The sequence below is a fragment of the Chlamydotis macqueenii genome, chromosome 16 (genome assembly GCF_036417535.1).
Source record: "Chlamydotis macqueenii isolate bChlMac1 chromosome 16, bChlMac1.mat, whole genome shotgun sequence".
In the NCBI taxonomy this organism is placed as follows: Eukaryota; Metazoa; Chordata; class Aves; order Otidiformes; family Otididae; genus Chlamydotis; species Chlamydotis macqueenii.
In genome coordinates, this window is record NC_141571.1 from 13,901,136 (window position 1) to 13,972,975 (window position 71,840).

Consider the following 71,840-nt stretch of genomic DNA (forward strand, 5'->3'; position numbering starts at 1 on the left):
AGTTTTTGTTGTTGTTTCATTTTCTTGTCTTTTTTTTTTTTTTCTAATTTTTTACATCACTGCAAATTCTGGGCTGCACTTTACTTTTTTTTTTTTTTTTTGGGAGACAGCTTAGGCTACGTCCCCAGAAACACAAAAAGGATCTGAATTAAATACTTTGCAGCAATGCTGCACTTTACAGCCCTGAATTGACGATTAAACCTCACGCTCTCTCCCGACCAGCAGCGTAGAGGCTGTCTCCTCTAGAATAAGTGGAAGACAAAGCAAAAGGGCCAGGTTAACTTTGGCTGTCGACTTCAGTGGGCTTATGTCAGCGGTTAATTTGGCTTAGAGAGATTCTGGTTTTAAAAAATAAGCCTCCAGTTTTCCTCTTGTCCTATCGGTGCCTTTTTGGTGGGGACAAATCCAGCAACGACACCCGTGTCCCTGGCAGAACATGAAACTGCCAAGCCTTGTGCTGTCGCTATTTTTTAGCAGCGTGAACATCTACATCTATTCCTCATGATACGTTTCAAGCATTTCACATCATGCGTACGTATCTGCCGTCACTGGTCCCTGAGATGCTGCTTGCCGGTAAGTTTGATGGGATATGCATTTTGTTAGCTTCCCTGGGAAAATGAATTTCCTCACTTGTTTTAACTTCTTGTTTTAAACTTGAAAAGGGAGCAGTAGGGAGTAACCTTGCAAAGTAAGAAGGATATTTAAGAAAAAAGAAAGAAAAGGAGAGTCATTGTTGAGCAGGCTTTTTTTTTTTTTCCGCACAAGAAACACTATTTTTAAATGTTAGCAATTTGAATATAGAACTCAAAGGGATTTTTAGCAAAATTAGTGCAAACTCTGAAATAATACCGTAAGAGAAATTCAGGCTCTTTGCTACTAACTCCTTAGGTATTTGATAGGCTCGGCTCTTGCGCGGCAGAAGTTGGATATCGTTGCAGGGGAGAGCTGTAAAGTAACCTGCACCAGGTGGAAGTTTGATGAGATTTATTTTAAATAGGTGCATTTAGGGCATGTTCCACCAGCTCTGCCTTTCAGCCCATTACAGAGCAGCCTGCACGCAAACCAGTGGGATCTGTTGTCCGTCACCTCCGGTGCTATTTATATGGGTAATTTAATTTAACACCAGCGGGAGGCTTCCAAATAACTCTCCCCAGCATGGGAAGGAAAATAACCTCTAGTGCATATTCACACAATATTTTTGACCCGCAGGGATGACTGGGTTTGGGAGGGGACGTGCTTTGCTCTCTTTGGAGGAGAGCCGAAGGCAGATATGCCCCTACCCTTGTTCTATTTTATTTAAGGGATTTCCTAATTCTCCTCTCTCAAAGCTGGGTCTCCCGGGCTCATCACATCCCTGCCATTTCCTTCTCCTAAGCCCTTGCATTTGCTGTGTTATATTAAACTGCACAAATCACCTCTACCTTTGTGACGAAGCCCCTATGCTGGAAATTTTTTTTTTTTTTTGGGACCATTGCACAAAACCAGTTTCGACAATAGCCCTATAAACAATTGTATCGACCCAGGAGCCGTCTGTGTGGCTCTTAGGGGATGGGGACATGATAGCTGGGAAGCTCCGAACCGCTTCCCAGCCTTGCTGTGCCAGCCGGTGTTTTGGGTGATGGTCTCTCGTGTTTTGGCTATCATGACATTAAGCCTCAATGGAAAAGCAACTGCAACTGCCAGTTTCACTGAGGTTGTAACCCACCCATCGCAATATGGTGTACGTCTGCGCAGAGTGAGGATTTAGAGGCTCGTGGAAAGACGCCACATGCTTACTAGCCAGTGAATAGAAATAAAAGAGTACTAATTAGGTCTGTGATGTTGGCAGATGGATCCACGTGTCAGGAAAAGAAAGCACTGTGCTACACAGAAATCCAGCCGTCGTACAAGTGTATTCATCAATATATGTAATCCAGGAGGAAGAGCTGTTCCACGTTTGAAGAACGCAACGCTGATTTCAGCTCCTATGAAAGATGCAACCTTCCGAACCGAGCCATGTCTGAATACATCATTTAACTTATCTCACCGTGCAGCTGTCTTGTGTAATTCCGAACGTCACCAAGTTTGGGGAGATTTCTGAAAGGAAATGTGCTCGGCATTTCTTCGGCTGCCTTTATTAATGGAAGCAGAGAGGGAACAAGTGGATACAAATGGTTTCATTTGGCAGGCAGGATATACTGATTCCGGTATTTTATCCTGCAAGTATTATTAGCTGGAGCGGAAGTTTTCCAAGCTGGGTTCCAGTTTTATTTAGTGCCTTCGCATGTCCGGGGCAAGCTGGCAGCCTTGGCTGCAAATCTGATGGCCCAGATGAACGCAGAACACGCCGACTTTGCCTGCCGGTGTTTTAGACCTTGCCCTGCATTTCCTTGCAGCTCCTTTATTTCGGCTCCCCCCAGAACGGGGCGGCAAGAGCTGATTGCCTGCTTCAGCTCCCCCGGCGGGGGCTCTGCATGTGGAACCCCAGTATTTTGCCCGTGCGTTGGCCGTGTCACACGCAAACAGGCTGTGCTGCATCCTGCCAGGTGCTGCCCCTCATACTGGTGCTCAGCAGCAGCCAAGCCCCAGCAAACCCTGGAGGCATTCGCACCCCTCACTCAGGGTGCTGGTCGCTGAAGAAACATGCTCAGCTTTTTTTGGGAGCTGTCTTTAATTATTGCACTCAATTAGTCACTTCCCCCACCCTCACACTGTATTTATAATTTTTTTTTTTCCCCGAGTCACGAAAAGGTTGTAGCCAAAAGCTTTAGAAATGGCAGATGATTCACAGAGAACCCCCTCTCCTGCTTTGTACTCCCAAGAACTTTGGGAACTGGAAAGCAAAGTGATTTTTGGACTAATGCAACTGCTCATGCTGGGGCCATGTAGCGATAAATTGCCTGGCCTCTCCCTTCTCCTTCCCTCCGGTGGCTCTGGCACCGGCGTGTGGTGATTAATACGGCATCGCAGGTAATATTAAACACCCGGGAAGGTTCCTGTGAGCCAGAGGCTATTGGGGGCCATTCCACAGGCTGGAACGAAGGCTGTTAGGGAAAATGTGGGCATTGCAATTTCATAAAATACGTGAAGAGCTGGATTTAAAGGAAGACACACCTCCCTGCTTTGGGAGGAGACCCCAGAAAGGCAATACTTGATTTTCCCAAAGCCTTTTTCTGCCTGCTTGAGTTCTTGAACTGTTAGAGAAAGCAGGAACATTTGGGCCCTATCAGTGTAATAGCAAATAATAGCCTCACAGTTTACTTGTCTTCCAACGAAGCCTTTCATACACCCAGTCATTTTCTAACAGATGGGAAACAGGTATGGAGGAAACCCAAGCAGCTGGCCCAAGGTTGTATGGGGCGGCTGTGGCAGAGCCGGAGCCGAGTCCCAGTCTGCAGATCGTGAGCCAGATCCCCCGTGACAGGGTGACATCCTCGCCTGGCGAGCGACGGGAGATCACACGCCGAGAGCCGAGCCGTGTCCTGGACTGTCCTCAGCCTTATCTACTGACAGAGAGGGTCTCAAATTGCTGCTGAGCCCTGACGGGTGCTGCAGCCTGACCCAGGGCTGGGATCTCAGTGGGAGCAAGAGCGGCTCAGCATCTCTGTGAGTGGGAGCCTTGTGCAGCAGCGTCTGTGCTCGGGAGAGTTGAAGGAGCTGGTCATCTAGCAGGATGCATGCATGTATTTGAATATAAGCATATATAACCTAGCTCCCACGTGCCGCTGGAGAGGTTCAGCTCAGTGCCATGGTATTGAGCCTACCCCGTTCCGACTTGCGGCATTCCCGGTCGATACTTTATTTTGTACAGCATTCCCCTGTTAATTTTCGTTTGGTGGCCTTTGCGGTGAGGTGCAACAAGGTACAAACCCCGCTGGAGGGCAGAGAGGGCAGGTCCCGCGTCCCCCTGCCAGCCTGGGAGCACGTTGCGGAGGGGATGGTCTCTGCTGGGCTCCCCGGCATCTGCTCTGGGAGACCCTAGGCCCAAGGGATGACATCTACAAATCTGCCAGGCTATTTTAAACAGGGCCATCTTTTTTTTTTTTTTTTTTTTTTTTAATAAAAAAACACTTCACTGAAACAGATGCTTGAGTTGTTCCTTAATCTAGAAGGTAACTGCTAATTAGTTTTGTATACAGCATAAGCCTTCGCTCCACACGGCGTATTTTGTGTCAGCGAAGGATCCCTGTCAGGGACTTAATCTGTTTGCTGTCCTCCCCCGGTATTCAAGAGAGAAATGGAATTTCCATCACCAGCTCTGCCTTTCCGCGCTTATCGTTTCTCTCTTAAAAATCGAATCGGGAATCCGGTGTGGCTGAAATGAAATGTTTTGGAGGAGGGGACCAGCCCCTTTCTGTAGCCCTGCTCACCCTCCCACGCAGGCTGCGTGGCTTCTGGGGGAGCCCACGTGCGTGTCGTGGCTGCACGGGAGGGTTTTTTTTCCTTTCAGCAGGGCCCCTCTGCCGCATGGGGATTGCACATGTGTGGGAGGAATACAGTGCACGGCCCATTTGAAGTCTTCTTTATAAATATTCAATTCCCATTGACGCAATGGGCAACCCAGCCAAGCAGCCCCTCGTGGTCCTGCATGCCAATAATTTGCAGATTAAAACTCCTCCAACGTGCATCGCCACAATGGGCCCTGCCTTATCTGGAATGGGCCTGTGGAACTATTGTGGTGATAATCTGGGGATTAAGAGACTTTAATAAAAAGCTTTGACATGACAGGTCATAGCCGCTCAGGAAAAAAAAAAAAAAAAAAAAATCAAATCTGTTACTCCCGAACGGCTTAATCCTGTGTGAGCTGGAGTCCTCGATCTCCAAGGGTGCTGGGGGAGTTGGGAGCAGCTCAGCACCTTGCTCTGGGAGCTCGAGATCCCCTGGGACAGGGCTAATTGCCTTTGAGCTTGCTGTTCTCAGCATGCCCTGAGCAGCCAAGCTGGGGGGACTCCAGTGCCTTTCTGGAGCTTTTCTTAAAACCCACTCCCCCCAGGACTGCTGCTGCCCTTGCCCCTTGGCCGCAGAGGACCCCCGCTCCATCCGTCCTTCCGAGCTGGTTGCGATGCTGGCCACGGCACAGCCCAGCTGCGGTCCTCACTCTGCTCCCCGTGCGTTTTGGGGAGCGCTCCCGGTTCAGCCGCCCTCCCGGACCCCACGCCGAGCGTACGCCCCTGCACATTAATTACATCTGAGTTTCTGATGACAGTGCAACGCTGCAGCAGTCCTCATCCAGCACTTGTGTCTAAACAAATTGTTAATATTTTAAGTGTCTTTCATGAGCCCGAGTCTAATTAATTAAAGGTTTATGAAAAACAATTAGGTTTTGATAGGGATCACCTTCTCTGGAGTCCCATGTCTGCATGGAAAAAGAGAGGGGTTAGAAAGGCTCAGGTTGAAATTTAGAACTGCAGTGAATAAGAGAATACACAAATCCCACATGGATTGGGGAAATTAGGACATTTGGTGCCAGATTGTCTGACTAATTAGATTTCTATCAACTCCTGAGGGACTGGCTGATGCAGCATTTTAATTTAAAGCTTCAGCAGCAGCAGCAGCAGCTTTTTCCGTTCTTCTCATGCCCTTTATCAAATTGTCTGTGTTTTCAACGTGCAACCCATTTCCTTTCGAACGTTGTGCCTCTACAAGGATCAAACCTTCTTGTTCCGCATTTTCCTTTGAACGGGAAACCAGCTCTCTGTGTCTGCAAGGGGATTTTCCCATAACGTGAGGCACGGCATTCCTCGACAGGCATGTGGGATACTCTCGTATGGGAGAAGGCGGAGGTATCTGAGTTACCCAGAGCACTGGCTGGTCTTTGTAAGTGAGAGCATCTTCAAAAACTGGCTGAATAGCTTAACCGGGCACCGGGAGCGCAGCTCTGTGTTTCGGATCAACTGCCTGGCAATTTCTTGGAGTTAGTTCATTCCCATCCTCAGCCTCCCGAAATGAAGATCAATGCTGGACCGGCTGCTCCCTGCAGGGAGAACGGAACGGCACCTCTTTCAATTACATCCGTTTAAAATCTGGTGATGCAGTTCTTCCGCATGCAGATACAGGCTGGGAAACAGAGCAGCTCGGTGGCGATGCTGTGGAGCGAGCGCAGGTCCGGGGTCCCCGTCCCTGAGCTGCGCTGCCGGGTCAGACGCCTGGTTTAGAGCCAGAGTCTAACTTTTCAGTCCCTGAAGTTACGGGGGCTGAACTTGGCCTTAGTGTGCATGGAGCAATGCACAAATTTGTCCAGAACTGCAAAATTGTCGGGTTCTTACTTAGAAGGCATAAAAATTTAGTGTTAATTGCCCCAAAATTAGTGTTATTGAAATAGAGTAAGTGGGGTTTTTAAAAGCTGTTTCTTACTTGGCAGTATGAGATTGCAAATATTCCCCTGCCCTATTTAATGAAAAATTATTATGCTATTATTGCTATTTTATATGATGGATACATAATTAGCAGGGTCTATAGAATCATTTCTTCTCCCATTTTGCTCTACTTCTTCCAGATTATTTTATCAAAAAGAAAAAAAAAGATAATGGAGTTATATCTTATACTTCAATGAAACTGAAAACTATTATTCCTCTCGATAACCAAACCCAGGAAAGTCAACCATTCCCGTGAATATTAAACACAAAAAGTACATTTCAGATGTGTGATGAAGCTGCTGCTAAGTCTTTAACTCATTGCTTTGTGAAGCTCAGCGGTGGAGGGAGCTACAATGAAATGATGGCCTCTAAAGACGCGGAATTTCTCAGCCTCCATGGGTTGAATGCAGGCCTGTAACATTATTGAAATGGTTTAACTTAACCTCATTTTCCTGTTAGTATCTCGTTGTGCTTTTTGGGGAAGGTTATATAACACTTATTTACTCCTGTCCGTGATCGCTAGGTGCTAAAAATGGTTTAACCTCGCCGTGTTTCAGCCAGATGCATCCCGTGAAAGGCAACAGGAGCCTGGCCAGGACCACCAGCCCTGTCTGCGGCCTGATCATTTCCATGTGTTAAAGAGGGAAAAGGCCAGAGCCCGAGTGATTGGTGAGATCCCACTAAACTGGGTAACAAATAAACAGGACAAAAAGGACATTTTTAGCCCCCAAGCACCCAGAGCTGCTGGGCTTTGCAAGGTGCCCTAAGCATCACGACAAGAGCAGGTGAGTTTGAGCTCCTCTGAAAGCAGAGCTCTGATTTAGGGTCCTAAAAGGGATCCCGGGTGCCTTGGAAAGGTAAGGGTCTCTAATTCTCTCACCCAGATTTGTGAACCTAGAAAGTGCTCCCACAGCTTTGTGCTGGTGCTTTTTCACCCTTGAAATGTCAGAACAGATAGAAAACGCAGCATGATGATGACGATAAAACACTCTTTCAGGAAACTATTTCTGAAGAAAAATGTTTTTTTCCCCCTTATTTGCTCTCCTCCTGTTTCTCTCTCTGCTCAACAGAGATATATAATAAATTTCCAATATATTCGGATTAACTAGAAATTAATTTTCTTTCCTCTCCTGTTTCTTTCACTGCAAGAAAAGCAAAGAAAATGCAAAGCCATCGCTTTGCATTGATGATACTGATTCATTTACCTTTATTTGGTTTTAAACCCCATTTTATTTTCAAATTAAATTGAGGCACATCCAGAGAATAATTTCTCTCATTGGAAGGCCGTCATCAGAAATGCGGAAACCAGGGTTTGCTCAGCCGGTGTCTGACACATCTTCGCTACCTTTCCCCTCAATGTCTCTGCATTTTTCTGCCCAGTACCACCCACAGAGCCGGTATTTTTGCAGCTTGCACCTCGCTAAGCCTTGGCTGAAAGCGGTGGGGTGAATCTGGGCTTTGGATGAGGGCTGCAATCGTTTTGTCTAACCTGAATTTCTGGTAATTATTTATGCCCTTCTCTATAGTAAAGAACAGATTGCACTGGTGGGATAGTTTCAAAAGAAAGTTAAAAAAAAAAAAGCTGAAAAGTTATATGTTTGTGCTTTGGACACAAGAAAGTAACAAACCACCATGCGCCTCTGCTCACTCTGATGCCGGTGGAAACCCCACTGGTGATTTAGGTCCGTGGGCCCTTGACCAGCTCCCTCCAGTCAACACGTCTCGCTTGCCTGGGAAGTGAAGGGAAATCTATTTTGTTTGTAATAAAGCTGATTATCATAGATAAATGTATCTAATTAGTCTCATTTGCTGACACACAAGCCTTTAATTGCAAGTTGAATAATTAGACATATCTGCATATGCAAATGAATAGGGTTATACTATGTCACTCTTAACATGATTTCTCTGGAGACAAATAGCTCTCTATATTTCAGGAGAGAATATGATATATTAATTTACGTAGACAAATAACTTTATTTAGAAAGAGTCACTCTCATGTTTGTTTATATAAAGCAATAAGAGAAGAAATAGAAGAGATTTCATGTGGAAGGAAACAGCTGGGAGACACTAATCTAGGAGGGGGAAATCCTTGCAAACCATAATGCTTCTCGGGGGTGAGCGATGGGAGCAGGGAGCGCTCCGCCAGCAGAACCCTCCGGACGGGGCCGGACATCCCTGGGCAGCTGGGTCAGGAGCTGCAGCATGCGGCCGCGGACTTGCAGGGCCCACCGCTCCCGTTCCTTTTCACACATCCCACCATGCCAACTGCCTTCCTCCCGGCTGGCATTCCTGCATCCCCCGTCCTCCTCGCTGGCGGATACATGACGTGAGGCTGAAGTGCTTTGGCCTGTTGTTTTCCAACCAGATGGCTACTGCGGCACGAGCCTTGGCCTGCAATTTGGGGCGAGTGCATGCCAGATATAGGTAGCCCTGCTCTGTCTGGGTGCGAGGGGAATCCCCATCAGGCGGCGGGATGAGGGGGCTGCTGTCGCAGGCACCCTGCTTTGGGCTGGGGCAGACTGGACACACAGCAGCCAGTTTCCATCGGGCTCCCGACGCTCGCTGCCGGAGCAGGACACTGCGAATGTGGCAGGAGTGGAAATCCCAGTTCAGTTATTGGGGAGGGGGCTGCTGGCAAACCTGCCCGGGGGGATGAGCAGCAAATGAAGCGGGGATGCACCCCCGTGTGCCGGCAGCACCCCTGGCCCGGCCGGTTTTAGGGTGACCCCTGACGAAACCTGCTCCCAACCCCGCCTCCCCTCTCCGGTCCCTTCCAGTCCCTCCCAGTTCCCCCGGTGCCCCCCCCCATCCCGGGCCGCTGCCCCCCCCCCCGCCGTTGCCGCGGCAACCGCGGGCCGGGTGCTGCAGGGGGCGGGAGGCGCCGGCAGGGGGCAGCACCGGCCCGGGCCTGCGCGCGGCGGGGTGCGGGGGGTGCGGGGAGGGTACAGGCAGTGCCCCGGCTGATTGCGGCACGGGCAGCATGCGGGATGCCCACCTCCCGCACCAGAGCTGAGCAACCGTCGTCCCTTCCTGGCTGCCCTGCGCCGTTCCCGGGCCTGGAGCCAGCCCCGGCTGGGTGGGGTTGGATTTCCATTTGCACTCACATCCCACGCGTGCCAGGCAGAGGTGGGTGGTGTTTTGCCCCCCACCATGGTCACAGCAGTGGAAGGATCGTCATTTGGGGCTGGCTGGTGGTGGGCCATGGTCCCCCGTGTTATCCATGCAGCGACGCAGGGATTACGGACGCGATTCCCATTCAGACCTCAGATCCCTGTGAGGAAGCCTAAATCACCTTCAAGATTTCTAAAACAAGCCTGAGTCATTGGCTTGGCAGGATCCAATGGTGCAACCTCCTTCTCATCATTTCTTAACTTCCTCTTCCATCCTCATTTTGAACTTTTAATTCTAGCATTGTAGCCTCAATTTCAGCTTAGGGACATCCATCAGGACACAGCTAGGGAAGCTCTTGGAGAGACAGGTGTTCCCCTGGTCCGTCCCTCTGCCCAGCTGAGGGAATGATCACCTCTGCCATCAGCCTGGCTCAAACGTGAAATAACTGCAGGTTACCCAAAGGCGTTCATGGATAAAGTGGATGTTGGTTAACTCGGACTTTACCAGGAAAATACAGCTATGAGCCAAGGAAAGCTGTGGTAAACATCTACGCCCTTAGTAGACTCGTACAACACCTGCACTGCTATGCAGACAGCGTGTCTTCAATCCAGCTCGTACAGGCACTGCGATAAGAGAAAGATGGGAAAAATGGCTAGTAGGACATCCAGACCTCTGTGGTGGATTTTCTAAGCAAATTGCTGGACGATCTCACTACGGTGCTGTGTCGTGCCACAAAGCTTTAGGATTCCCATGACCAAAAACCTCCCCAAGCCCCTAGAGACATTCAGGGTGCGCTGGCGCTGCAGGGGTTAACCAGCAGAGAGGGCGGAATCTGCATAAGGCTGATTTGGGAAAAAAAAATAATTAAAGGCAGCTTAGCTGAAATCATGGCTGAGTGGGGCTTGGTGAACGGCATCTCTGAAGGAAAACCTTCCCTGGATAGGCGCTGCGGCATTGTGTGCGGGGTGTCTCGCCGGAAGAAGCCAGCGAGGCCTCTAATTTGCCCGCAGAGCACCTCTCTGTGAGACGTGGGTTATTTATGGCTTCTGGGCTCAGTGCTGGCAGGGTGCAGGAGGGTGCTGGCGCGTGGTCCTTGTCACCGTAACGCCGCAGTGTGACCTTGCGTGGAGCCACCCACCCCAAGGCTGAATCAAAGTTGCAGTAATTTACCTCAATGATCAGCTCAAGATGAGCCTTTTCCCACTGCATTATTATTATTATTATTATTATTATTATTAAAAATTCCTACACAGCAGCATCTGGGAGCTGCATCCAGCCCCGGTCCGTACTGTGCAGCCCAATCCTCTCTCCGCCACAGCGATGTGAAGCTCCCTGTGACTGATCCCTTCCTTTGCTCCAGAAACCACTTCTCGCAGGGGTGGACGTGTGCTGGGAGCCACCCTGCATTTCCACCCCTAAACTGGGGACTAGGGGAGCACCGGAGTGCCCTAGCTCCCACTGACCCTATGGCTGCACCCCCCCCCCAGGAGCCGCACCCCGGCAGCGCGCTCCTCCGCGTGCCTCTGAGGAGGTGAAGTGATGCAGGCGCGTTTCTGCAGCTCATCCCGGGACAGCTCGGTCCCGTGCTCACGTTTGCCTCGTGACACCCTGAGTCCTTACGGGTTTCTTTCTCTGTGTACGGGTCTGCACACATATTTCTGCACACCCCCCACCCCAATCCGTTTTTTTTGGGGAAGATGATGTCACAGTGTCATGATGTCTGTCTAAAACCCGTCAAGTTGTCGTTCCCATTCATGCTGCCCTAATCCCAGCGGCTTGGTGAAGCGCGATCAGACCGCATCCTCGGCTTCGGAAAAGCCACGGGGCTCTTTTCCCTAATTTGCGGTTTGATTCTTCCTGGCCGGGCGCAGCATTTTAATGCAGGCTGCGGCTCAGTGTCGCCCTTTTTATTCTCTCTAACAGTTTCTTTGCCTTGTGACAGCATGGAGCGTTCACAGCACAACCAGGTCCAAGGCAGAGATGAATTTCCTCAGCTATGAAACAAGCAAAGCAGATGATTGAATAAAGTTTCTTTTCCCCGCCTGGGTCAGTGGCTCTCTCTCGCTGTGTTACGTTCCTAACTCCTGGCCTCAGCAACTCTTACCCAGACCCGCGAACCCTGAGCGGGAAATGCTGTCGGGTTTCTTCTGCCATTGAGAACCCGACCTTTTTACGCAGGGCCAAACGCTGCTCTCGATCCCCCGGGTTAATCTGGAGTAAATCCCTGGGATTAACCGGATTTAACCCCATGCTGGCGGAGCGGCTGAGCGCAGACCTGACCGGCGGCGTTGCCTGGGGTCTACTGGGCTCCACGTCCTTGCCAGGAGCCGCGGGCTGGGAAAAGCGATGCTCCCAGAAAGGACCAGTAAACCATCCCGTATGCCACGGGCAGCGGCGGGTCCGCCACCTCTGGGTGAAAAGCCAGAGGGGATCCATCCAACATCCCACAGCAGCTTCCCCGCTCTCCCCTGCCCTCCCCGGGATGGGGGGCACAGGGTTTCGTTTCAGTGGGTGAAACATTTGGGCCCTTTGTTTGGCCGAAGCGAGGAAGATGCCTAGAGCCGTGCTTTTTCTGCCTGCCCAGTGTTTTCTTGGCCTGATGTGGATGAGGAGAGGCTCTGCCTCTGTGGGACCAGGGCAAAAAGCTCATCCTGCCCCTGGGGCTGCATCCTCCCGGGTCCCTTCATCATCACATGAGGAGGCCGTGACTTGGGCTGGGCGCTGGAGGATGGCACCAGTCCTGCTGGCCTTGGGTGGGTGTGATGGCTGGGGGACCACCTCACCCCCCGCCTCGCGCACACCCTGCCCTGCTGCTTCGCTCCCATTCGCATCTCTCCCTGACCATCCCCGGCCAGGCTTGTGACGGAGCGAGTCCCCTTTTGCTCTCCCTGTGTGTAACCGCGGGAGGAACGCTCACGTCCCGCTCCCCAGAGGCCCCTCGCTCTCCTCCGCCGCTGTCCCGCCCTCGCCGGCAGGACTCTCCCGGCCGCGCCGCCGGCTGCTTGGCGGAGGAGGCTGATGGAACAAGCGAGCAGCACACCCCAAAGATGTGTCATTGTGCGACGCGCTTTCAAACCTTGCCGCATGTCACTGTGTCACAATTTCAGTTCATTAAGCGGCGCGGGGAAGACGCCGTGACATCAAAGCGCTCCTTTTCCCTCTAGAAACGGGAGCAGTGCTTTTGATCTCAGCCCCCAGTATCCCCCCCAGATTCCTATTTACTTGTACAACCCAAGCCTACGGGGGATCCTGCGCTTGATTCCGCCATATGTTCTGGGGCGGTTTCCGCTGCTTCCCTGGTTTTCTTTGGGAGGTGATTTGTCGGTGGGGGGAGGAGTAAGCAGTAATTTTTTTCTGTTTATTTATTTCCACGCTACCCTCTGCTCCGTGGGCACAGCAGGGGAGGGCACCTAACCCATTTCGTGTCAACCAGTCGCTTTGAAGCTTGCCACCATCAAATGCTTTCATTTTGGGGGGAACCCGGCCAGCTGTTTGTTTGCTTCCCTGCTTTATCTGGATTCAGGGAGATAATCTCCCAGGACCCCGCGCTTAATCTGTGAGCCGCTGATATTGCGTGAGGTATCGAAAGGGTCCCCTCTCCCCTGGATCGCTGGGGTATTTCCAGCTTAATGCGGAGTTTTACAGCATAACACTCATTTTCGGGGCAGCAGAGGACACGTGTGTGTCTAACAGCACAAACTGCTCTTGACTTTAGTGGGGATATTGTAACTCTAATTCTGTGCCAAAAGGTGGCCGTGTGCTCTGTATTGCAGGAATATTCTGATATAATTGGGTTCCCAGTGAGTCCTTAGGATGTCTAACAGCAGGGTTCAGCTGCTGTCTGCATCCGAGCAAGAGCAAGGGATGTTCCCCTGGGTACTGACACACTGGGCATGAGCTGAGGACGGGGGAAAACTCATCACAAGTGTGAAACCCCAACTTCTGTGGGCAGAAAGAGGGACCGGGTCTCAAAGCCAATTAGCGCAGGATCTGACTCGCACTGTGTGAGCATCTGACAAAATGGAGTGGAAATGAATTCAATTCAGAGACATCTAATTTCATGAGAGACTCTCTAAGAATAATTCTGCCGCAGACGCTTAAAGTGATTTCAACATGAAAAGCAGGAAAGACGGAGAAGATGATAGAAAATGACTGCAGAATTTATACCTTCTCCTCCTTCCGCCAAGCCCTGCACATCCCGCGCGTGTCCTGGTGTGAAAGCTGGAGAAAACGGTAGTGCGAACAAAACGGTTTCTTCTGTGTTTCTGTCGCCCTGGAACAAAGAGATGACCAGGGAAAGTGTGTGGAGCCGCCCTTCCTGGACCCACAGGGACCCGCTCAGGGGGAAAATCTGTGGGTTTTTAAAATGAAGTTTTTTAGCAAGGTTGTAAGTGCTGCTTACGGGGTGAGAAGAGGCAATACGTAAACGCCCTGCGCTGGTATCGGTCATTCTCACTGTCCTGGGGAGCTCCAGATGAGACGTCTGTGCCCTGTGGCGTGTTTGGGCAGCCAGATCTGAACCGCTCTGACACAGCGACTGGCGCTGATAGGAACACATGACCACTATTCTCTTTTTTTTTTTTTTTTCCCCTGCATTTTTCCTTCCTGCTGTTTAGGAGGTTTAAACAGCCTTGATTTTCTGTGGCTGACAACACACCCCATATGCTATTTATCTTGTCAGAACTCTCTCCCTCTGCCCTCAGCTCCCATTTTGTTCTCATTAATAGCGATTATGAAAAATGGGGCTAAATACTTACTTTGGTATGATTTATCCAAATGTTGAACTGCGTAATTGGAGAAGCTAAGACATTATCCCTTCAGATTCTGTCAAGACTCAATTTCTGCATTTGATTTAATTTTTAGACTCATGACCCATAACAGTACGTGTATTTATTGCCTTTATGGTGTCCTGGCTGAACAATATATCTATCAGTCAGACGCGGGAAGCCGCGTATTATTTATAAGAATTTAAATAGTCGGTGTTTTTTAAGAACGCTTGTCCTTAGCACGCCGTTATTAACACGGAGCCCTCGATACAGCGAAATTGAGAGTCAGCTGGAAGGAATGCCCTCATAATGAAGATACTTAATAACCGGCGTCAGACTCCGATTTGCCTTTCGGTGACAGTGGTGACGCAGGAGCAAAGGCGGGGGAGCGCTTTGCACAGCGGAAACCTCCCCTGCCCCTTCCAGGGCTGGAGCCAGCGGCTTCCTCCCCTTCCACTCGCCGCTGGAAATGGCTCAGCGATGGAAGGCACCCACGCACCGACACGTAAAATTTGGTCCTGCCTGTTTCAGCTCCCGGCCGGAGATGTGCACGCGCGGTGTTCATACGAGCGCGTGTCGCCGCTGTTCTGTGCATCCCTCTCCCCCTTCCCAATCCGTCATTTCCACACCTGGTTTTTTTTTTTTCACAAATCACTTTTGCACGGTTTTGGCCCTGACGGCCAGCTGAATGCAAATGCTCATCCGCAGCGAAGCGCAGCGCTAGGATGGCTCGTCGACGCGCGACTCGAACCAAAACCCAGACTCCTCCCAGTTCAAAGCCCAGTTTGGTGGGGTAAGGGCGGCCGGCGCGGGTCAGCAAGCGAAGCGACAAAGCATCACAGAAACTCAACCCTGCCATCGCATCCGCATCGCCAGTGGCACCGCCCCACTTCCCAAATCGGCACTGACACTGTGTTGAAATAGTTAATAAAACAAGTAATCAAGCTGCTAATATCTGCAAGCACCATTTTGGAGAAAAAAATAATCGAGCAACGGTCGGGGAGTACAGTTAATGTACAGAACGATTACTGTGGGCAGATGCTTAAGCAAGAGCCACAGTGGCAACAAACACGTTACTGTACAGAGCAGCAGTTTGCAGTACCAGGGATATTTTATTTGCGATGCCAAAATGAAAAGGAATAACTCTCAGATGAAGCTGAGGCGTTTATCACCAAATTTTCTCCAGCAGCCTTTTCCTTGGCGTGAAGCCTGCTAACACACGCGTGTGCACAGCGACACAGTTTTAGCATAGTATTATTTGTTGCACAACCTAATATAATTATTTAAAGCACGCTAATTTACTGCTAGTGGTTTAATATCAGTGGTCATCTTTCTTTTAAACACAGGCGCAGTAAGCGGTCAGGAGAGCTGTCTCTGAAGCAGACCGTTTAAACAAAAGCTCCCCGTTGCCATTTTCCATAAGGATCTAACCACTAATCTTTTATTTTGAACCAGCCCTGAGACTTGGGCACGGCTCTTCCCTCCTTGCGAGACTATTCCAGGGAACAATGAGAATATTGATTTTTTTTTTTTTTTTAGATTCGTAATACCGCAATGATTCCTCCGCCCCTCCCCGTATTTTCCTTAGCATTCGGAGGGTTTTGACCTGCTTTAATTGCTACAAAGCTTCTCCTATTTTCTGTTGTCAGTGCCAAATCGCTAACCTGCTCCCTGCCGCATGGCAGCGGTTAGGACGTCTCGTTGCCCCGTTAATCCCTGTTCCTCTGCTGTGCATCTTCCTCTGCGAGGAGCAAAAACCACCTGGAGAACCCCAAAGCACAGAGAAAAAGCATCAAGAACATAAAGAAATGGGCTGGGCCATCCTGCTTAAAAACCTACGGCGCAGGGGCACGCTTGCTGGGAGAGGGCTGCCAAGAAGGAGTTCTACTGGTTTTAGTTTAGGGCTGAAGGTAAGAGTGGGAGTACCTAAAATGGGTTAACTGCAGTGCCCTGGGTTTGTCAGAGAGATTCCTGTCTATGCAGCCATTCAACCTGATGGGGAGAAAAAAAAGAGAAGTATTGTCACCGATTATTTTTTTAATTAGACTTCACCTTTCAGAAATCCCAAATTTCTAGTCATGAAATATTTTCCCCTGTAGTGAACTCAGCTCGATTTTTTAATGTGTACATGATATTTCAGTGGTTTCCCTGCCTTTATTTTCAAAAAGTTAAAAGAAAAGTCCACATTCAAAACACTGTCTCAGCTGTAATAACCACGTTGTCGCTCTGGTTTTGATTTTAGGCCGTATTCTGCATATCAGTACAACCGAAAGCCAGCAAAACTGCTCTGTATCTCCATTTTAAAAAATTGAGACGGTGACCTACTGCGTACGTCCTTCTGCTGTGTTATGGACCAGGCAGCGACAACAACCCTGCATCAGCTGAGCTGGCGTCACGTTAAAGCTCAGCTTTATGTTGTTTAAAATTTTGACTGCTTTCAGTCCAAATTTTAAACAGAAACAATAAGCTCGATTTTCAGAATGAGGTCAATGGAAATGAGAGAACCTTGCCCAATAAAGAACTGGTTTCGGGGCCTCGCACACAGCGGGGTATTTTCCCCGCACGCCGGAATTTGCGAAGGGCCGTGTGCTCCTTCCCATCGACTTCCATGAACTTTGCGTTTATCCATTCCTCTAGTGCTCTCTGGTTCCTATGGGAAATCTCCTTAATGCTGGAAATCCGGAGGTTAACTAGCTACAAGCAGTATTTAGTTATTAAAAGCATTGGCCGGGCTGAGTGAGGACGCGTTTCTTGTCCAGCAGATCCATGGCTCCGGCTCGGGAAATGCACCCGGTCGAAGCCGAAGGGTCCCGTCCGTTCCCGGGCAGCATTGCCGGCCCCGCTCCGACGGCATCAGGGACGCAGGAGACCTCAGCCCCTCATCCCGGGGTCCTTCACCGCAGTGCCCGGTGCACTGCAATCGCTATTATTGGGATTTTTTTTTTTAATTATATCGGTTGTCTTTTTTACGGTCAGGCAGTCAAGCGTCAGCATCAATTCCGAGAGTTAATATTGACGACCTCTTAAAAGTGGTTTAAATATTGAAGGGAAAAGGGACTCGCTCTGGGCTTCCTCTCTTTGTGGTGCTCGTCAATAAAACCTGAACTCGCAGAACAGTTGTCACAGCAATTTTTGGTGTCTTGCGCTGACATGATGCCTGAGCGGCAAATGTCGCTGGAATTTTTCAAATGAGCAAACTGCACTTATTAATTATGTTAATAATCACGACTCCAGATAGCTGCTCAGAGGAAGACAATGGCTGAAACTTGCTCCTGGTAAAAGGGGCAGCGGAGCAGCCAGTGCCTTTGTTGTTTTTAGAGGAAAAAAAATCTTCCTCCACTTCTCGGGAAACAGCCCTTCGCACATATAAACCAGGATCCTCAATATGCATAGCTCCATTTTGACCCCCACGCTATTTATCGATTGCCCCCGCAGTTACGCAGCGCTGCGTTTGTGTGCGCCGGCGCTCTGCGTGCCGCGTATCACCCCTCCTTTCCTCCGGCGGCGCCTCTTTGGAAAAACGCCTCTGATTTCCCCTCAGAGTTTGAGGTCAATAGGCCATAACTGATGATTTTGAACCTATAGCCAGACCTAATTTATGGATCGTTTCGGGTGTGGTGTGACTAACAGTTTCTGGGAGCGGATCCTTTGTGCGCAGCCGAGATCCAGGCTTTAGGGGCGAGAGGCGTATGGGCTGTAGCGACGCTCAGTGCTATAGCAAAGTCAGATCTGCCTCTCCATAAATTATGCATAGTTCTTATCAAAAAATGTTTGTATTTCCTAATACAGCTCTGGATCATCTCACTTGAGCAAGGGAAACGTTAAGAGGAAGTCAGTTGTCACGTATCAGAAATTAATTTTCATTTGCTAAGCATGGAATGCATTTAGTTCTCAAATTTTGTTTATCGGGCTAATATTGACAAAATACGGCTTTGCTTTCCTCACTCTCTGACAACTTAGGCAATGTTTGCCGTGGATGAAAGGTTAGGGTGTTACATTACAATATGTAAACATTAATAAAAATATATATATATCTCTATCTCCTGATCTCCAGCAAGACGGCAGCTGGCATCGCCCGGACAGCGCGGGCTGCCTGCGCGGAAGGCAGCGCGGAAGCCGTCCGGGACGGGGGCTGCGGCGTGCTGCGCGCATTGGTTCGGTTTTGACTTAAACTGCCTCAGCAGCTCTTGGGAGCCATCCCCTCGCGCTTTACATCGCCGAAACCATCTGCTAGAGCTGTGCCTTCAATCGCCTGGTCCTCTAGAGGCAGCAGGGAGAAAAAAGGCAAAGTGAAATCCTTCTGTGGAAAGTTTGGTTTTTTTTTTTTTTAAAAAAAAAAATTAAAAATTAACCTCTTCAAGCCTGAATGAAGTTTTTGCAACCCCAGCCCGGGTCAGGCAGAGGCTGGATTGCACCCATCCCTCAGGAGCTCGCGGTGCTATGGGGTGCCCTGAGGTGAGCCAGGTGCATCGCACACGCCAGGGAGCAAACAAACGGCACTGGCAAAAGCCACCGATGAGGTTCGGATGTGACCCGGTGCCAGGCGCTGCCATCAGCAGTACTGCAGCGTCGGGCTGCGTCAGCGCACAGCGTGCCATGAGCTCAGGGAACTCGGCAAGAATAACGCCATGGGGAGTCCAGATCGAAGACCGAGCTGCTGCTCTCTCCCCGGGGCTGGAGCCGAGCATCCCCGGCTGCCTGCAATGCTGCAGGGGCAGCTGCACACGTGCAACGAGTGTGTGAGTGCTCATGCTCACTCGCTACAGGCTCTGACCCACCCCCAGCACCCAGGCACCGCAGGGTGGGCTGGAGATGAACCCACAGCCTTTAGCTCTGGATTTATGGCTGCTACTGATCCTAAGCTCACCTTTTGCCATGACAGTGTCTGAATGCAACATTGGGGATTAATAAACGGGAAAAGCCGGGACCTTAACTGTCAGGAATATAGTCGATGTGTCCAGCACTAAACCCAACAACCATAAACCACGGAGGAATCCACTTCACCTCAAGAAAAACCCTGCTACCTGGAGCGTAGTGTTAAGAGCATCAAGCCAAGGTGCTAAGAGAGCACAGCCATCGCTACAAGGAGTTAAAAGGAAGCAAACCTCCCTGTATTTTATGTCACAACTCTCCCTTTCTTTTTTTGTCTGCGTGTGTGTGGCCAAGCCAAGTTCTTTTTTAGCTCTACCCTTTTGAAAACTGCTGGTTACAGACAAATTAAAATGCCAGGACTGAAATTGCCCACGTTTGCCCCTAAGGGAGCCTGCGCTGTCATCTTTCATTAGATGCTGGTAGAGCGAAAGCCCAAGGCAAAGTGAGAGCTGGTTCCTAAGAAAGGGCTGCGAGCCAGGAGCTGCATCTCTCTGCTCTAATCTTGCATCTCTGTCCTTTCAAGTTTAAGCTGAGCAATGCTTTCTTGGACATGTCTGTTTTCATACTGCAAATTTCAGTCTTAAAATCAACAGCAAATATGAACCGGGTATTCCACAGAGTCCTAAATTGTCAAGACAAGCCAATGCATTTTCTCGGAGCAATTTGATGGTTTTGTCTCGTGTCAGCCCTTACATCCTCCAGCGCAGATGATGCATTTGGACGGTTTAATAAAGAGCTGTTTAGAAATGTGACTGTTATTATTTATTTTTTTTTAAATAGAGTCACATAATCTTTCAGTAACAAAAGTGGGATTTTCCTAATACTTTCTTTCATCATTTTGAAGGAGGGATGGTGGCTGGGTAACACAGAGGTGAAATGCTCTAGTTTGAGAAGAGAAAAAAAAAAGTCTAAAATTATGCCTGCACAAGGAGCTTAATAAACCATAAAGGCCAGTGGCTTTCCAGGATCCTTTCACTTTGTGTTTGATTTAGAGATGTGCTTTGACTTAGAAAAATGGGGCTGCTCCTCGGTGCCTGCATAGGCACTCGGCCGGGCAGGAGCCTCCGGAAGGAGCAGAAGCCCAAATCCCGTTCCTCACCGGCAGCTCGAACTGCACTTTGCTGTTGGGCCCAAAGGATAAAAACTTCCTATTGCCAGAAGCAGTGAATAGATGAGGAAGAGGAGGCTCTTGGACACCATGTCTGAGCCACCTTATCCCTACAAAACCCTGCTGAGGAAATCAAGCTGGGAAGCCATACGGGGCTGCCTGGCCGGTGCAGCCTTTGCATGGACGGCCACCACGGAGCTCAGTAGCAGGTGGCTGAACATGGTATTTTTAAGGCATGCAGAAGTGTCGAAAGCCTGCAGAAGCCAGCCCAGTTGTTTTTGCTCATCTGTCGCTCTAGGCAGTGAAATAATTTACTCCGTTTCCATCCACCTTCTTCTATTTATTTCTATCAAGTTACGGTGGGGAAAGGAGCCGCCTTAGATGGCTCTTACTGTCCTGGAGTCAGCAAAGCCTCAGTTTTCAGACCGTTATATCTCTGTGCTCCTAATCTCAGTGGTTTTGTTTTTTTTTTTTTTCCTAGCTGGTCCTGAATTAACTGTTATTCTGTGTATACAACACAAAGCAAACAACTGCACCGCGAAGTCCAGCGGGTGCTTCTCTCTGCGGCAGGCAGGGCCGCTTCACTGTATGACATCCGCGATTGATGGAGCGCGTGAACCCGTAACGCAAAGTAAAGAAAACTGGAAAATACTGTGTTCCAGAAGTTATTGGGTAAGGCGGTGGAGAATTAATTCTCATGGCACTACGGCTCCAGAGGAGGCAAAAATAACAAGCTGCGCTTAGCAGAAGTAAATACCTGTGACAATCCTATGCCATTCTGTGCTGGGCGCCTCAAGACCCCAAAGTAAGAGGAAGCATTTTGGCTTTAGTCTGGGGAGTTTCTGCTGCACCTAAGCACTCCGTTGGAAGGCATTGTGGTGGGGGGCGTATGAGAGGTCTTAGCAAGGGCAAACATTCCTGCGATGCAGTAACTTGGCTTTTTGACTGCAGATTTTCTTTGAGTGCATCCCAAAGGCCTGCTTCGAGCATGCAACGAGGAAGGTACTTCCATGGCCTTCACTGAACAGCACTGGCACTGCTCTGCCTTCCCAACTTCACTCCTCCACACCTTTTAAGTAAATTTATGCTCATACACCGCAGATGAAGTTTCACCTATCCTGCCTGTTGCCAGAGGCTACTCATTTGGGGTAAAGCAGAGGTTTAATCTCACCTACGTAGTCTAAATAAAACCAGAAGAGTGAAAAGCAGCAGATCAGACGTTGGCTCTCATTTTGCTCTTACTTCTCCTGACCCTGCGGATAATTTTTCCAGACTGGAGGGGTGGCAAGAGTGGTGCGTGCACCCAGCAAGCCTTTGTGATGCCCAGCAAGGATGCAACCACGTCTCCTTGTTTGGCTTTTCTAGCCCTCTGCTATCCATTCTATGGGATATGGGCATGGAAAAAAAACAACTAAGTCTCTAACTCTTTCCAAAAGAAGCCTGGGAACAGCAATCAGGCAGCAATGGTGCCTGGTCCAGTGCAGTTTCGAGGCAGTTTCTCCCACTGGATGCAGAGACAGCTGCTCTAAAGAAGCCACTTTGGCCATAGAGCAAAGGTTGTGGCAGCAGGAGCCGCGGGGTTGCAAGAAGGTCTAAAATCCAAAACACCATTTAGTTTCCTGACTTACAAAAGAGGATAATCACGCTCCCTTTACATGAGTATCATGCCGTTTAATTAGTAAATGTTTAATTTGTTAATGCTTTCCCTGGCATGGAAAGCGCTGCTGAACAGCTTCTTTCCCCAGCCGTGTAAATCCACGGCAGAAGGGAGGGACATCTGCACCTTCTCGGGGCCGCGCCTGCCGACCCCCCCGTTCCCCTGCTGCTCTCCCCGCGTTTATTCACTCGGTAGCTGCAGCGAGTGAACCGCGGCTCTGGCAGCCCCTCCCTGCAGCACCTCTGCAATGAGCCGCGCAAGCCCTTCCTTGGAGCGGGACGAGAACTGGGAAGGGGATCAGCTCTCCTGGTGCCCACCACCGCGCCTCATTCAGAGCTGCCTGCAGAAGACACGTTGCAAACCTACGCATAAAACACGTCGTTCTGCTCTGTAAACACTCAAATGTGGGTTTATTCACAATTCCAGCAAATAAGATTATCAGTGAAAAGAGAGGGAAGCAGAAAAGAATTGCAGCCTTGCTTAAGAAAGGCTTAAGTTGAAATTGGCTTAAATGGGTCTTTTAAGCCAATTTCTCCAATCAAGAAGAAAGGCTGTTTGAAAAACAGATCAAAACAAGCCTCCTTTCCTTGCAAAGGGAGTTGATCAGAACAGCATTTTCCATAAAACGGGTTTGAGAGGGACCATGAGGAGGCTGGGGCTGATGCCCTGAGCTGGTTTGTGCCTCCATGGCACGCACTGCGGCGTTCCCATCCCCTTGTGCCGCTGTTTCACCGCCTTCCTCTCCCTCCCCAGGGGTTAGTTTGCTACGGAGACGGATGAAAAGCTCCAGAAAGGTTTCCCTTTCCCTGACCCTACTCCAAAACTTCCCTGACCACAACGGCCTCTGGGAGCATCCCAGGTTTTGCAGAGCTGGGTGGTTGCAGAGATCCGGCTCACACCTACCCTTGTGCTGTGGGTCCTGCCCTTTTAATTCCTGTGAGCAGCTTATCTGCCTTGCCTTATCTCAACCCTTTTCTTCTCCATGATGCCTTTCTTACCCTCACCTTCCTGCCATCCTTTTTCCTGGCCCAGCTAAACCCAGCTGCCCCTTTTCCACCTTTTTACCTGAAGCCACATGACTCCCAAGGAAGTGCTTTTATTTTTTTTTATTTTTTTTTTTATTTTTTAAGGCTCTTGACTTTAAAAAGCTCCAGTTTTGAAGCTCAGTGGTGAAATGTAACTCTGACATCAGCCTTGTGGCACCGGAAAAAAAACCTGCTATGAGCGTGAGGAGAGCTGGACCCTGTGGATCTTGAGCGGCTTCATGTTCCTTAGGAAAGCTTAACACACAAATACGCCATGCAAAAGCCGTGCATTCAGCTCTCTGCAAGCTGGTGAGGTTGGCTTAGAAATAATGAGGTTTAAAAATAGAGTAAAATACATTTTGGGCAACTTTCATCCACTCCTTGGCTTTGGAGTGGTTTTCAGTTTGGCTCTGGGGATCACTTCAATCCCATTTCCAAGTTCTTCTCCGTACCCTGGAGGGCCAGACATCTACTTGAAGAAATCAAATCAAATCGGAGATTGCCAGAAACCCCAGAAAAAGACTGATGGTTTTGAAACCAAACAAAATCTTCACTCCAAATGGAAGCTGAGTCCAGCCTGACAACAAAAATCACAAGCTGGCAGCACAGCCCTCCCAGCGAGGCATCCGCTGATTAGCGCTGCTGCCTCATTAACATGCATACTGTAATCTCATTTGCTCCAGGATTGCTTTGATGTTAATTCCAGCGTTTTGGTGCAGTGTGGTACTGCACTTTGTGTTTCCAGGCTAGCATCCCTGTCTTCTGCAGCCCCAGGCTTTTCTTTCTCCAGTCTGCCCTTGCTCTGGCCACTGAAGCACCAGTCGCCTTCACCCTCCCACCTTGCAGCCTGGCCCCATACTGGTTGTGCTCTCCTTTCCATATAATCCTCTCTCCCTGTCATTTTTCAGCCATCCTTTCACTTTTTTTTTTTTAAACCATATGGACCTTTTTTACCAAGCCCCAGAAAGTGCCGCACTCGGTGTCTGCGTGCTATAGATGCTCCTGGGGACCGTGCACCCCAAACGCCCTGCACCCCACCAGGAAACACTGGCTTCCGTCCTCCTGGGTGACCCTGAGCTGGAGCACAGGAGATCGGCACGAGAAGGCACCAAGCACGCGCGGAGTAGTAAATCCCGTGTACGCCAATGAAAAAATAAAATAAATGCAACAAGAAAATGATTTGTAATAAATGCAAAAAAAAAAAAACCAAACAAAACCCAAGTGCAGCATGGACAAGGGCATCAGACGGATGTCCAGCGAGGCAGGGGAAGAGGTTTAACGCAGGTTGTTACTGGGAGCTGAGCTACCAGGACAGCCAGATGCATGGCTGGGGTGGGCAGGGGCTGGGGATGCCGTAAAGAGGTTTTGTTCAAAGCAAGATGGGGACCTCACCTCCCTGCAGAATCACTCGTTTCCACACTTCTCCAATGCAGCTTCCAGATATCCCAGGCATTTACGATCCTGAGGGCTCAGAGCCTCCTCAAAACATGGGCAGGGCAGAGAAGCTCATCTGCTTTATTGTCTGGGAGATCAACGACTTTAATAATTAGCATCTTACTTACACATGATTTCTATACTCAATTTGAATCTTAATTAGAGACGGAGAGGGGGATTTAGAAAGCATGATGTAGCACAACACCGCCAGTGTCCCTGCCCGCCCTCTCGCAGGACCCCGGGCAAACCTGCTGCTGCATCTGGGACATCTCATGGCTGCTGCTCCCCAGGGAGCCCTCGGTCCCTCTGGCGAGGACACTGGCACTGGAGGGTCCCACGGCCCCATCATCCGTGCACGCACCGCCCCAACACGCAGCTCCAGCCTGCAGAGACAGGGGCTGCCTAAGGGGTCACCCCTTGAGCATCCCCAGCTCACAGGTGCCACGTGTCACCATCACCTTCTGCTACAGGGGGACATGACCAGCGCCAGGACCACCTCTCCTCGCAGGACAGGCTGCAAGGGCACACAGAGCGGTTTTGGATGTGGCCGAGGCCCAGGCTGCCGCAGCTGTAAAAACCCGCTGTGATTTAGGGACCAAGAAAGGGAGCGAGGGGCTGTCGGCGCAGGCAGGCAGCTCGAAACCTCAGCCTACGTGTCTTTACACAGGGACCTGCCTTAAAAACACGCGATGCATTTGAAGCCCGCCATTTTAATTAAACTGATTTAACATCGAAGCTCGCGAGGGGCACGGGGCTGGCAAACACAAAGGAGCCGCACAATCGCTTTGGCTCCATTGTTGACGGGCTTTTGCTCTCTGTTTGTACAATAACCTATTGAACTTTTCCAGACTGTAATTCAATACAGAATAGATCCTTGCAGGAGGCTTTTTTGGCAGGGAGCACTGAAGGCCTTGAATCAATTTCACTTTTCCAGCATGGCTGTTTAATGTATTGATACCAGCTGGAAAAAAAAAAAAGAAAAAAGAAAAATAAAAAGGAATCAATGTTACTTTTATTTGTCCTGAGCTGAGGCCTTTTGGGTCCGTTCTTTGTGACACAGATACCATGCAGCCTGTGGCTATTGTCCCACCTTCACCAGGAAAAGCAAAGACTGGTAATGCGAAACGAGGCATGTTTTGTTTCCTCGGTAATACTTCCCACGTTTGCAAAGGCTTAAAACCTTTTACGGAAAGAGAAAAGTCCGGCAATCGCACCGCCACATGTTTTAGCTGGTTGTTGCAGTGATGCCGAGACAACACTGCGCAACACCTGGGACCCTGCCTGAGTGTGCAGCCAAGGCGATGCTGAGGACAGGGCATCGCCCCGTCACTTCAGTACACACCAGGGCTGAGCACCACGTCACTCCAAACAGGGCTCCGCCAGGTCCATCTTTGAGGATCTGGTTTAAAAAACAACCCAGGGAGCTGGTGGTGCCTACGCAGGACCTGTGCTGCGTCCCCAGTGGGATGCCCGCATCCCAGTCAGGGGCACGGCTACGTCTGCGCAACCTCAGACCAAGGGCAAGAGGAGAGAACGCGTCCTCACGGCTGTGGCCAAGCCTGGGGTGGGCTCGGTGGAGCCCATCACCGCCCCTCTGTAAGGGATGGGGAGCAGGTAGGAGCTGGGGAACGTCCGCAGTTTTGGGAACGCGGCCGGAAAGCACAGGCTCCGTAGTAGGTGATGCGCTCAGTGCACCAGAAGCACTCCCAAAAGACAAGGCTGTTAATTGTTACTTAAGCAATCAAGCTGTTTCCAGATTGCCCGGGGTGCAGCAGCAGCGGAAGGTGTCTTACTGCCAGAGTGAGAAGTGGCATCATCGGGGCCCCTCTTTGCTGGGAAACTTTTGCCGGGAGCGTGAACGAAAGCTGTGGGCTGCCTGGGGGCTGCTGGTGTGACATGCGAACATAAAGCACCTGGGAGAGAAGTCAGAGAAACCAGGCAAAAGCGAGCACGCAGAGGGGAAACAAATCCCTCTCGGGTTGAGCCAAACTTCCAGACAAAACCAGGGAGGAGGACTGGGACAGGTGAGACCCTCCCGGGCATCCCTGCTAAGCCTGCGTGCCTTCTCCAGCCCCAGAAGACGACATTTCCCTGCCTTGCCCCCATCCCAGCCCTCCCCGAGCCGTGCTGCGTGCAGGGGGCCTGGGCTCCATCCTGCACCATTTGTATGTGCACGCACCAACACACAGCACATAGGAACACGTCTCCATAGAGATGGGATGTGCTTGGTGGCAGCTTTCCTAGGAAAAGTGAAGGCTGGATTTCACAAATTTCACAAACCTTTAGGTGATGTAAAAGCACAAATCCCCCTGACTTACACTCTCAGAGTATTTTCCTGTTAGGATTTGCCCCAAATGAGGACACTCATCATGCCGCAGCAGTTAATTACAGGGAAACAGGATGGCTGTTTTGAGTGGAGTTTCACCTGCTGAAGATTTGCCCTGGAGATTTAGTCCTGGATTTAAAAAGGCTGCTGCTTGTGGTCCAGAGCTTTCTGCCCTACCAGGAGGAGAGAGGGTAAAACACGTGCCTAAAACATCCATTCCTGTATGCATTGCAAGGTGCCTGTGCCTCCCTGTCTGATCCGAAATCCAAACCATTCCATGTTACTGTAGCAAGTCCTGGCAAAGGGAACCGGGAAACAAAGTCACTGCTTATACTTAGGTGCTGCAGTGTAAATCCAATCTTAATCCAGAGCAATTTCTGAAACATAAATAAAAAAGTTCACCTGACGAGGTGTTGGTGAACCATACAACGTGCCTGCAAATCAAAGCCCCACGTTTCAAAACTTAGCTGGGAAAGGGAAATAAAAGGCAGGGGAGCGGCTGAGGAGGTGGCAGACACCTCGCAGGAACCGTCCCCAGGCAGGATGGGGCCGGTGCGGACAAACCCCCCGCGAGTATCACCCAGCGCGCTGCCCCCTCCTCGCCGCACGCCGCCACGCGCACGCGATGTACGCCTGACCCTCAGCATCCCCTTCCTCCCTCCCTCCCCCCCACCACTTATAAATCAGAGCAGAATTAATTCAGGCGCCGCGTTTTATTTGATAAACGTCAAAATATGTAAATACCGGGCTCTCTTCCTACAGTCGCTAAAACAAATGGAAAACACATTTATTAGCATAGAGATGAGTTTAATCAAATCAGCGGCGAGTACAAATTAGCCACAGGAAACGTAATGAGCTGGGAATTAATTAGCAGCATAATGGTAATAACTTTGCCTGCTGATTACCTTGCGGCCATGGCTCTCCCCCAGGGCTTTCCATGGGTTCTCCAACAGCTGATCTTTTCTGTTGCAGGAGCCCCTGAACTGGAACAGCATGGCCGACAGCTCCCGTGCAACAGACTGGAGGAGGGGAGGGAGATGGAGAGAAGGAGGGGAAAAAGAAAAAAAAAAAATAGAAAAGCCAGGTGGGAGATCCACCGCCTTTGCCTCCCCAAGCCACAAGCCTGTTTCTTTGGCCATTGCTCTCCCAGTTCATCCTGCCAGGCCGAGCACCCCCTGCCCCTACGTGGCTCTGGTGCGGTGAGTGGGGATGCTGCCCTCATGGGTGGTGGGATGGGGGTGGGGGAAGGATATCTGCATCACCTTCACCCACCAAATATTGCCTCGCCAGCCAGGCACACTTGGGAGCCCCAGCAGCAGCCCCTCTGCACCCCATTTGGTCACTGCAGTGCTTTCAGCACCACGTGGCAAGGGGCTGACGCTGGACGGGACTTGTCTGAAAATAAATACCCAGGTGGTTTTGGATAGGGGCTGAAGATGCCTTGGGAAGGGCAGGAGGAGGGTGACCCCCAGGGACTCAGCTGGCTTTTTTGAGGAGCTGATGTCACATGAGAAAGGGACAATTGGTGCTCCAGGGGCTTTGTGAAGTGCTGGGCTTGTAATGAACTGTTTGACACCAGCAGTGATGGAGAGCGGCGGGGGGCAGGGGCTGGGTGGAGGACAGGGGCAGTTTCTCTCCTTGATTTATTTGTATTCCTTCTGCAGTGCCTCTCCTCCTAACACCTGAGGGGTCCAAAATAACTCGCGCAGAGCCTTCCAGTGCCAGAGCTAAAAGCACTTCATAAGCCTTAATGAATCAAGCTGTGCAACAGCCCCACAAGGAATTATTATTCCCAGAGGTGCAGGAAAGTTAAGGGAAAAACGCTCATGTTTGGGGCATCCATTTAGATGCTCCAGTCCATCCTCATGCACCTTCACGTAGCAGCCTCCTGTGCAAGGGATGAGCCAAAATGTGGGAAGTTAACAAAAATAAAGCTCAGTTAAAAAAATAAACCAACTCATTGAGGTGCTTTAGCAGGGATTTGCAGGAGAATTAACTGAGCATCTAAGTTTAAAATATAATGCAAAGAGATTTCTGGAAATCGTGTGGATGCTGAAAAGTGGGAGCACTGCTCCCAGGTCGCTGGTACCTGCAGAGTTTCCTCTCTGCTTTGGATACTTGGCTTCAGCCTGCATAAATGCTTCATGAAATGGGGGGAGGACAAGAAGGCAAAGGCCCAATGCTGACAAGGACACAGTGATTTTTATTCCCCCCCCCGCCCCCAAGAGACAGTGTCAGTTTGGTCTCTTGCATCCCTCAGTCCCCCGGGGCTGTCAGCAGTACCTAATAAATCAGGCTGGTGAATCCAAGATGCGATGCTAACTGCATTGCTCCAACTGCTCTAAACCATACCAGTTGCTTGGGCCATCTAGGTTTGGGCAGACATTTGATGGGAGCTGTCAAGAGCTGATGGACTGAAACTGATGCAAATAAGGAAGAAGTCAGCACTTCAAAAAAATATATCGGTTTTGGATGGGAAGGGGCAGAGGTTCTTTCATTTACTGGAGACGAGAGGCAAGATTTTAGCTCTTTACAGCGCGTATCCGTGCTATTCGGAAGGTATCTGCACTTTAGGGTTTAACGTGAGGATACTTCAGAGAAGCAAGGGTTTATCTCAACACTGAGATTAATTTAGACCAAAATGAAGGCTGTCTTGTCCTTAAGCATAAAGAAAATTCACATCCAGTTCTGATCTTTGAAACTGAGACTCAATTATCCTGCTTAGAGATCTTAGTAAAAACCATATCTGACATTTGGATGCAAAAATAAGCAAGCAGATGTATAAATTCCTGCTTAGACACCCAAGATAAAGTTTCCCAAAGTCCTCAGTATTGCCCTTTGTCTTTCCAGGCACTTCTGGGGTACTCAACATCACCTTTAATTCAAGTGATGGTGGGTCATTGATTCTACCAACATCTCTCTAACTAACTTGATTAAAACTGCCAACATCAGCAGTACTGACAGCAACACCTTGCCTCAGCAAGCTCTTGGGAGAAGAATCTGACATCTTGACAGTTGTCCCTGAAAAACCTCACAGGTCCCTCCAAAACCTGGAGTCAGAGGAGGGACAAGCAGCCCTGCCGCACTCCAGGCCAGACCTGATTTCACACAGAGACTGAAATGCTTATTTGAAAGTCCCAAAACCTGGCAAGAAACTGCAACCCACCCCCAAACAAGAGGTTTTGGTGATGTGTGAACTTTTGTGGGAGCGTTTGCTCCTTCCAGAGAAGCAGAGGCAGTACTACCACAGAACAACTATTTAAAGCCCACTCCGCCAAGGGACATGGGAACAGGGTGTTTGCATTGGCATTTTTTGAAAAAACCCTCCTTTTGGGAGGCAGTGCTGGCTGCCCTGTTAGTGGCTTGCATGGCTCAAGCCCTCCTGCGGCTCGTTGGGTTTTTGGGTGGTGAAGGGCATCCCAAACCAGTGCGCTGTGCAGCAGCTGTCACCCACTCTCCAAGGCCATCGCTGGGATGCTCCTCTACAGAGATCTCACCCTGCGGAGTCAGGGCAACAAGAGCCTGACCTGTGATGAAAGTTGTGCAACTTCAGTTAAAGACACTCAGTTTTTTCTCCTTTTAATGCCTTTGATTTTATTTTTTTTTTCCATGGGAGCTTGTGCAAGTTGACACAATAGATTAAACCATGAGCTGTAGTTAAGAATCCTGTATTTTGTTATCACAGATAAATAATATCTCACCCAGAGGAAAATGGGAGAACACAAGGTCGCCCAGCATGCCTAGAGCTGAGCCTGAATAGGAGGTCTCAGTCGCAGGCTCGTGCTCCAGCCTCCCGTGCAGCCCGGGCTGCGTTCTGAAGGCAAAGGGGTTTTGTTCTTCAAAGTGCCACTTCCCTTTGCTCCCTGCAGACAAATACATTGCTCTAAGACGCGTGCCACGAGCTGATTTTTGACTCATGAGAGCCTGAACCAACACTGATCATAAGAGAATCGACAGTGATCACAAAATACGACAGGTTTTTAAGGACCCTGCATCACATCGAGGTCTGCAGCAGGCTTTCTGCTTCAGGGCCAGAGGGGCCCAGTCCCACCCTTGTTTATTAATGAAAATGTGGAAGTGAAAGCAGTGAGAACAGGATTTGCCCCTGTTTTTTCAAGGCGACCTCATTCCACAGAGGCTTTTAGGAAATCTACCACTTTAAGCATAAACACAAGACAATTTTGTTTTCATGCGATTTTCTTGCCAATGCTTTTTCTTAAAAAATCTGTACGGCTGTCATGTAAAATATGCCTCGGTTTGTCCTAATTTAGATTACGCGTATTTGTCCTCAGTGGATGATTGATTAAGTGCTCTGATCTTGACTGCTATGCTAGCAGCGGGGTCTCTGTGCAAGAGGATGGGAAATCCCGTTGGATACGTGGCAGAGATGAAATCTTAGCAGTTATAGATCTGGTTTTCTCTTTCACAGCCAAGGCAAATGCTGTCTTCGCAATAACAAACACGCTTTGTGACGCGTTCCAGGATGGTGCTGAGCCTGACTTTGTTTCCTCGTGGAGGGGCTTTAAGCTGTCACAATACCGGAGCACCAAACTCAACGTCGCAGATATCACTGTGACGTGGGTACCTCCGGGTTCACCGATCAGCTGCGATTTACACGCATGTAACCGAAAACAAGATGTGTCTCACTGACATCCGTGGAGCTGCTCTGATGCGATCGGCATATAAGCAAAACCAGGAGGGGGGGGAAAAAAAAAATCTCAGTGCAACTGAGCTCGTTCGAAGCATCAAGCATGGTTTAGCAGGGCTGCCCGAACTGGAAAACCTCCTTCAGAGGTTGGTTACCCTGCCAATCTCACTTTAACACCGCTGAACCTGAGCTGCGTGCCAAAGCATTGTTACCCACAGGAGCTGGGAGAGGTTTTTTTTTTTTTACTTATTTGTATGATCTTAACATCCCGTACTTCTTACATGGAAATGACGTCAAGCTGTGTTTTGTCATCTTCTCATTTGTTTATATTTATGATCTAGAACTGACACAACTAAAGGTACATGAAAACATTAAATTAAGAATGCATTTTGTTTTTCTTTAACATGTCTTATTTCTAACATTGCTCTGTTGCATTGTCTTGGAGCACTGCATTGCTAGGAAGGTGTGGTAACAAACCAGGCAATTTTCTAAGGAAAGAAGGATTTTTTTTTCCTCCTTTTCTTTCTGAAGCTTTTCTCTGACCTTCTTGGAGGTGTAGAGAAAGCTTTCAAGACCATCAGAATAAATGGGTTGTTTACTGTGATGCTTGCAGCCTTGGAAAAAAAAAAAAAAGATAAAAGAATAAAGAATAGAAAATCCCTATACCTGCTGTCTTCCAAAAGGAGACAGATGAGGTGTGAGCTCAAGAGAAAATGTTCCGAAATCTGAGCACGATGCTGTCACAGTAAAGCAGAGTAAAACAGAAAAGCTAAACACAAAGGTGGCGACCCCGGGGTGGCAGCAGGACTCAGCACCCTCCTTCTCAAGTGGGTTCAGTACTTTGGGAAAAAAAAAAATATGGGGGCAGGTCACAGAAATATTAAAACAAGATATGTCTTGGTAAAAAGTGTGCTCTGGCTTGATCTCCCGTAATTAGGATATCATGTTTGCTATTGTCTGGGCTGATTCGCTCACACATGCCTGCTCCCGCAGGTGCGATGACCAGGGCCAGGATCTCAGTGACTCCTGAGGAGATCTCCGGGCTCAGCCACAGAACCACGAGCCCTTTCCCCAGGAGAACCACGGCCTGTAGCCACACGTGGAAGTGCTAAGCTGTGCTAATGATGCTGCGTTATCATCAGGCTCTAACGCCGCCTTGAATGGATGTCAGTGCTGCGTCTGCTCCTGCAGATCAGCTGGTAATTACACTTTGGATCCCAAGTAATTACCTTGAGACCTGCTCTCCGGTTTAGAAAACGGAAATAACCATGCACTCGCCCAGTCCCACACGTAGCACTTGTGATGTAATTTAATAGCCAGCTACTAACATGAAAGTAAAGAGGCATTTCTCTTATTTAGGCCCTTTTAAATTAAACATCAGTGTTTTTTTCCTGCAAAAGGAGCAGGGGTCAGCATACCACCAGTCTTTTTCCCCACTCAAGCGCCCTCCTTTTTCCTTCACAAAATGAAATACTCTGAAGCAAAATAAATATTTATAAGCTCCTCCTGGTGTGTGATTGTTTTGACAAAACAACTCAAGCAGGTCTCGCTTTGGCTTTACTCTGCCCTATTTAACTTTTAGGCAGGGAAAAACCAGCCCTTCAGCAGCTGGAGCAAGAGGCAGCATTTGGGTGAATTTTGTGGTCTCTGGGTGAGGAGCAGACAGACCAAGCATCCCTTTTTAAGGTTTTCCAGGTCACATCTGCCAGTGCATTTCCTTTTTAACCCCCAAACACTGAACACCTGGCCAGCTGTAGCACTGCATTAAGCCACTTTCGTGATGAAGAGCTCAAAGGCAAGGCAGCCCGACACCCAGAGCCCACGGGAAATGGGACATCCATCCCTTTCCTAACCAAAAGCAAAGCAGTTCCCCCCCCCATGTAGAATTTACTTCTTGTGCATTTCCAAGTAAGCCAGTGCTTTTGCAAGTAGTCAACTTCCTTTGGGGCGAGTAGCTTATTTTTTTTTTAGGAAAAGAAAGAGTCTACTGCGATCTCTTTTGGCAATGTCTGGGTAATCACTGCTCATAACAATGTCATCCCAGATGTTGAAACATCTCCTGTATTAATTTTACCCAGAAGATAATTTCCCTTAGAAATCATGTGCAAATCCTCTGTTCTAATTTCAGAATTAACTCAGTGCACTAAATCTTAGCACTTCATCCTAGAAATGTGCTGCAGTGGCTGTTAACCCTTTGCAAAACAACAACCACCCCAAATGTGAAACTTACAGATTTAACTGAGCCTGGTTTTCACACCAAGCTCTGTTTGAGTCTAGCACACAGTATTTTGAAATGAGGGTTCCCTTTGACACCTAGAGCCTGCCTGCTTGCATAGTTTCCTTCTGCTCAGAGAATCACAAACGTAGATTTATTTGTTGTTACAAATACAAAGGGTAAATACACAAGTAGTCCCAGAGACCCCCACTCCTGGGTGCCCTCCATCAGGGCTTTGGCAGATGCTAGGAATGCAAATATGATGATTCTACATTTTACAGAACCTGAAGGAAAAAGACGAGCTGAATGGTTTGCCTGAACCTGTGTGAGAAAATCTATGGGAGAGTTAGGAACTCATCACACTTCTTCTGAGTCCCAGATACGGGTTGGTAGTACCTGACCATCCTTCCCCTCCCGGGATGCTCTCATGCACGCACAAGTACACACCAGTTTACTACTGGTGTAGAGTGCTCCATGCATTTGATGAGCTTTCTTAATTTAGTTTATAACAGAAACCACATCAAATTCCAGACTGGACACCTTCCTGCCCTTCCATGTTGTGACAACCTTAGGGCACCGCAGCCTTTATACTAAAAATCTTTGGCCATCAGTGAAAACAATAAAGAAAAAAAGAGGCCAAACCTATGAGTTTCATCCCAGCTATGTGAGATCAGAGTGCAGTTTAGCACACCTTCTGCAGAGCAGAATGCTTCAAAAGATATCAATCTTCTGTTTGTACTAGGGTGCTTCTGCTTTGCCTTTGTTGTTTTATTTCTAGTGGTATTTGGAGTACAAAAGAATTTCAGGTATCAGCACATTTATGTTAAAAAATAATCATGCAAGGAATTGGTCTCTGGGTTTTTCACAGCTACACAGCTTACAAATGCACAAATCCCCGTTAGCCAGATCATGCCACCAGCTATAAAGCATACACACAAGCCATCAGAGAACTCTTTCAGATAGAGTTTTATATCTGTCTACAAATATTTCCCGATTCCTATCATAACAACATGAATTTATTATCTTTCAGTGATAATATCTGTCTAGCTGCTTCATGCAACGTAACATCACATTTTGGGTTTCACTGACTTTACCCCTGGCAATTCTTGGGCTTGCACCCTGTTAGAGGAGCGCAGAGCAGAGGGCAGGCCAAGGACCTTCTCCAAAGAGGATTCACTTGGAATCAGCTTTGATAATTATCATAAGGTGATAACATGTGATTAGTGCTGGGGCACGCCAGCGCTTCCACTGCCACCTCATAAACTCTCAGTTCCTGCACTGAGGCCGTGCAGCCACGCAGCCTCAGAGGCGAGAAACGATGCCATCTCACAAAGGAAACAAAAGAGAAAAGACAAAGTTGCTCACGTGGTGCAAATCCCATTTGCCTTTCTCTAAGCCGTCTACTGTCATGGTCCAGCCCAACTCAGCAGCTAAAATACCACACAGTCACTCACTCACTCCCCACTCAGCACTCCCTGCAGTGGGATAGGGAGGAGAATTGGGAAATAAGAGAAGGCAAAAATGGGTTGAGATAAAAACAGTTTAAGAGAGCAACAGAGGAAACAAAAACAGAGATGGAAAGCAAAAAAACCTATAACAGAAAATACTTAAGCAGACAATTTAGAGTACAATACCTCACAGTTGATCCCAGCGCCCAGCTCCCTTCCAAGTAGCAGGAAACAGCCCCTCAGCACCATCCCCAGTTTATACACTGAGCAGGGTGTCACAGGGTGTGGAACAGCCCTTGGGCCAATTTGGGTAACCTGTCCCAGCTGTTGGCTAATCGGTAACCTACCCCAGCTGTGTCCCCAGCCACAGGTGCCAGCAGCTCCAGTTCCTCTCCCAGCTCAGGTGAAAATTAACTCTGTCCTAGCCAGACCCAGGACATCCACTGTTAAGAGTATGTAGTGGCTGTGAGCCTGACTTTAAAAGGATCCTGGAGTACAAAATCTGGCTATGGGTTTGAAAATCTGGAATTCACCTATGCAGAAATGCTCAGAGAGGTAAGGCAGTAAATCACTGAGGAAAGTGCATACATTTATCCCAAACTGGTCATCAGACTGAATGTTATGCTGAGATAAAATCACATAAATCCAAGGAAACTCTTCTGACCTACACAGCCAAGACTGCATTAAACTCCCAAAGTCAGGAAAAAATGAAAGAACATGATTGTCACCTGTCCCATCCCATCTGACTTGACTGAGGATCCCTTGCCAGGTGTCTCCACATCCCTTCTGTAGATCACATCTGTTGTCCTGTGCAACACCGAGAGGATCTGCTGGAATGAGAGAAAGCATTTAAACCTTTTTCCTTTATTCACAAAAGATACTCTACTTAACGACTCCCTTGCTGGGCACTGCCAGTTAGTCTTTTTTGCCGCTGCTTAGACATCATGTTTGTTCTTTCATTCTCATTTCAATAAAAAAGGCTGGAAAAATATTGCTGTGTCCTTCTGGTCCTTAGGTAAGCGAGATTGCATTTATGCTACCCTGAAACTCAGCACACTGACAACTGAAGGATGGATCTGCTGGCCCAGCAACTCCAAGCTTGTGCATTGGTTATTATTCCTCCTGATGAATTCACTTGGGGCATCTGCTCCTTGAATGCAAAGCTCTAGGGTCAGGACAAATGGAAAATGCATCACACGGAGCGTGACATGCTGTGAGTGCCAGAAATGAGCGCTTGTTGAGATATGTCCATAGGCAGCGGGATAAAGTCGTTCATTTTTCTCCAAGTTGCTGCTGGAATTTCCTTCTAATATCCTGAGTTTGCAGTAGCAATGGCTATTTGCAGTGAAATTTTGGAGTTTCTTGTATTTATTAAATATGAGATTTAACAAGCTGAAATCACAGCTTTGTTCTAATTTTGATCAGTGGAGTTTTCAGCTCCCCATCTCCAATGTTCCTCGACTCTGCCCATCCCCTGCAGTCAGAGACCGGTCTCAGCAAGGAAACTGTTTTCCCAGGTGGAGCCGTTGAGTTTCCTTTCACTCCTTCAACTCCCCATTCGGGGTGTCCCTTCACAAGACACCCCTAACCAAGCCAGGCCCACATGCGTCTCAGCCACCCTCCCCATCCGCATCCTCGGAGCACCAAGAGCAGAGCCCAGGGCAATTCATCTCTGCTGTGAGGGAACGTGCAAGTTTCTCTTTGTGCTAGAATCTTCAATTTGTTATCTCCAGGCAGCGCTCCTTAGCCTTGACGTTAAAGTGCCCATCCTGTATCTGCATCACCAGACATTTTATATTTCTCTGCCAGACCTTTGTCTCTTGCCCCGCTACAGCTATGGTGTTAATGACGTCCCTATTTTCAGCCACAGAGGCGGCTGTCATTTAGGTTTCGTCAAGGAAATGACAAAAAGACCCAGTATCAAATTTGAAATATTTAGAAAGCCTTTCTCCAAAAAAAAGGGGACTTAAAATATTGCCCTGATGGGAAAGCTAGCTGAAGTTCTACAAACCTCCAGCCCAAATTTTCTGCAACATTTCAGGATCTTGATCCCAAAAAAAACCCCCAGTTTGTGGTGTCTGGGGCCCTGATCCTACCATGAAACATGTACTGGCTGGTTCTGCGGGGGTTTTCTCCTTCTCTTCGGAGAGAGAGGGAGGCATAGTTTAGTGTTATTTAGCTCATTGTCACAAGACAAGCAGAGAGACAGCTATTCTCACACAACCCACTGATCTTTCTAGAAGACGTTACATATAATTTGTTTGGCTTGCTGTTCTCCTGAGCTACAGGATGCTACGTTCTCATTCAGGTTCTTTCATATTCAGATCCTAAAGCACCTTGTGAAAGAGAGGAACTGTGTTTCTAGCCACGTTTGGCAGCTCAGATGGACATGTCAAAGCCTTGGTCTCAGAAATAGCTTCCCAAACGTGCAGGACGTGGGAGGCCGATGTGTGGATGCGTTGATTTAATCAAGGTACAAAGGGGCAGGAGGTCACTGTTAGTTTGGTGGCCTGGGAGAGGTACTGGTATCTGCTTGGAGATGGGAGCAGAAGTCCTGTGCAGCCTGTTGGCAGCAGGAAGGAAGAAAATATCACGGTGGAAAGTGATGCCCATTGTCAAACCAAAGCAGAGCAGAGGTTGACTGACTGCATCAGTGCTGACTTCTGGGGTTCAGCAGCTGTGCATGGAGAGCTGGACGTCAGGGGGAGAATTTGTCACTGCCTCACTGCAGCCCCAAGTAAGACCGACCATCCCTCGCCATCAACACACATTCAGGGCAATTCTTGTTCTCAGGACCCGTCTCATAGCCCAGTGTTTCAGCTGAGGACAGTCAGCACTGGCACAACGGAGCATTTTATTTTCTTTCCCTTCATTTCACCTCCCCTGGGGTAAAAAAAGGGCTGCTCCTGTTTGATAACTTTCCTTAACTATCAGCTAAATAATACATGACCATGGATCCGCCGTGCTGACTGATGACTCCCTCTGCTGACCCTGTTTTATTTTTATTGCTTGGCTCGGGCCAGTTCCTTCAAGTCCTGAATCATCAGAACAGAGACCTTGAGGTATTCCAGCCAAATCAATCCCTGGCCCATTGACATATTGCTTTACCTAACTAACCATACAACTTCGCTTTTCCCTGATAATTTCTCAATTAATTGCTTTTCAGCTCTCATTCGTTACAAGGTCAGGCTGTGACTGGGCTTCTACATTCCCATCTGTGATAAACTCTCCTGGTCCCCTAATCAGCTACGACTGGGATTTTAGTTCCATTAACTTATTCATCATCTAGACATTTTCATCTTGGGGAGCTTGACTTTTGATTGTATCAGTAGTATCTTCAATTATTTAAGAGGACTTAAAATTCCCTTGTACCTAAAAGGAAAATGCATTTTGAGCACTGAGAATTGATGATATTGGACCAGTGTCTTTGGGACGTTCGTATGTGCAAGCTCATGTTAAACAACTCGTGCGTGGCGATAGCGTAAGAATTTGCTGCTGCTGAACATGTGTGTGTGCATGGGGCCGACTGTATTAAGATGTCAGATATAGGGGACTGACAGTATGCTGATGACTAGTGGCTTACTAATGCTAAATCACGCCTGAGATTCTGTTCCATGATGTCAAACATTGATTCAGTTTCCGTGGGAAGTTATGCAAATGCCAGAGCCCCTTGATGAGATCTGAAACTGAAATTGTTAGCAAAAAAGAAAAAAAAAAGAAAAGTGTGCGCTCTGCTAGCAATACATCTTTCTAGAAAATCTTGAAGGCATCTGCTCCAGGAGGGGAGTGGATTTTGAACATGTCCCCTTAGATATAAGGTCTCGTAGGACCCTTCTTCACTTCGGTACTAGCTGGGAGCCAAATCCTTCTCTTCTGCTGCAACCTTCTGTCTGACTCTGTGCTTCATCTCTGCAGCAGCTGGTCCAGTCCAAGGCAACAACCCACCAGTGCTACTTTCTACAAAATTAATCTTTTAACAGAAGCAGCAGTCTCTGTTGCACAACGAAATGTCCTCCACCCAGCTCTTCTCCATGCCCCGCTTCCCACAGTTTGCACCCAGTAAAAACTCCTAAGTGTCTACAAGCTTCTCCCAGTAGGAAAACCGGTGGCAAAAACTAACAAACTGGCATCACCTGGGAAATGGTACCTTTCTGAACGGGGTGATGGGACCAAGGAGTCTGGAGGTCCCATCTTGCTCTTTGTCCCAGGTTCCCTGCAACCCAGTTGACTGAAAACCACCTTCCTAGGATGGTGCTGGGGGACACTTTTAGATCATCTGAGTGCTTTATGCCCTGAAGAATATCCATAGGGAGAGGTCAAACTGTATTGACAGACTCTCTAAGAAGAAAAGTTGGTTTAATATTGGCAAGACAAGACTTGCTGCATATTTAAAAGGAGCCTCTCCTTCCAGGAAATGTGTGCTCCGGTCTCAGTTTCCTTTCTGTAAAATGCAGGTGATAGCTTTTAACACTCTTGATTTCATTGCAGACCGCAGAATTATGGATTTTTCTTGCAGAGCCCTATGTTCACACTTTTGAATTTAAATTTTCAGCATTTATTCAAAGAGAAAAGCCCACATTATTGCTGAGAAGGGCTTAAAAGAGATTAAAAGCAGTAAATGGAAAAAAAATGTCAGCAATAGGTAGCGCGTTATGATGAAGGAAAATGCAATATGAACTCTGGAGCGTTGCTTGTTTGCTTTTTCCCCAAAACTGTAATAACCCACCCACCCCTCCGGAAAAACTCTGTTCTTTGGTGCCCTTTCTCGATGCGACGGCATGGACGACCTTTCCAAGGTCTTCGTTGCTCCCTGTAAATTATGTACCAGAAGGCACCAACGCTTGGAGGACATGAAGAAACTTACCGTTCTCTCTCCGCCCGTTGCTAGGATTCACAGCTCTACCCCACCACTTTCTGGGGCTTTGGCTCCTATTTTGGCTGTAGGAAAAAGAAGGAAACTGTGTTGCTTCCAGGCTCTCTGCATCAGGCTCCAGCAGATCCAGCGCCAACCCTTACGATATTGCTACAGTCTGACATAAAATCTTAATGCATGATAGTGCCTCGAATCTTACATTCTGCTGAAAAAGGTGAGTCCCCAGTAGTAAATGAAATATTAAACATTATTAAATATGAAACAGCTAAACCTGGATTCCATTAAAATGAATCTTTCATAGTTTTCCTGTTGTTTTTTTTTTTTCCTTTCCCTTTTTTTCCCAGGGAGCACAGTGATCTCATGAGCTTTTATGTGTCCTTTTAAAGACAGAAAAATCACAGGTAATTTAAGCCTATTCTATTCAGATTTATTTTAGCTGGAAAACAAATCAAGGCTGTGAAACTCTCTCATGGTCGCATCTATCTCACTGAACTCTTCAGCAGCCTGTATCAAAGGCTCACCTAAAGACACTGTTGTAATGCCTGCTGACATGTGCCACCTATTTAGAAATCCCGTTCCCAGTTACACACTCCACTTTCATTTAGAATGGCTTTAATCTTCCACCGTACACTAAGAAAACCCCCCTCTTTTCATATTCCATAGGATACGTTTTGAGCTGGTTTTGTTGCTCCCGCAGGTTTTCCGGGAGTTAAACTGTGACTTAAGTGAGTGCTGAGTTGTGAGCTGGCAACCGGGTGTCTGAAAGAATATCTGCAGGAAAATACTTAACATTTTATAAAGCTGCCATTACTCTGGGATAGGCTGACCGTACCAACGCGACTGAGGTTATGACTGCACAGATAGCACAGGGCAGTCAACAGTCAATATTTTTGCTATATTTTGTGACCTCAAAACTTCTACCACAAAATTCATAAATATATCAGCATCTGCGCAGGTTGGCTGAATCTCTGGTGCTAAAACAAACGCAAAGGTGTATAATTCTTCTTAGATGTATTTATGTCCTCACATTCAGAACTTAAGCCCTCTCTGTTACTATTAACCACTGTATTTGAACAGGACTGATAGACGTTTTTGAAAGAAGACGGGAAAGCCTTGCTAAGAGGGTCCCAGGGCCTGGTTTTGTGAGAGAATCACTGCTGAAGAAATCTGGGTCTGGTGGAAGGTTGCGTTTCCAGCACACACCTTCATCCTTGACTCTTCAGGCTGCTGCATTATAGTCTCCAAAACATGCAGGAATTAATTTATCAGTCTACAAACACACTTTTGGACTGGAAGGCAATAACTACTAAGAAAGACGAGCTAAAATAGCAAAGAAGGTAGAAAGCCATTAATTATTCATGACTACTGTTCCATTTTGTGCAAAAAGCCTTCTTCCTTGCTTTCCATTTTGCTTTCCTTAGGTCACTTCCAAAGCTCAGCAAAGCAGGAGATGTAAATGGTCTACCAGCTGCAGGAGCTCGTGATCATGACTGCGCCGATTCGTTCATACCCCGCTGGGTTTCACATCTCCCCCTCCAGAAAAAAAGAAGTCAGTTCTGCAGCAAAGTGGGAGAAACTATGCTCTTCCCTGTCTCAGATTCTTGTACCATTTTGCAGATTTCCAAAACAAAATAAAAAGAGCAAATTGTATGAGGTTATCGTCTGTGTTTAAACACCAGCGTTCTCTTTTTGGAGTGCTTTGACTTCAGCTGAGATGGCAAGAGCATCCCACCAGCAATGGCCTTCTCGCAGCCTGACCAGAAGCATACGCTCTTGGTCTGGTTTTGTAAGGGCTTTTTATGCCTACTTCTGGCGTGACACCCTTGGGATGGAGAGGAGCAAATCCCAACTTTATTATTAATTTATTTTAATGAACTGCCCTTGGCCAGCTCACATTTTCACCACAAAAATTTGCCTCAGAGCAACAGAAAACATGTTGTAAAGCACTATGAAGCTTAGACACAAACATGTCAAATAAGTGATCCACATGTGAGTAGATAGATGTGACATTTAGTAATCATCTTTCTTGGACAAAATGGGGCATTGCTGTCACTTTAAGTAAATCTCAGTCAAATTTCTGGCATTTTACCGTAGGGGAAGCAGGAGGCATAATAGTAAATTTCTCTTAAAAAAATACAAAAGATCAACCTTGGGAAAAAAAATGGTTGCCACAATTTAAGGTGTAATACCTCATCCTAGTTTGGCCATCCGTATACTTGCTGCTGATATCAATATGTCACCCCTCATGTTTACTGATGTTCACTTTATAAATGACTTTTCCTAGCTGTCAGAATAACTGTCACCAGCATCTCTTCCCCCTCTTTGCCTCTCATCCCCTTTAATAAAGATTAATATCTTTGAGGTTAAGTAGAAAGATCAGATACTACGTAAATGACACCATAGGTCTGATATTTAAACAAGATGAACATGTAATTGCTGAGATTATGTGAGCAAATTGGGTAATTCCTAGCCTAAATGAACACAGTTGGCTTTTGTGGGGTCAGTTAATATAAGTGCACATTCAAATAAATTGTATATTGTGCAGACATTTTGGGTTCTGAAGGTTCACCCACTGAAGAACTGTAGATGTTCGAAGCAAAAATTGGTGAGTTTAAATTCTACAGCTTCTCTGAAGTACTAATATGTTTAAAAGACATGCAGAATGGGGATTTTGTAAAAACATGGCACATTGGTTTTCCATATTTATAGTCCACCAGTGACTTCTATATTAAACGGTTTCAGTCTATGAGTCCAAACAAGATTTTTCAACCTGTCATTCCCGCGGCTCAACCTGGTATATGAAATGCTAAACATGTTCTGTCTGCTTTGTACGTCTTCCTTGAGAAACACCTGGCGTAATGAGTCCAGAATGAAAATTTAGCTGGCAATTTTATGGATGAAGCACAAAGCAGTTATTTTGGCTTTGCAATGCTAAGAGTAGTGAACATGCGTTTTGCTTTTAAGTTGCAAGATGTGATTTGGAAGATGCAGTGGAATAGGTCATGGACTCTTCACGTAAGCCACGCTCCAAGCGCTTCAAGTAAGGTTTGCCTGAACTGCAGGATCAGACTAAAATATAGGATCAAAATGGACCAAAAAATTTAAGATCAGACCAAAACAGCTGCTGTAGAGATCAAACTTAGGCTTATTTTTCTGAGCAGCACCTTTGCTGTATATGTAGGATGGTCTTGTGGTTAAGAGTGGAAGATAGGAGGCTCTCAGTCCAACTTAGACAGTTTCCTGCAGACCTCCCCGCCAGGCTTTGTGGATCATATCACATCAAGGCAAACACCTTGAAAGGGACTTCAGCACTACTTCCTGCCCCGTTAACCTGAAATCCTTTACTTTTGACACTCCAACTTTGGATATTAGAGCTCTCCAATACCTACAGCAATAATTCCGTGTATCCTCGGAGTTATGGCCGTTTTGACATGCCTGAGCCACTCAGTTTGTGATTTGTGCTTCCGCCCCGTCGATAACTTGCACACAGAGGCTCTTCCACTCTCTTCCAGCCACATCTGCTGGGATTCCTCTGGATGTGGTGGAGACCAGGCACAAGGCGCTGGACACCTAGGTCCTGCCGCTGCGTGGGAGGACCCAGACCCACCACCCAGCGCGTGGCAGTGTCTCCTTCTCTAGGTTGGTGGGTATTTTGGACATGTGCATGTGTATGTGTGGTGGTGATCTGGCTCCTCTCTATCCTGCCTGGTCAAGAAGCATCCCTGGAAATGGAGAAAAACCTAAGGACTCACTGGATCAGGAATGGAGAATGAAAGAGGTCGTGGCTTTGATGAAGACGTTTCTTTAGGGATCAAATATTTGATTCTGTTGTGTGCTTTATCCAAAGGCAGTTTGACATAAATTGTTAGACTTAACCCTTAAATTCTGATAAAACCTTCCTCCCAATGTCAAAGGTGACATCTCCATCCCTGGAAACGTTCAAGGCCAGGCTGGATGAGGCTCTGAGCAACCTGATCTAGTTGGGGATGTCCCTGCTCCTTGCAGGGGGGTTGGACTAGATGACCTTTGAAGGTCCCTTCCAACCCTAACCATTCTATGATTCTATGATCCCAATGGGCGCCCATACCGCAGCCTCCTCTTTGAGCAGGCACGTGTCGCTGTGCCGTCAACACCAACCCACTGACAGCGGCCGTTCCCTGGCTCCGCAGGGATGGGGCTGCTCCAGAAGCAGATCCCACACCAAGGGCACCGGCAGTGTCCTCAGGATCACATAAAACCTTCCAAACACTGGCAAGCTGCAAAAGAAGTAGTGGGTACCAAAAGACAGTTCCTGAAGGGAGAATTTCATACGTAATTTCTTTCCAGTGCACCAATAAAACCATTGTGCTGGGAAGATGACTCTGAAACTGCCTTTTGTTGTGTTTTGTATGCAGTGGGATTTTATATCTGCAATAACCACCAGGTGATTTTATTTCTAGGAACTGGATTATTTTACAATAAAAGAAAAGACTTTCTGATCGGTATTCTAGCAATCATATTAGGATGAAAAACCACATCTAAACATTCCAGGAATATTATAATAAGTCCTGAATCCAGCTTAGTTTTGATTCACACGAGTTGATATTTGCAGCATTTTACTGTACAACGCCCGTTCTCTTATAGATAAAATTGTTTCTTTCAACTATAACTAACTTGATTCTTCATGTAGCAGGATCTGAGACCAGCAAACCACAAAGAAATTTCACGCTGCAGACTGCAGCGAGCAGCGGTCTCTCTAGCGAAGGCATTATTTTACAAAGTGATGGATGTGCATATTTATTTGCTCTGTGACTTCCATGTCAGGTTTGTCATATTTCCTCAAATTACTAGTTAAACCAAGGTTTTCTGTTTTGTTTTGTTTTTGTGTCTGCTGAAGCCTGCAGGCTCAACATACCTTATAAAAATCAAGCTGCAATTTATCTGCTCCATAGATCATGTGTAACAATAATCACTCTGGAGTCTGCGCCGGGTTCCGATGCCTGGCTTTGTTGGAAGAGATGTATGAAGGGAACAGAAAGCTTCTTGATTTTCATACTCTGTAATAAACCTGAAATATGGAGAGAAGTGAAACACAGATTTAAATTAAAGCATGGAATCATGACAAAGAAGGAATACAGAGAAATACGCGCACGCCCAGACACATTGTGCAATGACACGGTGTTATTTCTCTTGCCAGATGGACCTCTCTGAGTTACGTATCCTATATGTCACATACGTGTAGCCATCGAACTAGCGAAGCGATTTTCATCCTGAACTTGGATTCATCACAGTGGTGCATATCTTAACTTATATTTTCCAGGAAAAAAAACCTTCGCCAACACGAAAACGTGTGGACCCCCAAAGGGGTTAATATTCGCAGGCGCCACAGGCAATAGCTAAGTGATAGTTCACACCAAATTCACTGCTCAGTGTTAACACTTTTTCACATACATATGGGCAATTTTGGAAAGGCCATGAACAAACTTCGGAATTTTTTGTAGATGTTTGAAAAAAAAAAAAAAAAAAAAAGGCAGCAGGCTACAATTTTTAGCTGAACAATCTAACTGTATAAAAATGGAAAATGGGTAGAAAAACTCACTGGAGATTGTTGTAGCTTAAATCCCCCCCACACCCACACCCACATAAACCCCTGTGAGGGCAGGAAATAATATTAATATCTTGAAATATTTTTTATTGCCCTGGGTGGGCAGTTCCTCCCACAGCTGAATTGCCTTTTGCAAGGCACCGCTCTCCCCGTTTTGTGTATCACAACACGAAAAGAATACGTGATTCATCTTGCAGATGTTAGGAAAGAACCTCCCCATCTGGAGATGTGAACCGGGCGCTGGAGGTTGCGCGAAGGCGCTGGCCAGGGCCACGCGTGTCCTTTGTCACCGCACGGGTTAATAAGCATTGAAGTGCTGTCACCACCGGCCCGGAGGAAGCTGAGCACTGGGGAAATATTTCTGGTCCACTGGCCGTAGGCACACAGAGCAGCAGCGAGGCCCCAGCATTGAGAGCAGAGTGTGATGTTAAAATGAATTAATTCTCTGCAACGCACTTCGTGGGAGAGACGCAGCCCCGTTCTCACTGCGGGAGGGGTACGTCCTCCGTGCCCCAGCTATGGGGACCGTACGGATAAAACACATCTTGGGAGGCACTTTCCAAAAGATCGCGGTCCTTTTTGTCCGCAGCCTGAGTTACAGGGCAAATCTGATTCTGCCCCTAGCTCCCCAAAGTCTCTCTTGCCTTTTTTTTTTTTTTAAACCCCTAAATTGCAGTGGCGTCGTCATTAAGAGATCCAACAGAAGCCTGGAAGAAAAGATTAGCACATAGCAGAATGACAGGGCTGCTAGGAAGGGGAAAAAATAGACAACATCAGTGCAATGTACCATTAAAAGTATGGAATGACAGCTGACAGTTGGTCTGTGATGGAGTGATTCAGCTAAATGGTAAACAGAAGGGCAAATTCTGATCTCGCTTATGCCAACATAAACCTTGGGTTGCAGAGGAGCTGCTTCGCGTCTCCGGTACCAGAGCCGAGCCCATAAAAGCTGTGACTCAGCCAGATAATCTCTGACAACCGTTAGCGCCGTGGTAAATATGGCAACGCGGCAGGCTGGGAAAGAAACTAAAAAAAGTTTCACTTCCACACTTCCAAAACAAAATGTTTCAGAGGTTTTTTTTTCGTCAAAAATACATTTAAAATCTTGATAGTAATAACAGAAGTGGTTAAGGAATGTCTAGGTAAAACATAACATTTTCAGGATGAAATATTTTTATTAAGGCCAAATTAATGTGGTTGCTGAACCAACGAGTGGAAAAGTCAGCGATTCCCGTAACTTCGGTCTCTCTGGATCAGACCTGGTGGACACTTCACAGAAGGGTTGGGGGTGATGCGGTGGACAGACACTAACTCACGTCCGCATAAGATGGGCAAGGAGAGGTTTTTGAAAGGAGATATTGGCTAAGAAAATCTTTAGCATTTCATTTAGCTTCAAAGAAAGGATCCCATCTAAAACATATGTTCTCCTCTTTGTGTGGGCAGGCGTGCAAACACTAACGCAGGACCCAGCAAACTGCAGATTACAGCTGAAGCCTTATGGAAGCCCGAGCTAAAACTCTCCCATCGTGCCTGCTGAGCTTTCCTTGTGATAAAGCCGTCTGCTTTCTGATTTTGGCACCAAGATATCTGAAACTCCAAGTGATGGATTTGGCCTGTCCTGCCTCCTGGACGGCCCGAGACCCCTTCTCCCTTCACCCATCGGCACCATGTGGCACTGCATTATTTGCGTTTGGGAAATCACAACCCAACAAACTATTGGGATGTGAACGTGTGTCATATTGCTTTGGTGATTAAAGGAAGAAATCCTCTTTTTTTTCTGCCCGTGGTTTATCTTTACAGTGTATTGGTATTTTTACTGCAGTCCGCCTAGTGCCTGGTTTCACTAGCGAGCTACAGCAGTATCTGCAGAACTAAAAATAAGCCATTTCTCATGGAAAATGTTACATTTTTCAGCTTCTCATTGGTCAGGAAGGCAGCTATGGGCAGAGCTGTGAAAATCTGAAGTTTACTTCTGATGTGGAGGCAAAGGTTGGGATGTGCACCTGGAAACCCTTCCTCCTCGGTGGGAAAGGCTGAGAGAAGGGGCTGTCCCACGGGGAGGCTGGCAGCTCCTGAGCCCAGCTGGAGGGAGGGGAGCAGGGCTAGCGTGTGTTCGTACCCCCTCACATCACCTCCCGAGGCTTTAGGAAATTTGGGATCGCTCAGGGTGATGTCAAGTTCTGGAGAAAGGTTTTTGTGTTAAGCAGAATGAGCTTCTCATGCGAGCCTGACTCAAGGTGGCAGTGAAAGGGGGTCTAGGAAATAAAGCCATGCAGAAGTATTCACCTTACAGGAAAGCCACCAAAAAAATACGGATTGTGGAATTACTCTTTGCTGAGGTGGGAATTCAGATTTTACTTCTTTTAATTACTTTTTATTTCTTGTGTCATTACAGTGTACACAAGCAGATTGTTCCCCAGCTACAAACACAGTTGCAGTGAGATGCTGCAGTTGAAAAGAACAAAAAAGGCAACAGTTCAACATTCTCAGTTAAGATAATTACGCTAATATTAAAGCATATTAATTTCAGTTTACTTTACAAATACTGTATTAGGAAACTAGCTTTCAAATTCACACCTCACCAAATGCTTTTCAACAATGATTTGTTTCATTAATTTTATCAGCTGCATTCCTTTTTTTTTTTTTAATAGCACGTTCTTTGCTGAGAGACACTAATCCGTGATAGAGCATCCTAAAAGTCTGCGCAGGGGAACCGGGCTGATAAATGTTGGTGTACAGGCTACCCAACACTGTCAGCTTTTCAATTTGCAATGTAGCTGGGGCATATAATACATTTCTGATTTTTTAATTTTTATTTTAAAGAGGTCTTGAAAAATTTCTGTGCATATTTTCTCACTATTTTAACACACATATGAGTCCTCAACATTCAAATGTCAAGTTATGTGTGATATGGGTTAGGTAATAAACCCTAGGGTATTATTTTTAGAATATCTATAAAAATAACTAACACAGTTTAAAATCAATGTCTTAGTCAAATATTCAGTGCAGAATTAGTTCTTAGCTGAATTCAGCTCACCATTTCCGAGTTTCTCACTAATAAATACAAAATGCTAATGGAAAGTGAACGGGCAAATACTCTGCATATGCTGGATTGACCTTATATTCAAAATGCAAAAGCGCCTGTACCAGATGTTTGGTCGGTTAAAACAAAGAAAGAGAGTGAGTTAGTGCTTATACCTGACCAAAAAAGAGAACAGTGCACACGTTGTGTGAAATATTTTCTTTAAAATCTTGGGTTTATAAAGTGTCGTGGCCTTCTCTATCACGGTGAGAGCAGAGATGAGTAGACGACACGAAATCTTGGTTCTGATTTTGATCCAGATTCATTCTTACTGAGATAACTCCTCATTTCTGAGGGATATTCTGCTCCTGAGTTATTGCAATTTTACCCCAGTGCCCTTTTACCCATCGCAGAGGACATGGGTGGAAAACTGGCACAAGGGAGCCACGACCAGTACCCTCCAGTGCAGCCAGCTCTGGCTGAGTTCCGCCTGGCACATAGATTATTATTTAACTCTTGTGTGTCAGTAGCCTTTGCGTGCCAGCATGAGATGACTGCATACGACGTTACACCTCCCAGATTATAAACTCCTCCCCAAAAGGAGCGTGTAAAGCCATGGCCGGGTTGGAGGTCTGCAGAACCTTCTTCCAGGTAAGGCCAAGCCCTGGGACAGGCTGAAATAACTGCCCTGAGCAGAACGCTGAGCGCTTTTGCTTGGCACTTCCCTGCCAATTTGCTGTGAATGCTCTGCTAGATGCTGAATTCCTCTGCTAAAAACTGGAGATGGAGCTAAAATTCAGGTCTTGCAATCAAACCTCCTTGTGCTGTGCTGACTCTCGTCTGGTGAGCACCGCCGGCTATGAATCAGTGTGGGAATGTCAATAGTGAACCATTACAACAAAAAATGGGTGCAGTTACAATCCCTCCCCTCCTCCCAGGTTGCTCGGCCAAATTTCATTGTCCCTTCAAATGCAGCTCAAAACCAATGAAGTCAATACATAAACCAGTTTACTAGACCCTGTCTCACCCCTTGGCTTGCTTAAACCAGGCAATGCTGTTGAGTTAAACCATGACAAGAGCCAGTTTACCTTCACGTCTTTCACCAGAGTAGGCAGAGAATCCCATTTTTCATATTTCTTTCTCTGGACCTTGGCCAGCTGCATAGAGGTCAAATACATCAGGCTGGGTCTAAACTACAGGAAAAAAAAATGAGCTGCATTTCAACCTTTTCCTCTAGCAGAGTGACAATATAATTCATGTTTATATTCCTGCCTTTGCCACCGTCCTGCTGTTTGACCTTGGGGAAGTCACTTCATCTTTTTGGACCTTCATTTCTCCTCCAGCTCGTTTCTTTTCTATTTAGACTAATACGAGGCAAAACCAGACTAATATCTATGGGGCAAAACGTGGCTTACACCGTGCACTTGCATTGCTATTACCTACAGCATCCATCTCCTAGGCCTGGGGTCTCAGGCAGAAGTTAAGGAAAATAATATCAGCACAAATTCCAAGCTACGGGATAAAGCAATGTGCTGTCTCCGTGCATGCACACATGCTGTGCATTTTCAGTATTCCTCGCGTGTTTAAGATGACTCAGAAGAATTTGTTCCCAACCACCCGAATTATCAGGCGGCCTCTTTCACGCAAAGCAGCGCAGTGCCCACCGACTCTGCCACGCGCGGGGAAAAGCGAAAGGCTCGCTCTGCGCTGAGCTGTGATTGAATTTGTTCAGATGAGACCAGGGGCTGAGCAAACTTGAAATGCCTTTGTTTAAGCGGATATCCCACTTTTAGGGAGATGTTTGTCTGTCTTCAGATCTAATTTCAGCATCCAAACACTCCAGTTTCCCCATAAGAATGTGTTCAAACACCGCCTGACTGCTATTCTTCTCCCTTGCTGCAGAGCTGGGAAGGCGTCACGTCTGATGAGGACTCATTATAAAGTTGACAATTTGCCCCTTCCCTTCAAAAAAACTCAGCAGAGCTTCGTTCCTTTCAGCCCACACCGACTCTCATCCGAAGCCTTCCCTGCTGCTCTTGAGAAACCTAAAATATCTGAACTGTGGGATTAAACCCGTCCTTGCCCCCTCCAAACAAACAAACCGGTAACAAAAGAGGGAAGAAATGATCTCTATGGTAGAGCAATGGATGTAAAGAGCGTATATGTTAAGCATTAGCAGAAAAAAAAATCCCGACTGCTCACACCACCCTGAAGTCAGAAGGAGATGAAGGGAGAAATAAAGGGGGACTATGGAGGTGGGGAAATGGGGCAAGAGTAAGAAAGACAAAGTGCCACTGCCGAGAGCATTGTGTGTCCACTGCGCGTGAGCACTCTCAGAGCCCTGTCCAGACTAGTTCACCACATTACTCAAGAGTTCCACTCCCAGTCGTTCCTGCAGGGAGTCCCCTGGGATCCAGTTCGCCCGCGCACCCCGGGGCGCAGGGGTCCCACCGGTGGGACCCTCCGTCGCGCTGCGCTCTGCCAGGCAGCAAAGCCATCGGAGAGAGGACGGAGCAGACCCAGCAAACCCCTTCTCTTTTGGAGCCCGTCATCTCCCTCATACCCATCACTTATTCAGACATCCGTTTCTCCCCATTATGACTATTTGAAAAATAAAGCCGAATTTTATTTTTTTTAAATTATTATTATTTAATGGTTTGGGTATCCCTGGTCTGGAAGGAGTTAAAGTAATTATCTCCTCGGATGTCCACAGCAGCACCACATCCCCGCTGTGCTCCATCAGAGCTGCTGGGGCAGCGGCGGCGACGACTTCGCCTCCGCGCGTTGCAGCATCGCACAGTGCCCGACTGCTGGAGTTTGCTAATTTGTGTGTTTTCACTCGAGGCCTGCTGATTCAATCATTTTAAAGATGCCCATTTCTTCCAAGCCAGGGATTTTATGACTCTAAGGATTAGAAGCTGTTATCCCAACAAACCCTGGAGCTCTATATATTCTGATTTTATGGTAAGCTTCACTAATAAACTGTTTAAAACATATGCTAATTGTGTTTATTGTATTCTTTAATTATCATATGTATCATTAAAGATGTACTATCCCGTTTGGAATTCTAATACCTAATGCCCTCTTTTTTTTTTTTTCTTTTGTACCGTTGCACAGTACTGCATTACTTTTTTTTTAAAAAAAGAGAGGAAATAGGGAGATATATATTTTAACAAGGAAGCCTGTTTTCAATTTTCATTGCTTATTTAAAAGTAGAGTCTTTGAATTTAATTTGAAATCTCTCTCCTGAAGAAAGGCAGGCAGGGAATGACATAACAAAACATGGCATTCTGTCTCTATGCATTTTATTCCTTAATTTATTTTTTAAATATGCCTCCCTATAGTCTATTATGCTTAGTTTTCTGTTTTCAGACCGCTCAAAATGATAATTTGCATGGCCGAGATGGGTTACAAAAGATCAGAATAATTGTCCTCTAATTTTTGCTATAGCTCATTATTCTTATCATACGTACGCACGCTCACACACACACCGCAGCACGTGCATGATAAATAAATGTATTATGTATATGTACACACACCCATGTGTACAGATGTATTTTTTCACTTTTCTTGTGCCAGTTTTCCCCCAATTAATTAAGACTTGTTTTTCCTAAAAGGAGATACCGGTTGTCCCAGACATTTCACAGTTTTGAAGGCTGATCTTGATCCTGAATGCGGTTTTATCCTGTCCCTTTAAAATGAGGGCTGCCTTGCATAATAAAATCCTCATATTTACCACTCACGACATATTCCTTTATACTGACCTGCTCCCAACAGCCGAAACATCTCCCACCCCTGTTCGCTATGGATTGCAACGGCCTGCCCCAATTCCTCTCATTGCTGTTTTGATTTGGTTTTTTTTTTTTTTTTTTCCCCACTTGGGAAAATGAATTGGCATTAACAGCAGGGCATTTCGCTCCCTGCTTAAAAAAAAACCCAGCAACAAAAAAAATCCAAGCGTTTTTCAGCTGCGCAAGTCAAGGAAAAGGAATGCAGGGAGAAAGACGCATGTGCAGAGGGATGGGTCCTCGGCCATCAATATCGCAGACGAGAATAATAAATATCTGCAGGCACACGCCAGCACAACCTGGGCACGCGCATTTATCACAAGCTCCTTCTTCCTTTCCGCCGGCTCATACACCCTCGTGTCCTCCAGCCTAGATCTCTAAAGTTCTTTTTTCTCCCACGTTTAAGGGACATCCTGAGAAAAATGTGAATATCCCAACTGAGTTCTGTTTGGATGCAAAGGAATGAAACTACTGAGCTGCTTCGCTGCTGGCGTAGCAGGGAATTTGCTCTCAGGAATTTATCAATCAGACTTTTTTTTAAATTTTATTTGGTGAAGAATGTTTCCTTTAGGTACCAGATGCTAATGGCACATCATGAATGAAACTGCTTCTGCAAATTGAAAAAAGTCATTTGCATTCACTCATTCAAAACAACACTGAAAAGTGGCGACGCTGCTCTGTGCTAAAGTTAAAAATCCTGTCTCCAGGCAAAAGAGTGTCTCCTTGGGTAACCAGGCCATGATAAAACCATGGGATTTGGATTCTGATAGAGGTCTTTAATACATATGTTAAATAAGTTTATCATTGGGCCAAAAAATAATTTTAAAACCATATAATTTTGGTTTCTAAATAATGGCAACCAAGAGCCTACAGCATCCCTGTCACATCATACAGAACGTAACGTCGGGCAGATTCCCTTTGCTGGGGTGCCGGGTGGATTTGGAATAAGCTGGAATTTGGAACACAGACGTGTTGTCACTTTTCAGTCACTGGGATCGCTGAGGCCGTCGTTAATCGTTTGGCCTTTTTGGGGATTTAGCCGCTGTGTGCTTGCTGGTTTGACAGCCCAGGTGCGGTTGCAGTCCACGCTGCGGGAAGGAACAGCAGATTGTAACTTGTCAGAATAAACCTATCGCCATGAGAGACATCTCAGCCACGTGCAGGCCAAGCTTGATGTTAGCCTGGCTTGCACGGGTTTAATATTTCACCCCAGCACACAGGGAGTTGGTGTGACTGGGGGATGCTGGGGAGACCACGTCTCCTCCGCCTGCACCAGCCCAGCCCTTGCTGCAGCCCCGGAAACGATCGCTTTGCACAGCCCCAAACAAATCAAAGCTTCGTCCTCTCTCCTGATTCTCTTAATGGATTTTATGCCGCTGTTTAAACGACGCTGTTTTCAAACAGGAACACATTTGAATGTCAGAGTGTAGTACCCAAATATAAATGTCAAGACCTCTGTACATCTCTGGCGTGTAGGAACTAATTTAATCATCTCGGCGAAGCGATTTCGGTTCAGACAATCACTTTGTTCGAGTGGAAGGGTTATGAAGAGAGCGCACAGTCACAGGAGAGTGCTTACACGCTATTTAGGGCTGTGGTTTTTTTTATGAAAAGCAAAGCAAGAGAGCATTTTTTCATGAGAGGAGATTCCCAGCCCCTGCCCAGCTGACAGAAACTGGGGTGGTTGTACCCGGGGCTCAGAAGAGTGACGCGTGTCACCAAGGCACATTGAATTTCATTTATTGGGAAAATATGGAGGGAGGAAAGTGATGGGAAATATATTTTTTGTCTCCTATGATTGCAGAAAAAAGGACAATCTTGTGAAATGTAGGACGCCCGGTCACTGTGCGCCGTGCGGCTCCCTGAGTGGGTGATGCCGCCGGCTGCGCGCAGAGAGAAAGCGAACGCGGGAGCAAAACCAGTCGCAGTTTCGCATATGGACTGTGGGCCTCCTTCTTCTAAAATTCAACTTGGATTGTTGCGTTGCTCCTTTTTCACATGTCGCATTTAAAAAAAGGCAAAGGCAGTGCAGGCAGGATTTTTTCCGAGGGATAACGGCTGAACAGGATGAGCAGAAGGAGCTGCTTCTCTATGGGGGCCAGCTACCCACAGCAGTGACGATACTCAGCCATAACCCGCGTCTCCAATCTGTCTGAGGAGGAAGGAAAGTTCCTCCTAAATTTCTGGGGGACTTTGGATCAGCTCCAGGCGATTGCTGTACAAAATTGGGGTTTTGCATCGGGCTCATCAGCAGGAGCACAATGATTGTATGGAAAAGAGCAAGAAGCACAGCACCTCCTTTCTGGGGTTTCTGGAGGATCAGAGAGGCTTATGATGAGCTAGCATCATTGGAGAAAGATGAGAAAGAGCAAGGGAAAGGATGGATGAGAGCCTGGAGGCTGGGCATGGGGAATGGGATCATGGAGGTGACTGCAAGGATGGCTGGGGACAGCAGATTTCATAAATGAAGGACAAACGTCGATTCAACTGGTCCACGTGTGTGGGGAACGTTTGCCAGTGTCCTTTCCCTGAGTGTGCCGTTGCCTCCCAAACCACCACCTGGCACAGCTTCCACGGGAGCCGACCCAGCTCCCGATGAAGTCACTGGGAATAAGCAGGGATTCAGCGCTGATTGCGTTCGCCTGTCTTGAATTTAAAACTTTCAGCTCTAATTCTGTCTTCACAACTAGCAGGATTAAAAAGTTAGAACTAAAATAATTTTGCTAGCGTTTCAAGCGCCCCCAAACAAAACCAGCTAAAAGAATAATCAGAAGTACAATCCGTTTTTGAGAGCTTCAGTGAAAGAAGCTTAATTTGTGGGATTACTTGTTACAATTAGATGCAGTATAGATGATATCAAGTTATATTAACAGCTCTAACATTTTGTAAGTGCTAGTATGAAAACTGCCCAGCCTTGATAATGAAAACATGCGCAAGCCAGCTTTGTAAATAATCAAAAATCAATCCAACGTGTCAAGCTGAAGGTATCAACGAGAGTTTGCTGTCAGAGGGTTTTCTTATGAAGTGCTGTCAACAGCCAATGCCACACTTGTCTTATCTGTCCGGCTCCGCTAAGTGGAAAGATTTATCTCTTTTTTTTTTTAACCCAATAGAAGAGAAAGGAAAACCAGGAAAATGTAAGGCGCGGTAATTCATCTCAAGTATCCTGAAGGACAATTAGTGACAAAGGCTAGCGGCGGTAAGCCTGCTCTTTGGTGTGGTTTGGAGATCCGGGGCTGTAATTATTGAGCCGTCCTGCTGAATAGCACAATCAGGGCTTGACGGCTGCGCGGCAGAGCGCCGGTGGGATGGCTGGAGCTCTTCTGTAAATGAAACGTCAGGCTGGGGGAAAAGAGGGCCATTGTGTTTACCCCCGCTTTGATTAGCTTTTAGCGAACGAGGAATTTTCAATCGACGCAAGACGTTTTAATGGCGTTGTCAGGATCTTTCTTAGTAGGAGGTTGAGATGATAGAGAGGGAAGGAGAAAGGCACTGGTGAGGAGGATGAATTTCCCCCACGCCGTGCAGGTGCGAGGGACTGGTGTGCGCGCATCCAGCCCCGCTTCCCAGCAGTGAGACTCCTTCCGACCGGAGCGCGGTGCTGGGCACTGGCAGAGCTGCACTGGAAGCAGCCACCTGGGATGGCAGCAGCGGGACCACGGCTCAGCTGTGGCATGGTTTTGCACCCAACTACACATTTCTCTGCTCAAAGGTCCTCAAGCCTTCCTTCTCTTGCTCCATTGAGCACGGCTCTTCCTTTTTTGTAACCTCAGGGTTTGTCTCTCTTCCATTGTATTTTCACCCTTCTCCCCCCTCTCTCTCAAAAAATAACCTTCTCCCTTGCAGCATCAATCCCAAGCTTTGCAGCCTTCCCTTTAAACTCCTGCCTAACTGCTCACGGACACATCTCTATTCTTGTCATGTCTTACTTTCTTCTTTCACAGCAGAAATATTTATCAAATTGTTCTTCAAACTTGCCGGTAGCTTCCCTTCTCCCTTCAGTTTTCCCAGCACTGCTCCTTACATTGCAAAATCATTTCTTCCTCTGTGCTCTGTCCTCTGTGAATGAACGTTCAAGCCCGAGCCAAGGATGTTCTGGGAGAGTTTCATCAGTGCGTGTCCAGAGATTAGGGACTCTGCTAGATTTTTGTTGTTGCTCAAAGGTATTTGCTAATCCTGCTTTCTCACCGGTTGCAAATATTCCCGACTCAGTGGGGCAGGGACAAGTAAGCCAAGTGCCATTGTTTGCCCTTGCACACCAGAAGAGCAAACTCACACTGCCAACGTACACACTAAAATTTACTTTTTCCTCTGTGTAGAACATAACACTCATCCTCTCAGGAAAGGAGGAATATCAGAGTAAATATCTATTTGTGGAACTTGGTGCTTATTTTTGTCGCAGCAGTGTCAAACTGCCCCAGTGAATGAAGCAGCACTGGCTGTGCTAAGCCTGGAGAAGACAAGTGACAAACCGAATGAATATCCAAAATTTTTTCAGAATGCATTTGCTTTCTTCACTTAGGTCTCATTGAAACACATTTTTGCAGCCAACCTGTTCAGCGTTAACCCCCGTAACGAGATTACGCGCATCCTACCCAGATCCTGCCGACACTGTCGCTGGTACGCGAGATGCCTGGCTCCTGCCGTTCAGCTCCGACGAAGAGCTCAGCCCCGTGTTTCTCCCTCCATCCCCAGCACCAGCTCAGCCATTAAGCAAAGGAAAGTTGGGCATCTGTAAGCCGCTCGGGGCAGGCACCGTGCCTTCCCTGTAAATCACCACAACACACCTCCCCGGTGGAAGGCAAGCTCTGCAGATGTAATTGATTAGTAACTATCAGCTAATTACAGGGTAATCACATGATTATTTTTGCTTTGCAAACTGAATAGTTGTCACGAGATTGAATAATTGTGCGGGGCAATTTGACACGCAGGCACATACTAATGCTGAGTCAAACCAGATAATCTGAAGGCTGTGCGTGGCAGGTAGGGTTACTTTATCCCTATCACAGCGTAAGTCCAGCGTGCACATCATAGCATCATGGGCTTGTAAAAAGATGTCTGGGTCCTATGCTCTACAGCAGAACCGAACGATAAGAAATTGCCCTACCAGCATGACTAGAATTAAATGCAAACCCAAAAAAGCTTTGGCAAGGCAGCATCTTTGCAGCTCTGCCAGCCCCAAGGGAAAATGTGCTGCTCCTGCCCCGTGGAGGAAGGAGGAGGGTTTGGGCACGAAGGAGAGGAAGGAGGAGAAGCGGAGGCACGGCCGCACCGCGGGAGCGTGCACCGCTTAACCCGGGACCTCGTTTGCCTGCAGCCCACGTAGTCGCCACAGCCACACGTTTGCACCTGCAAGCAAGCGCAAGCGTTTCACTCTCCCCCCAAAGCCCAGTCACAAACCGTAGATACAGTGGCTGGAATAATTTGTCCCTTCATAGCTTATTAACATTTTGGTGTTGGCAAGAGGGTCAATCAAATCCCAGCAATGCAACCCAAATATTTTCACACATGGGTTGAATGTGGTACCAGTAAGCAATCTGAAGAAACGATTTTCTCTGCTGGCAGTGTGATTGGAAAGGCACTCCAGCTTGTGGATATCTCTTTCCTAGAGAGGACAATTAAACATATCAAGGCATGTTCAATGCCACTGATTCAGATTAATCAAATATTGAAGAGATGGGGTTAAAGCTGGAAAATACCACGTTCTCTTTGGGCTGTCAGTATTGTGGCATCAAACCTGTGGGATAAATGCTCCCACAGAAGAGGTCTGTGTTTCCTAAGCTTAATGGAAATATGAATGCTTCCCTTGCCAGGGAATCCTAAAGCTTCCTGCATCTCAGGATTCCTGCAAAAAGCACTGGGACTACTGAAATAGCACTGAGTGGGGAAAAACACACACTTCAGTGATTTAGAAAAAAATAATAAAAAGAACCAACATATGTCTGAATTTAAAAAATGCTTGTATTAATTTCAGTTTGGTATTAGAAGACACATTTCTATATGAGCAGAATGAAGATGGGAATATTTTTAGTTTTCATCCAAGAAAAGTTAATACAAGAAACAAATGCCGTAAGCACATTCATGAATGTACAGGAGGATGGTTCAGCTCCTCAGGTGATGGAACGAAGCCTCCATCCTTCGCTGCAATGGAGGTGCGGGGATTTACCCTAGCTGAGGCTACAGCTCGGTCCGTGGAAATACTATCGATGCCACCAGGCACTAACTGGGAAGGAAGGAAACCGGAGCAGAGAGACTTTGCCTCTTTGTATTTCTTCAGGAAATAGCAAAGGATACATAAGTAGGATATATCTGTAAGGCCATGCTGCTACCAGAGCGCTTGGGTACAAGAAAAACAACGCGAGCTGCACTCTTGCACTGTAATGTCCTCCCAAGCCAACACCAGAGGCTCAGCCCAAGGCCCCACATGAACTAAAAAATGGTTCTGTGCAGGAAAAAATCTCTCAGAATGAGTTACATTGGTTTTACATGGAGCCATATGCACTCACAGCCTAATTTAAAGATGAAAACAAGGAAAAACCCTGATCCTTTGCTAGCAGGAATATTTTTGCTTCCGGAAGATAATCTATTGGTAATGCTGCATCTGAACTTAATTTTGAGTGAAGCTGAAAACTCATACACACTCACGGATCTGGATTTGGCAGAACAGAGACACTCTCAATCATTTTCAAAATGCCCCTGCTACCCCCTCACCATGTATTTTGGTGTGCACATCTAAGATTTCTTTAGTTTCCAGGTGTAGATTGTTGTAACTGAAAAACATATGTATCATGCAAACTCTTCTTTTAATATCTCTGGATTTGAAAATCTCAGTGATTAAACTGAGACCTGCGTTAGAAGTAGAAAGGAAAGGTTGAAAGCTTTAAGTGAGAAGAAAAAAAAAAAAGCGGAAAAATCAGGGTCACCTGGTTACAGTCAGACAAAAGCCACATTTCAAAAAATGTACCCTGTAATTTAGTCAAAATGGAAAGGACGGGAAAAAGGTCAATATTGTTTTAAATGAGACTAACAGCTTCCTTTATGTAATGGGTGAACTCCAGCGTGTTTCCGGATGATTGGCAATTTAGCTGCTCGAGGGAAAAAAAAAGGTTAAACTTATCAGCACACAAAAGCGCCAGCAATTTATTTCTGTCACTTTTCTCCAAATTAACCTATTTTAAGGTGTTCTGAACCTCATCAGCAAGCCCAGGTGTGGCTGGGAATGAGGGTCACCACCAGGTCCACATGCACAGGGGATACGTGATGCCAGCCCTGGGAGCAGCTCTTGGGGTGGAAGACGAGGCTGATGAGAAGAGGGCTCAGATTTACAAAAAGGAAAATAAATACTCAATGCTTTCTCAAGTGAGGAAGATCTGGTCAGCCCGAGCACTTAGGCAGATCCTGAGGTCTGATGCTCTGCATCTATCTGCGAGCCAGGGAGGTGTAAGGGATGGATGCTCCGGGGTATGAGCTTGTGTAGTTCTGCCACATCAAAAAATATTTAAGGACCTGGGTCCTGCACTGAACAACCCCTTGCTTTCAAACGCAAAGGATATGGACAAGCAGAGAACAGCACATCTCTAACCCCATCCCCTCGCACACCTTTGCTCATCCAGTTTGGAAACCCTGTCACATACATGCACGTAACTGGGATTCTTAGGCAGTAATCCCCAGAGAGAGCGCGGAGGAAACCCCCTCCCCTGCAGCCGCGACATCTCTCTGCTCTGCTGTCTGGCTGTGGTGTTGAACGTGTGTTTATGGCATTATGGGCAAACATAAGGTTGGGGTCCCATCACCAGTGACAGTCTCAAGCAGAGGGGTGCAGGAGCAGGGGTGGCACACAGCTTCATTATATCCCCACCGAGGGAGGTTCCCCCATCATCTTATTTTTTACAGAGCAGCTATGAATCAATCCCTATTGATTTTCCCATGAGATTGGCTCGGTGTTAAGCCTCGTCCTTTACCGGTGGGGTGTCTCAGTGGAAGGATGAAGCAGGACTGGAGAAAGGATGGAAGAGAGATGGCCAGCAGCAGGAGGTGGGAAAGGCTGCTGGCATCACGGCTGCATGGAAATGGCCCGGGAAATCTGGAGAAATGGTACAGATGGAGCCAGGGAGGGGGCTCAAACCCCCCTCCAAGAGCCCCTGAAAGGCACAGTTCTCCTCAGAGGGAGGAAAAAGCCAGAGCAGAGAAGCAACACTATTTTCCATCAGCTTATATGAGAGACACGGGCTTTTACGAGACACACCGACTCAAACAAGACCTTTAGCATTAACATTTTCAAACAACAGTTGATCTTTCCTTTCCATGCTAATTACAGTCTTTCTGAAAGACCAGGGCAGGGCCTCCTGTCACCCGTGTGTACCGGGGCTGGGCAAGGCTCTCTTGCACAGCACTCTGCAATTTCAATAGAAACCAGCGTAATTAATTTAAACATAATAGCTACAATTTTCAAGAGGACCGACATGAAAGGCTAGTGGATGAAGGCTCCCGTACCATTCGTGGCCAGAAGTTTCCAATGGTCTAGATGCTAAGTGTGGTAGCACGCATCTTCATGGTGAGGTGCTCAGCTCTCTGAAAATCGGGTATTTTTACCTGGTGCCGCCTCTCAAAGGGAACATTAACGGCTTTGATCTAAATCACCCAGTCCCACAGCTGATAATGCCTTTAACTGAAGCAGTGGTTTTCCCTTTAACATACATCTCATAGATCAAGCAGCATCTCTCAATATCTGGATATTTTTTAGTGTCGATTTTAAATACAAGGATGCTTGACTGACTGCTCTCTGCCGTAACAAAGCTCTTAGTGGTTCTTCCAGATACAGCCACAGGTGAATCTGCCAGTGAGTCAATCAGCAAAAGGTGCTTGACACAGTGATATTTTGTTCTTTGGGATTTCCATGAACATTTATCGGCCTTTTTTCCTTCTCTGACCATTTAAAACATCATTATCAAGGGACCTCCTTCATACCCAGATTACAAATAAATACTGCCTGACAGCAAAATACTGACCTCAAATTAACAGCAAAGACAAGACTCCTGTAAAACTTACAGGAGAATGATTTCAATTCAGACCTTTGAAATATTTCCACTACTTCTACTTTGTTCTTAATTCTTATTTTCTTGAATACCTGAAATACCTGTTTTCACCTGCTATAGACACCATTACCTCTTGTGATACCACACTTTCTCTCACAATTACTCCCATGGATGATCAAGAAAAAGGACTGAAAACGTGAGCTACCTGCAAGTGGTGGTGGGAGTCTTTAAAATTTATCTTTTAGATGTAATTAATACAGCTTAATTATCTTTTAATAAAAGTGGCAGTCACAATAAGCGTAAAATATGGTGTAAGCAGCATCAGGAGAAACGCGCTGTAGAATTCCCGCAAAGTTTTCAGTGCCAGGCAAAGTGCCTGATGTAGGCAGCTAGGAAAGACGAGCTTAGCGATGCTGCCAGGAAGGCTGAATTTCCACTTGCGCTTTCTCCCCCTCCGGTATGAGACAGTCAGGTGGCAGCTCGTGTTAGCAAAACATTAACTTCCCGAGGCCTTTAATAACGGCCTTCCGTGATCCTAGAAATGCTAAGAGGGCCAATTTTGCCGTCTAGGGTATTTGAATCAGTAGCTTTTCATATTGTGCTTGAGGCATAAATAGCCATTGTATCCGCTGAAATTATTTTGATCAACTTGCATATTCACCAAGTGGTGTCACTACCACCGCTCTCGCCATCGCGGTGCTGGAGAAGCGAAGATTCGAGGAACTTGACAGGATAATTAAGTATGAAAGCAGACTGGATTTAGCAGGACCCCAGTGAGTCAACAATCCTGATTGTTTCATCATCTCGGCTTTGTGCTGTTCGTATCTTATCAGATTAGATAACAATCTGGTATAGCTATGAGTGGAATTGCCATGTTGAACTGCACAGTTAGACCACATGAAAAACATCAATACACATTTAAATAATCCCATTTTCAAACTCAGATAAGAAATGGCCAACCTCTACAAATCAAAGGCATATCCTCAGGCTAAAATAAAGAGTGGTCTGATTACCTATTCAGTTATATCAAAGTCCAACAACCAAATGCTATTGCCAGTATAACACAAAGGCTCTTATACCAGAGCAGGAACAGGACTGCCTCGTGACAACAAATTTCAGAGCTGAAATTCACGGGTGGGGAATTTTGCTGGTGAGGAAAGGATGTAGCCAGGTAGCTCCCACAGAACTGAATGCTTGCAGCGTCTCAGAGCCTCCCCCTCCTCCACGTTCCTCCTTGCAGCACTCACAGGGCTGTTGTTCTCAGCCTCCGGTGCAGAAGCTCGGAGGGTCTCCAGGCAGCAGATCCCCCCTTTCCCTTTTCCCTCAATTACCCTTCCTGGACACAGACTCTCTGTCACCAGCTCACGGACACAGGACCTCTTGTTCCTCCTGCCCTGTCCTCCCAAAATGACCTACACCCTCCTAGAAACCCCATTTTACAGACTTCTCCACTGGAGACCCCCCACCGTTTCCCCATTGCCACCCACAGACACAGGTGGTCAGATGTGACCTCCTGGGAGGGGGCCAGGCCATGGTACCTGTGGGAGCTTTTCCTGCGACATCTCTGAGGACGGGGTGGTAGGTAACCAGCTTGAAGGATCTGACCAACCTGTGAGGGCACGGAGATGCTCGCACATCCTGGGCAGCATGCGAGGAGCCATGGGGACCCTCCCTGGGAGACCTCCCGCTCTTCCCTTTTCTTCCCTTCTTGTCTGTAACAATATGACAACTGATTAGAGTTTCTACTTGCATGAAGGTAAATTTTCCCAAGTTGCCCTGTCTTTAAAAGGCTCTCATTAAAAGGGTCGGTCTCTTTTTTTTCCTTTTATTCTCTCCCTCAAAAACTTAAAACACAGAGCTGCATCACTTTGATCTCACTGTCTCACATTTCCTGTTCTCAGTAATGCCACGGCACATGCGAGGTCTGCTCTTTAAGAGGGGATGGAGGACTCGAAGGGCCGTGCGGTTCCAACAGATTCACGTGACTGGGAAATGTATTAATGGAAATGAAATTATTTCTGATTTGTCCTGGGTTGAGAAGAGAATTAAGCCTGGAGAATTTAAGTTTGAGATTAATGTGTGGCCCTCTTAATTACAGTCGCAGTTTCTACCACCCTGCCAGATCCCAATACTGCGTGAAAGCTGGGCAAAATTCTGCATTAAGAACCCTATTGCTGAGAATTAATATTGAACTAAATGAAAATTAAATGGGAATCAATTTTCTTTAAGCCCCATCAGTCATTCCCCTGCCTTCCTTCTCCTTTCCCCACCCCTCGCACTTTATCCTCTGATCTTTTATGCAGCTATTTGCAAACTAACCATTAGTTGTCAGTCTCCAGCCACACACCGCCGAGCCGGCAGCCGGAGGATCCCATGGCTGCTCCAGGAGCGGCCCGTCTGCCGGGCAGCCACTGGCACGCTCGCAGGAGCGTGGAGAGCCCACGCAAGGACACGCCTGACCCACCAGAGCACGAACCGCTGGCGTTAATCAAGGGCACCTGGAGATAACCCAGTAACGGTCCCAAAGCTGGGCCCTTCTTCCCGCTCTGCTTCCAGCCGGCTGCTGTGCAACACGGCCAAGCGGATGAGTTGGTTTCCAGCTGTGGCACCAAAACCCGTCCTGGCATTGCCAGGGTGGAGGGAACGGCACCTGTCAAAGCAGCGTCGTGCTGGGGGAGGCTTTTGCACGATAGTTTTCATCAGTGGAAAGTGGAAAAAGTTGAAGGAGGAGAGAGGCATTAGCTACTTTTTTTCACATATGTGGCTTTTGCTGGAAATACTTTTCGATGACAGCATTCCAAGGGAAAACAGTGAAAGAGTATATATTTTCCATAAATGCTCAGATTTCAGTAAAATAGCCCATTGCTTTCTATATATTTTTCTAAGCTGGAGAATTCTCAGCTGGGTTTCCTCGGAAGCTCTTTGGGTTCCACAGCAAAGAATATCTGCAAATTCCCAGAGTAAATGGAAGCTGGCTTGGCGACGTGCATCATCCTCATGCTGAAATGACCAGTCTGCAAGATGCAAGTTGGGATGGTAATAAATATGAGCTGTGGATTTTCTGACACATCTTGAAAAAGAGCTTGCTGTGGAGTAATAGGAAAGGAAAGCGTCAGAGTGACAATACCTTTGGAGTGCTGATGCTGGAAGAGATGTGTGAATAAACCAAACTTGATCTGTTAAACTGTTATCTGTTCATGGCTTATATACCCTTCAAGACATGGTTCATCTGACCAGGAATGGTCAGAGAACAATTTCCCTCAAGGGGCACAGTGTAAGCTTGGAGGATAATTGATTTTTTGAATGGCGGCCAAATTGCAGGGATGTGTGCATGTGTGCTTCACCCGGGTCAAACGGCACGCGTTGTTCAATCCAAAAGGAAACGTCCAATTCCTAAACCTGCCTTGCAAATAAAATTTATCCAGAGCTGAAAAGAAAACATGTTTTTGAAATTTTGGAAGTATATAATTTAGAAAAATTATTTTAAAACCCCTTGTTTCACTGTTTTCACCTTTGCCAGCTAAAATGATTTATGAATTCAAGCCAGACTTAGTGAACAGTTTTGATTAATGTTGAATCTGATTTATGGCGACTAAACCATCCATCCAGCGCATTCTCTGGGACACTCACTTGCAAGAGTGATTGGAGAAAAACTCAAATCCAAAAGTCGCAACTGGGAATGGTGGTATTTTGAACCTGCTGGATTTCCAGGGACAGAGGAGGAGGAATTCAGCTCCTGGCTCCATGTAACTTGGAGAGTTTCCCATGCGATGCATCCGGAGCAGATACTGGGAGCTCTGCCTGGCAGCACCCGGACTCCCAGCCCTTAATTCTCTTCTCTTTCATGGGTGTAGGCACCATAAACCAGCATTTTCCCTTACAACTTCCCTATTGCCCTTGTGTGACACAGGTGCAACGTCAAGAGATCGGTCAACTCCTCAGTTATTGTTTTCTCCCCCCGAAATTTCAAGGGTGCCCTCACTCAAAGCGCTGGCCCCGGGAGATGATGCAGAAGAGAGCATCCTTGGAGCCTCTCAGGCTGGGTTTTGGGATGGCCTTAAAGGACTTTTCCAACCTAAATGATTCTATGATTGGAGAACTGGGCTGTGCAGCTCCTTCGGACTGTCAGACCTCCTTGTATTGCCCAGGACTCCCATGTGCTAAGGTTAGAGAGACATCTCCAAAACACAGGGCAAGACACCAAGGAGATAATTCTGGATGGGAAACAGAGATTTTTGGTTTGTTTTGTTTGAAAACGTATTGATATATGCATTGATGAGCTAAACTGACAAGCTGCACGTGAGAAAGGAGTAATTGCATCTTTAATAATATTAAACCTGACACCTGCCTTGGCCGATAACATGCAGTCCTGACACTACTTAGCTACCAATTAGGACACATGAAAAGGATGAAGGCAAAACCAGTATTAAATTGAATCTGCATTTTAAAGAACATAAAAATAAAAAGAAAGCCTGTTAATTGTCTAACAGTTTGTTAATTCAGTCGGGCATACGATTTAAATATAGGTTTGCTTTTTCACTGAAAGAGGAATTAATTATGATTTCTTCCTGAATCCCATATAGGAGAAAAAATATTTAGGACAGCCACGGTGCTGCTAGGAAGGCTGTTTATTAATAAAAGCAGAAAACCCCAATGCTAATTGGTATCATAAGCACAATTAGAAGAGATGTTGTCCTCCATTTAAAAAAGAACAGAGAGCGACATAGCTGAAGGATATTATTGCAAAATGATAAACTGTTCAAAAGTACGAGTGAAAAAGAGGGTCTTTTCTTTAATGCTAAAATGCCATGTTACCTTGTTTAAATGGCATAACTTTGCAAAAGACGCCATAACATTTCAACCTTTTAAAATGTCAGTATTAAAAAGTACGTATCACAAATAGCTTCTTTATACACTTTGTTGTTTTTTCCCCTTTCCTTCTTTGGTGTTTTGGGTTTGGTTTTTTTTTTTTTTTTTTAAGGGCTAATGTAGAGCTTGCGACTTCAAAGGAAAAAGGAAAGGGAACAGCAAAGATGGTTCAAGGTGATCTTGAGCCTCACAAAACGTAAATAGGTTTAGAAGCAAATTTGGCTTTGTGGGGTTTCTTTCCCTCTGCGTGCATGTTTGTGTTTTAAATAAAAAGCACATCCATCCTGCCAGCTGGGTGTATATTGTCTCTAGCACTGAGGGTCTGAAATGGGAGGTCCTCGCTCTGCAGATCTCCTTCCCATCCTGATGACACGGAGAGCCGATGTAATGACACGGGATGCAACGCAGACCTACGCGGAGGTGCCAGGAGGTTGTGGTTATTTATTTCTTGGAAGGGCACCTTAATCATCACCACCATGCTGTTTACCCCTGGTTTTTTTTTTTTTTTTTTTTTTTTTTTAATCTTTGCAGTCACACTCAGGTTTCTTCAGGGAAATAAATCTGTGGCTCAGTGTAACAAGAGAAAATTATTTTTTCTCAGTTTGCTGCCTGAGCACGGTGAAACATTTTATGATCACCTGTTTCTAGCAACAACGGTGACAAAAAACAAAGTGAGGAAGAAAAAAGATGGTAAAAATTCATCATGGAAGTGTTAGAACCTGGCTGGATGGCAGACCCTCCCTGTTGTCGCAACTGCTAGATGAACGTGAGGAAGAAGTTGTTACGGATTATACAAAAGCAGGTTGAGTCCATGGCTGGCAACAGGATTTGCTCTTCCTGATTCCAAGATTTGGTCCTGCTAGTGACCAAAACCTCAAATGGATCCCTCAAAATAATGATTTTAGTGGAAACTCTTCTTCTGTTCACCCAGAAGTTTTGCAGTTGGTTTCAGTGGGTTCACAACTGTTCTTTGGCCATGGACATCTTACTGGAACAGAATGAAAATGGAAAAACAGAGGTGGGGAGTCTCCCACTCTTAGATGTCTAAAGATTGCTGTGTGTGACTGAGGGAAAGCAGGGAAGTTTGAGCTGCCGTTCCTGATTCTGCACTGGACCGGCTGGAGAAACTCTGGTTTCAGTCCAGAACCCCAAACCAGGAGTTTTGGTATACCCACATCTGGAATATTCTGCAAATAATCCATCAACACATGTATTTAAACATATGTGCTTGCAGACATGTACGCATATATATGTGTATATATGCTTCTATATGCATATATACGTGTGTATACAATTCCCTAATTTAATGCTATACAGAAAACCACACGCCACTGTTAGACTGGGTTTCTGGGAACACAAATGACTATAACTTATCTTGATCTGCTGGGTTTTTTTTACAGTATATCATCGCACCTTTATCAAATAATCACTGACATTGAATATATGCAACATAAGCATATGCGTTTATCTATACGTATATAACATGCTATATCTATACATATAAATGGATTACTTACAAAGTATTTCTCAAAATACAGTGACGGTTCATCATATTGAAGGTGCACTGCTTTGGTTAACGTGACACTGTTGAGCCCCTAGGGTCTTTTTTAATATATTTTTGTCTCGTGCCTTCTGGAAATCTGCACTCGGCTTTGAAACTCCTGAAAAATTGATTTGCTTTTTTATTGCTGCTTAGCCCACACTACAGACTGGACATATTTTCTTCTTTTAATTTAATCTGCCCGTTACACTGCACCAATGCCAGGACATCAATTTAATATCTAGATTTTTGTGAGCTTTCAAACACACAAAAACCTTATTTAATATGTTGGATGTTTCTATTTTGCATCTCAGAGTTTTGATTTGTATATTAGCATTACAGTAGCTGTCCAAGTTGTGTGATATTCCTTAGGAGAAAAAGATATAACACACTAGAGGAATTTATTTTTTTTGCTGCTGCTGCTTTCCTGCCATAGCTTATCTTCTTAACAAAGCCAAGACTACAGTGGGTTTCACAATCTGAGTGAAAGCACTTTAGCTGAGAGATGCACCGGTGGGTAAGAACTGAGAGCAGATAAACATCCCTGCATCGAGAGGTGCCGAGCTGCGTGAGCGGAACGGCGAGGAGGGATGCGCAAAGGCTCTCCAGAGCAGCCAGGCGTCTCCGGCACCAAAGGGGGTTCTGCCCTCCTGTGTGATAATCGTCTCCGGGACAAGTGCTCACTTGCAAAAGTTAAAATCGTGCTTGGAAAAAAAAAATACAACGCCAGAACAGCAACCTAACGAAACCCCAGAGAGCCCCACGTGCCTGATCCCAGTTATCAAATGAGGCTGGGAGTGGTGGAGCAACAACCGCTCACGCAGTACTGTGGGCAAACATGGGATGAACGTGGGAGCTGAGGAGCAAGAGCTTCCCAGTTCCGTGCGCAAGCAGGTTTTGACTGGGTTTGAGGCCGTTCTTGCACCCCTCCTGCCTTCAGGTCCACCGTCCTGGTGATGGAGTAGGGCAGGACCGGGCAGCTCTGCACATGTTCCAGGTCAGCTGAAAAACTTTACGTGCATGAATGAATTAAACCTCTTGATTAACTACTCAGAGAATGAAGAAGTAAGGGGGATGAGGCAAATGGAGCTTCAGGTACTGCCCACAACCATTTCCCTTTGTCTAATTGATGTAGTTACTTCCCTGAAAATCCCTTAAGCAACAGGTGTGCCAGAAGGGTGCAAAGTGAGATGTACATCGCTCACAGTCTCATTGAATCTCAAAAATAACCAGGGCACAGCAGATCGGTGTGCACAAGGGGAGGTGGACCAGCACAAGCTTCTCTGGTGTTCAGAGAGGCTCTGGACATGTGCTCCTATTCCTAATCCTGGAGTGCTCCTGAATCCAATCCTTTATTTTACTCACTGAATGATTATTTCAGGGTTTCATCCATCATCCCTTGAACAGGAGCAGGACAATCCCCAGAAAAGCCCCTTTACAGGCTGTGTGGCGCGTGGCTCTGAGATTGCCGTCTGGGGTTAGGACAAATAACCCACTGTTAAGAAACTTTGTTCAAAATATTTTGGTTTTCTTCTGCTGTCATGCAAACCCACTAAATAAGGATATTGTACTGGGGAAAAAGAGAAATGTATCGATAGAGCTGGGTCCGTGTGTAATTAAGGTAAGGCGGTGGTACACGGGTCCCGTCAATCCGTATTGAGGGGTCTCCACTTGTGCACTGCTTAGGTCTGAACCCTTTTCCCCACCGGATCAGATAAAATCTCAGCTTTAGTCAACTGTCTGCTTCCAAACCTGGAGCAAAGCGGGGCCTCCACAGTCCCAGAGAGAGAAAAAAAATTACACATTAAATTAATCTCAGAACCAAAAACAAATGCCAGAGTTATTCCAGCAGGGCTGTATCACGTGCCAGCGATATTCCTGGGCAAGGAGCGGGCAGCCCTGGAGCAAGCGCTATTCATTATTATTGATGAATATTCTCAGGAGAACCAGAGGATGTTGCTTAATGGCTTGATCTAACACGCCATCAGAGAAGAGGGAAAAAATAGAGTGAAAGATATCCTCAAACGCAAAAGCTAAGGCATCTTCAGAGCCGTGGCTGGTCCTTTAATTACCCATGCTGTGACGGAGGAACACACAAAGAAGAAGATGGCTTCGGTGAAAGTCCTTTGAGATGAAGTCCTTTTACTGAGAGACTCCACTTGTTAAAGCTGTGGTAACGTCACCTGGAGGTTAGCTTTTTTGTTAGAACTTAGAGCCACAGGAACATTTAACACGCACTTGTGCATCTAATTTGCCATGCAATTGGCATAGCTACCTGTGCCAGCTGGGGAGGTGCAAGGAATTATTAGGTTTGTAGAGACAACCCCAAAAAAGATGGGAAAAAGAAAATGTCAGAAGAAGATCTGGCTCTGGCATGGAGTAGATATTGTGCAGACAGAACCATGGACGGTCAGAGAAGCTTTGGGGAAAGCAACACCTATGGCCAACAGACCCACAGACGTGGATGTGCTGCTCCTTTGAGAAGTTAGAGGTTTTTTTTTTCCTCTAAGTTGTACGGATGACAGGAAGAGCCAGCTGATGCAGCACCTTAGTGGCTGGTCAGACAGGTTGAGAGGTGCCCAGCGATACCTGCTCCTCTGCTGCCCACTCTCCAAAACCATTCAAACAGTGCATCCAGTTGCAGGAGAAACCCTCAAGTTGTCTACAGCCCTTGAGACACCTCTCTGCAACGCCTCTGTAGGATGGTTCCTCAATGCATCTCTGATGGCTGTGTGGACTTGCAAGGCCTGGGAACCAGGAATTTCCCCAGAGCCTCCTGCATCCCTTTGCTCTGAGTGGGGACCTGGAAAGTTCCCTGGGTCCTGCTGGGGAGTGGTGGGCTCCAGGGGGACCTTGTGATGGGCGCCAGGGATGCTCTGCCACCTGTATCAGGGCTCCCAAGTCCTGCATACCCATGAAACCCCTCCCCAGCTGCCTGCGCCGGCGGAGGACCGCACCAGCCAGCTGGCAGGCGAGGAGAGCGGCGAGCAAAGCAGGCAGAGGAACCATTAGGAAAATATCTCTGGCACGAAGCCTGGCAGGCGCGTGGTGCCAGCGCACTGGGAGGCTGCAGGGAGGAGGGGCGGCAGGATGCCGCAGGCACTGGTCCCAAGGTCCGGGTGACAGTGGGGTCCCCAGCCTTGTCCTTGGTTTGGCTACCAGCTCCAGTCATTCCCATGGAGGCTGATGTCCAAGGCGCAACTCCCTGGGCTTCAGGGAGGTTTCTGCTGCGAAGAACAAGCGTGAGAAAAGACGCAAGCTCAGGGTTTTGAGGTGGGTGCAGGAGTGGAGCTGGCAGGGCACTGGCTAAGGGAAGGGGACAGGCAAGGAGCCATCTCCCTGCGCTGAGAAATGTAGGGAGAAACTGGATTAGCAATACCGGGTGTCAAAATTTAACGGTCTAGAAGGTGACAGCACCCAAACGGCCCAGGCTGGAGCATCTCCCGCCTGCTGCTGTACGGATCCGCACTGCCTCGTGTAACCCCTTGCTCTGTCAGCAGCAGGGAAAAATCGGTGCCTGGCTCTGCCCTTGCTCCCAGCTCATCTCTCCCCACTGGTTTTGTTAAATGCAGCGCCTTTCCAAAGAAGCAGATTTTAATTTCAATAAACGCTGTTAGAAATAGATCAGCGCTAAGGAGGGGAGCAGCCACAGGAAGTGAGTTTAACTGCTCGGCTGCAGAATATTAATAGGATAGAATGTTATTAGAATAATTTTTCACCGTTTATTAGAATGATTTTTCATCATGAATAATAAATTAATAGAATAATTTAGCGCTACTAGCCCTCTGTTTGAAAGGGTATTTTATTTAAAAGTAGCTTGAAAAGTGGCGTTTGGGGAGGCAGGATGGGAGCAGACCCAGGGCAGAAGAGATGCTGCGACTCTCCGCTTGCCTTTATCTCCTTCGATCTGGGCGACCTCCTCTCACCACGTGGCCTGGGAAACCCAACCAGGCGAGTCCATCGCTACAGACGGCTCCATGAGGGTCTTGCTTGGGGCAGGAGAGATAGTTGGACCAGAAGATTCAGCCCCTCGACCCTGCAGCTCAGGCCACCTCCTGCCCAGCTGTGCACCACCATGCATCCCTCACAGCTCCACATCCCAGAGGAAAGTCCGCCTTTCCTTCCAGATGTGGCCACATCCACTCCCCGGTACCTTTACGTGGCTTTAACCCCTTGCTTCCCTG

The 71,840-nt window shown here is 47.0% G+C and overlaps 2 long non-coding RNA genes across 2 annotated transcripts; both read left to right on the forward strand.

Annotated features, from left to right (window-relative positions):
- Positions 1 to 529: 529 nt before the first annotated feature.
- On the forward strand, positions 530 to 2,021 carry LOC147598722 (uncharacterized). Its single transcript, XR_015260301.1, has 2 exons — positions 530 to 573; positions 1,829 to 2,021. It is a non-coding gene; the product is annotated as an uncharacterized LOC147598722 (long non-coding RNA).
- Positions 2,022 to 27,426: 25,405 nt separating this feature from the next.
- LOC147598723 (uncharacterized) lies at positions 27,427 to 32,786 on the forward strand. The gene is made up of 2 exons (XR_015260348.1): positions 27,427 to 27,833; positions 32,276 to 32,786. It is a non-coding gene; the product is annotated as an uncharacterized LOC147598723 (long non-coding RNA).
- The last annotated feature ends 39,054 nt before the right edge of the window (positions 32,787 to 71,840 follow it).